General features: G+C 44.0%; 3 protein-coding genes across 5 annotated transcripts; 1 reads left to right on the top strand and 2 right to left on the bottom strand.

Moving 5' to 3' along the window:
- Window positions 1–952: 952 nt before the first annotated feature.
- On the bottom strand, window positions 953–4,240 carry KCNRG (potassium channel regulator). Its single transcript, XM_053934343.1, has 2 exons — window positions 3,647–4,240; window positions 953–1,812 (listed from the first exon to the last, which is right to left on the bottom strand). The coding sequence occupies exons 1-2, from the start codon at window positions 4,222–4,224 to the stop codon at window positions 1,560–1,562; spliced, it is 831 nt and encodes a 276-aa protein (XP_053790318.1). The 5' UTR covers window positions 4,225–4,240; the 3' UTR covers window positions 953–1,559.
- Window positions 4,241–5,785: 1,545 nt separating this feature from the next.
- TRIM13 (tripartite motif containing 13) lies at window positions 5,786–12,534 on the bottom strand. 2 transcript variants are annotated; one of them, XM_053934342.1, is made up of 2 exons: window positions 12,094–12,534; window positions 5,786–7,027 (listed from the first exon to the last, which is right to left on the bottom strand). In XM_053934342.1, exon 2 carries the CDS (start codon window positions 7,022–7,024, stop codon window positions 5,795–5,797), a length of 1,230 nt encoding a protein of 409 aa, XP_053790317.1. In that variant the 5' UTR covers window positions 7,025–7,027; window positions 12,094–12,534; the 3' UTR covers window positions 5,786–5,794. The 2 variants fall into 2 exon arrangements, with proteins under 2 accessions (XP_053790317.1, XP_053790316.1); XM_053934341.1 differs by lacking the exon at window positions 12,094–12,534 and adding an exon at window positions 11,907–12,042.
- Window positions 12,535–19,983: 7,449 nt separating this feature from the next.
- Window positions 19,984–34,304, top strand: SPRYD7 (SPRY domain containing 7). 2 transcript variants are annotated; one of them, XM_053935487.1, is made up of 5 exons: window positions 19,984–20,124; window positions 21,352–21,468; window positions 24,343–24,509; window positions 26,150–26,252; window positions 34,087–34,304. In XM_053935487.1, exons 1-5 carry the CDS (start codon window positions 20,019–20,021, stop codon window positions 34,173–34,175), a joined length of 582 nt encoding a protein of 193 aa, XP_053791462.1. In that variant the 5' UTR covers window positions 19,984–20,018; the 3' UTR covers window positions 34,176–34,304. The 2 variants fall into 2 exon arrangements, with proteins under 2 accessions (XP_053791462.1, XP_053791461.1); XM_053935486.1 differs by lacking the exon at window positions 34,087–34,304 and adding an exon at window positions 28,613–29,711.
- The last annotated feature ends 24,232 nt before the right edge of the window (window positions 34,305–58,536 follow it).

Genomic DNA, 58,536 nt, shown 5'->3' on the forward strand with positions numbered 1-58,536 from the left:
ACCACATCTGTGGAGAGGTTGTTCAGTGAATGCTGGTTCTCGCTGTAAGAAATATCTTACTTCAAGACAAATATGAACATACTGACATTACTGACAAAAAAAAAAAAAAAAACCATTTGAAGTGGAAGCATTCACTCTTGCATTCATTACATAACCTGTGAGCAGTTTAGGAGATGCAGTCCAATAATCATATTCTTCTCAACCCAAACAGCTCTAGAACAAGCAAAGAGGACCTCACTGTTTCTGCTGAGCTTCTGAACTCAGGTCAAGCTGAAATCCCCCAGAGTAGTAGCCAAAGAAAAGAGGAGTCTGATAGTGGAACCACCAGTCTGGAAAGATCCATTTCAGTGAAACTCTTTAGGGCAAGAAACAGATGGCTGAGTCCCACTCCCATTATCAAGTGCTGCACATAAAGTAATGCATTTTAAAACTAATGAAATGCATTTTAGAACTAATGAAAAGCCAGATCTAATTGGTCAGCCAATAAAGCCCAAAGTGGTTCTCCTGGGCTGTTCAAAGCCTTGGGAAGATGGTGTTTTACCAGCAAGAAAATTGGTATGCAACTAATGAATCCCTGAAGTTATTGCTATCTTCTTTCCCTAACTTGATGGAAGGACAAAAGATTCTTAATTTATAAAGCTTCATTAACTTAGCTCTCTCAGTACCTGAGCTAATTTTGGCATCTTTACAAAGCTTTGTACAGGACTAACAAGGCTCTTGAAGCCACTTCTGCTAAGCCTTCCAATTGTGTTGTACTTAGCACGTGCTAAAAAATCCTTTGCACTATTTTGTTTGAAACTGTACAAACTTTCATCTGAAGGGCTGTTCATCACATTTTCATCCTTTTTGTGGTGAAAGCACTAAAAATTAACTGACCTTCTGTTCACAAAGATCTTTATCATTTAATTCTCATAACCAAAGAGCATTTTAATGCCACCAGAGTGGGAGAAGAGCTCAGAAGAGTGTTCTGCAAGAGACAGTCACACACATTATTTCACAGATCTCAACGATGGCTTTCACAAAACCACACAGCAGCACAGCTCAGGACATTCTCCTTACACTGCTCTCAGCCAACTGCAAGAGAGTCAGTAAGTGGAAGCACTAATCAATTGTTGGGGTTTGCATTCCTCCTCCAGCCACTTCTCCTAATTGTTGGGATGACAGTTGCATCAAGATGTTATTTCTTCATGTATTACCTTGTTTTTAAAATCTACTTGCAGATCAGCACAGAACATAAAAACAATTTTCTGGAAGGGATGGCTGATGCTTTGCGAGTCCTCATTTAAATTTTAGGCACAGAGAAAAAACAAAAACAACTCTTGGAATTGCTGAAATATGGTCCACAAACCCGGTATTGAATCTGGGCTTCTTTTACTTAAAGAGGGTAGAGCAGTCAAAGGCAAGAAAGCTATTTTTTCCCCTAAATACTTGAAAGAAAATGTGTTTGTTACTTCCCTCAATAGCTGCAGTTTCAAACAAGCCAAAACAAAACAAAACAAAAAAGACCACTAGTGCTGACACATCCCTCTTCTACATTCAAAACATGGAAGGAAAAGCCCTTATTTCCATTTCTGTACTTGGCTTGTCCTTGCCTGTGCTACCCCAGAGCCCCCTGGGGTTTGGTTCACCATGATGGCAAGGCCTGCTGCCCTCTTCATCCTTTCAAAAGTGTAGCATTCAACCTTCTCTTCACTGGCAACCGTCCTGGTGCTTATGAGGCGAAATCCATCTTTGAGTAAAGTGTCAAGCAGCAGGCCTAGCACGTTAGTACCATTAATCAGCTTTCTCTTATCAGGCTTTATGGAAACATACCTAAAACCAGAGGGGGAAAAAGAAAAGCAGTTACAACACACTTTAACTACTTCTTTAGAGTGCAGATCAGCACAGCTGCACCATGTTTACAGCAACCAAGGCTCCAGATATATTTTTTTTCCTTTAAGGACGACTGGACTCTTTCCTTCAGAGTAATTCTCAGTTCATCCAGTTATGTGCTGGGGAAGAAGCACTTCTCTTTCACACCCTTCCCTGCCACAAAACTTTCTTAAGAAATACCTGTGACAACCCCCATCTTGTCTCACTTAACAGAGAAGAAAACAACAGGCTCTGCAATGCTGCAATAGTTTTTCAGGCAAGAGTAAATGATGGACAGCAGAGTCACGTTCACCCCAAGAGCATCACTCTCCAACACACAGGATCTCTCTCTACAAACAGTGACATTTATTGCAAAGTTACCTTGTACAGCAGGTTCTGTGGTAACAAATATGAAAATCATTTCCACATGGCCTCAAATGATTTTATTTGATATAAAGTACAGTGTAAGAATCTATCCAGACATTCTGAGGAGCAGAGGTCAGGTAAAAATACTATTACAAAATGTATAAACTGTCAGGGGAAACTGTTCCACAGTTCACAGGCAAGTACACCAAACATTCATGGAAAGCACAAGAAAGGCAAAAAAGTCCATGTTACCACAAAGATTAAGGAGATAGAAATTCAGCAAGGCAACATAATAAAATTTGACTTGTTTCATTACTCAAGATCAGCTTTTCTATTGATCTGCAAAGGGAAATTTTTACCAATTCTGAAGAAATAAATTTAAAAATCCGAAATACTTTCCCCACTATTTAAGTTGCCATAACCTACTCAACCAATTGCTAGTCCATTAAAATTAGTAAAATGTTACAAAGTTAAGGTTTGGCACACAAACATATATATTGCTTCACAAATGCAAACTAGTTTTTATTCTAATTGCTTAGCCAAAGAAAGCTGGAAAAAAGATAAACTTTATTTTCTTAAAAAAATAATCAAAAGACTGTTGTGTTGGTTCATATATTCAAATAGAATATTTCTGGAAATATTTCAATGAAATTTCCTTAAAATTCCAGATGTTCTAACAGCCACAAAGGACAAATTAGGTTAACATTTTCTTATACAGTAAGAACATGTCTCCATACAATAGAGACATCCAGCAAAAGACAGCTTAAAAAAAATCTAAGTAGTCATTAGAATACGATACTGCTATCACAAAAATTACTGATACACAGTTATCTTAATAAAAACAGAACCTGACTCTGAAATCAAAGAAAACCCACTGTGAAGCATATAGTTAATAATCTGTCTTTTCTCTCTCCCCCCCTAATAAAAAGCTCTACAAAAGCTTTCTAGTCCCCAAAATGCTGTCTCAGTTCCACTGGAGTTTTTAACCCTTCTTGCCATTCTCTGTTTCCTGTTTTCCATATAAAAGCCTTTTGCACCACAAGCTAGTGGAGATTTTAGGTTTCCACCCAGAACTTTACTTCTTTACTTTGTTTCCTTTGCTTCATTTTACTGTGTTTTTCATGTTCTGTAGAAGGTGATACTGTGAAATTCTAAAGTGAGTGAGGAGGAAATTGCAGACAGAGAGAAAAACCCAAGAGCACTCATGAACAAATATCAAGAACAGTATTTTAGGAAGCTGAAGAAGAGGCAAATCAGTGTAACAAATTAAACTGGGTGTTTCAGAACTAGAAAAAGATAATATTGAACAGAAAGAAGGAAACATATTTCAGTTTCTTTAAAATTAGCTTTGCTAGCACTTAGCGTGCACTTCATGAACTGCAAGTCACAAAGACACGTGCGTAATGAGAAGTCACTCTAGGGACAGTACCTGGCCACGAACTGGTCACCAGCAGAATACTCAGTACCACAGAGAAAAACCAGATCGTGATGAGAGGGTCTTTCCAAAGGAAGTGGAACAAGTGGCTTCTGGGAAGGAAAAGGGCTGCTCCAGCCCTGTCCTGACTGCTGCCCTGTAAACACAGTGATCTGCTCAGCTAGTGCTTCAATGGTGGTACTGCAGGAACCAAAGATCCGGAAAAAGGCCTGCATTTCTTGGAGAGAAAAACGCACTTCCAAGATCTCCAGCCTCGGCTTCAGCAAATGTTCTTGGCTCAGGAGGTCAGCCAGGGAGTAGAGTCCATAGAATTCTGCTTCTCTCTGCAGCCTCTGATAGTCTGAGAAATCAGTTGGTAAGGACACCTGGAGAGTCCTCAAGAAGTCCATGATGTAACTAAACAAAGCTCCATCTCTGTCCACAAAAAACTCTCCATTCACCAGTTTAAATTCCCGGTCATCATCATTCACCATCCGTGCCAGCCTGGACTCAGGGAACTGCTGCAAGGTGGAAGCCCGGGTTACAAATCTCACACCTCCTACACTCAGAAAGACCACCTCTCGACTACTCATGGCTGCCTCAGTCACTCAGGAATCGTAGCCCTCTGATCTACATGTCTGTGACTTGATCTTTTCTAAACTGCAAGGCAGCTGCAAAAACCATTGCATGCTTTTAGCAAGTGTTTGGAGTGAGGTGTGGAGCAGCAACAGGATTCCCAGGCAACAAAGATGTAAATATCATGTACAATAGTTTTGTTTGCTAGGTTTGGTTGCTTGGAGATTTTGAACTTTTGGAATTTAATGTTTTATTTTTGAAATGAACAGCTTGCAAGGACTACTGGAATACAGTGAATTGACTGTCACAATTTATGAAACCTGGAGAGAGGCAAACGAATAATCCCAAAGGATGGCACACATTATGCTTGTTTTCTAGAAATGCCAGTTCAACATTTTCATTCCATACACTGCTGTTCATACGACCACGACATTTCAGTCGTGCTCTGAAAGAAGGGCACTTCAGAGAACTCAAGCTTAAGGTTCCCTTTAAATCACTGTTATCTAAGGCCAAGTCAATACAACCAGAAAATTCAAATAGCTCCTGAAACGAGATATACAAAAATACAGCAACAGTAGAAGAACCTATACAAGGTTCTTCAAACACCACCAACATCCATACACCTGCTGCATCACACAACCTGTTCCAGGAATCATCCAGTCATTTTTCCTGGCTTTGGAATTGCAATCTGGAGAGGCAGAGAGGGACAGGAGAGCAACTGTTTTACCTGCAACCTCTGCAGGGCTAGAGCCCAGGCTGCCTTCCTGTGGCAGACCCCAGTATGCCTTTCATTGCACTAAGTTCTTTATGTTAAGGCCAGTTTTTAACAAAGTGTGGCTTCAGAGAAACATGGATCTAACAAAACAGCCCAGCTACCCCAAGAGTTTGATGTTGGAAAAGTAAACTGCAAAGTATGAACTATCTGCAAAGCACATACCATTCTGCAGCTTGTTCTTATCATTACCTCTAGAATTTATGCTTGCCCTGAAGATACATTTTTGTATAGAATATGTAATCTGAATGCACAGGGTAATTACAATATTTGGTTATACAAAAAAAATACCCCACAAAACCAAACCAAAACATATAGCTATTTCAGAAAGAAGTAACATTGTCAGATAGAAGCTGGTTCCAGAACATGAATGATGCACGCTGCATTTTGCAGTGGAAGGGCAGTCCTCAGCAAACCTGTCAGCACAGTGCTCACCTCAGTCACAACTCTTCCTCCTCTTTCCAAACAATCTCCCAGTTAGATTTTTTTTTAAACTACAATCTTTTACCTTATTCTACAATTACATTAACATCAAACTAAAGATAGTTTGGCCCTGTATTTTGGTAAGAAAAATGATTTACAGTGAGTAATATTACCATAATCATCACTGAAAGAAGAATCCACAAAGTGTTCTTCAAAGCTCCATTTCATTTTCTGATTTAGCAGTGGTCAAACTATGTGAACATTATGAATGTTTTGGAATCATTTTGAATCTTTGAATGTTTTCTCTGGAAGTCTGAAAAGACCAATTAATTTGAGAACTCCCATGTTTTCTTTCCCAGATCTCTCTTAGTTCTTATATTCCAGCAGACGCTTCACAACAGTTTATATTTGCACACAAACTGTGCAACGTTATCCAGTACAACCAATGTATAGTTTTTACACTTTTCTCTTAACAGTGAAGCTCCATCTGTCATCTGTTCCCAGTAAAAGACTGCATGATCTGCTATCTCCACAGTATCTGCCAAATAGGACAAGCAAATTGTAAGGAACTGAGATTTCCAGCACTGGAGGTTGTCAATGACTGACTCCACAAAGGACATTCTGGTGACAGCAAGAATAAGCAAGAAAATAAGAGAGTTCACTATAAATCTGCGTGAAAAGATTGAGGGAATCTTGAATTTGAAAGTGTTGCTTTCCTGAGGCAAGGAAAGTTTGTCCACATCAACAAGTTTTATTCCATTCCATTGGCTGGTATCAAAGCTCTTCATTGTGGGACTGATGTCCACAGTGGAACAAGGTAAAGGGGTTTCTTTGAGCACCTTGATTTTTTCCCTGAATTCCTGCATCTGTTGCAGAAATATAATGGGTTCAGACACATCTTTGAAGGCCTCTGCAATGTTAAAAGCCATCCGCTGCTCTTGCAGAATCGTGTTCAGTTTATTGATTTCTGGATCATAGGCCTGCATCACTGCAAGCTTCATGGTCTCAAAGTCAGACAGAATCTCATTTCGTTTCTGCTCCAGTGTGTGCTGCAGCTTCTCAAAGAACTCCTTCACTTTGTCAGAATCTTTCGTCAGCATCTGCAGAGCTTTCCTCTTACTGGTCTCTAAGGTATCCAGCCGTGAGAGAGCATCTCCACAACGCCAAGTTTCAAATCCCTGAAACAAGGTTTCAAAAGCCCGCTTCTCCTGGGAATAAGCTTCTTCAATGGAACAGAAAACATGCTTTGTGTGATCACCACGGGTGGCACAAACCCCACAGATCAGCTGCATGTCTGTCCTGCAAAAAATGTTAAGGGGTTGCCCACTGTGCACTTTGCACACAGGCATTTTTGGAGTTACTTTGATTTTGTTGTACTTCTCCACGATCCCTTTCAGGGAATAGTTGACCTGCAAGCTGTTGATTCCAGTGACAGGAGTCTCCTTCCTGCATGTGGGGCACTTGAAAGGGGATGGCCTCCAAAGCACATTCCGCACATTTCCCTCAAGAATTCCTTCCAGACACTTTCTGCAGAAATTGTGTGAACAGGGCAGGACACGAGGATCATCAAACAGGCTACAGCAAATGGGACAGGTCAGATCTTCCTCTAGGAGCTCCATCATGTCCTAGGAAAGAGAAAATGATGGTAACAGAACTTACAAAATGTATTTCTCCCTCAAGGAGACCATACAAAAACCAATCTCCATCTGAGACACGTCTCAGTGAGAGAAGGATGTATTTTTTCTTCCAGTATCCTTAAGACAGAGCCTCAGCTGAGTTTTTGCAGCCAATCCCCCTTAGCTGTGGTACCTGGCCAGCAAATGGCGGGCACAAGAATGGTGCAATGCTCAGGCAGAACGATTTTTTTGGACTCTCAACTAGAAATGCTGGAAAAGAACGCTTGCCAATCCCAGCAAGGATTCTTAAAGAAAATAACTCATGTACTCATAATAACAGTGCAAGACTTACATCTTTCCTTGCTGATGCAATACACAGAAATGGGATTTGCACAGAAGATACATAACCAATACACTCTGCTAAGATTTGATTACTTTCTACTTGCTCTACTCATCCAAGGCTTCCAGTTTCAACCACACTCTGGTACTGTAGACAATACTAAAAGTGACTGAAAAAGCCCAGCTGCAGTATTTCTGCTGCTACAGAATACATGATATGTCTTTTTGATCTACAAAGGAGAGTCACCACTCACTTTAAGAATTAGCTTTTCTCTTGCTCCTGCAGTATTTTTAAATAACCAACTGACTGTGTTACTATTGAGCCATTCAGCACAAAGTTAAAATACTTCAAATAACAGCCACCTGTAATCCTTGATAATTCATCATGATACAAAACTGTTAAACATTTTTACTCATCTACAATCTCTATTTCCAATTCCATTCTCACAGCATTCACGCCTCAGTAATTTCTTTCTGTGGAGAGAACCTATAGGAAGAATATTTATCGCGTAATCCTTCCTACTGGGAAGTCTCAGTGAAGGGACCCAGCGCACTACCCTCCCCCTGCCTCTAACTAAAGCCAAGTTCTCAGATGCAGACACCCTGTAAGTTACAGCATGCTCTAAGAAAACAAATAGCTAATAAAGACCAAAGTAGGTGACAGTCTGTATCATCTAAAGATCTCAAACACTTTGTTTTGAGCTATAATTAGAAAGATACTTCCCTTGCATTCCTTCCGTATTATACAACATATATTCATATATATGTAATAAAATTCATTTTATAAATTGAAAGACATCACAGAAAAGTGCATCAAAGTACTGCTGTGACATCAAGGCATGTGAATGAGCTCTTAATTAGTTTTGATGTAATTTCTAAGGTTTCTGTCCCCTCAAAGAAATATGAAGTGGAAAACATGGGAGCCAAGAAGAGACCTGCAAGGGAAGATCCATGCTGCACAGGACAAGAAGAGCATTAAAAACAATACCTCTGACCCAAGGAAAGCAAAGTTCACTATCAGGAAGAAAAGTGAGGTCACTCCTGACTTTCCTTCACAAAAGGACCAATAGTCCCAATAAGACTTCACAGTAAAAGCTGTTCTTGGGAAGTGTAAGCAAACCTCCCATGCTTTTCAAGTGAGGAGGAAGGGTTGTCACAGACTGAAAATTCAGTACAAATTGTCAGTGGGCTGAACAAAGACAGCAGCACAGTGTCAGGAACTCTTATCCTTTATTATATAGCCACCTTAACTCCAACAGATATCCCACTATTTAGTTGTAGAAGTGTTGGCTAACAAGCTCTTGACTTTTACAATGAACTTTACCAAGCTCCCGACTCTCCCAGCAAACTTCAGCACAGAGCAAGGGGTGAAACGCAATTGCTGCACTTGCTGGGATAGAACAAGAGAGGAGAGAGTAAAGACAGAAAATAGAGAAAGTGAAGGAAAAAGACCACCAGTCCTTAGATCCCGCACTGGTCCTGCCACTGTGTACAGTCCAGATCTGGGATCAACAAAAGCCTGGGACCGATCCCCTCCCTTTTACAGTTTCCCTAGGGCACATCCCCTCATTTTTTGTGCCATTTGCTGCTGCTGGCACACGCACAGTAAACCCTTAGAGCCCTTCAGGAAATGAGTGGAGAGACTGGGGGCCCGGGAGCCCCCTTTAGTGAGGTGCCCAGGACTTGACCTTTCTCTTGCTGCAGGCACACTAAATATAAGCCTCCAGGCTGATTAACAAGCCCAGCAATGAAAGGGAAGCTGGCTCACAACAGCGCTTCCCTGCCTCAGTGGGACCCTCCTTCCCAATCCCAACTTTCCTGTCACAGCACGACAGTCAGAATGTTTGAGACAACCATGCTTATGTGCTTATGCCCCTCCACATATTTTCTGTGCTTGCTGGACAAAAGAGACTTTGGAGAAGTTGCCAGCTTTTTTACTCAGAACTAAAGTCAAGAGACAGAAGAAGCCACCACTACAAGTGGGGAAAAAGTCCCAGAGGAAAGGTCTAATAACTCTAACTAATGGGTTTCCTGTAAGCCCACAGATCCCATTCACAAACCTCACTTTCTGTGAGGAGAATGTAGTTTTGAAGCACCTTGCATGCTCTCAAAGCAACGTTTCTCTTCCATCTTTTTCTTCCATCTTTATTTTTACCTAGTGGTAAAAATAATGGGATGACAGGAAGATGATAATTTCATCCCTCCACTCTTGAATCCTCCATTTTATGAGCAGCTCTCTCTAACTTGTACTCATAGCTTTTAGCCACAGTAGCAGCACAAAGATCAGTTCTGCTCATGTGTTAAAGAGGATAATAACTACAAAACTAAAATGACAGTTTTCCATCTCTTAGTAAATGGAAATGCACAGGGCAGAAAATATTTGCTGTGGTCCATCTCCTTTACAAGGGAGGATTTTACTTCCCAGTTGGGGAGCCGGAAAAGCAGCTTTGCATGCCTGACAGCAAGAACTGCAAACCAATGCAGAAAATGCTCACTATAACACTTTCCATCAAAATTGCAGGACAAACACCGAATATTTTCACACTCCTAAAAATACAAAAAAACATACACAAAAAGGCTTCATGATCCAACTAATATTACCCTGTTACATTTCAACCCTACTTACCGAATTACATAATTATGCTTTATAAATATAACTGAATTTCAAAATCTTTATACAACATCATTAAAAACACTGGATTTTAAAAAAATAAATGGGCAGGTCTACAAACTTCCCCCTCTTACAACACCAGAAATGCCAAACCAAAAATACTGAAGACCTGTATGATTGGTAGGACAGATTAACTTCTGTCTTCTTTAATTTCAGACAGTAAATTGTCTGTGGATTGAAACATCCCTTAGCAACCTGGTATTTCTGTTATGAACTACAGCTACATTTCAACTTTTCCACTGGGAATTTTTCTGTGGAACCTCTGACCCAGATTTGGGTTGCCCTGGAATTCCCCACTTGTAGCACATGGACCAAAAGCATCTCTGGGTATAAACCCAACAGATGTCACCCATCAGAAATAGCAACTTGCACAGTTTTATCATTAGGAAGAAGAATGACAAACGACATCAAACCATAAAAGCAAAAACAACCACAGTAGCTTTTTCCCCCACTCCAGACAAAAATTCATTTAGCATGCTTCTCAGCACAGAAGTTGGGTTTATCAGCCAGCAGCATGCTGAAAGCGAAACCAGAATTTCACCAGGCTTCAAAAAAACCAAAAAGATAACCTCTGAATGACAAGTTTCCTGCAATGGCGTGTAACTGTTCTAAATGAGATGTGACCAAGTCAAGCTACATTTCTACAAGCAGTTGAGCTAGTCAGGAGACGTCACATCTCCCTTCCTTGGCAAGGACCCTGGTCTGTGTCAGGACCCCCTATGAGCAATTTCACCAGCCTTCTGTCAGACTGGTGTGTTGAATCAGCCCTAAAAAGAGTCCTACACAGAGGAGAAGAGAGATGGAAGATCCTCATTCCAGCAGCTATGATCTTAACCCTGTTCACTCCACTGAGAGAAACTGCAATCTAATGGAGGGTCACTGTATACATTTTATTGTGGAACAACTGACCTCCATGAGCAGTAGGTAACATAGCATCATAGAATGTTAAGGGGTTGAGAAGGACTTTGAAGATTATCTAGTCCCAGCTGCCCCTGCCATGGGCAGGGACACCAACCACTAGACCAGGTTGCCCAAGGCCTTACCTAACCTGGCCTTGACCACTGCCAGGACTGGGGCATCCACAATGTCCCTGGGCAACCTGTTCCAGTGCCACTGCTCCCACAGTAAAGAATTTCTTCCCAATATCTAAATAAAATTTCCCCTCATTCAGTTTGTACACATCACTCCTTGTTCTGTTCCTATAGTTCCTGATGAAGAGTCCCTCTCTGGCTTCCCTGTAGACCCCTTTCAGCTACTGGAAAGTTGCTATCCAGACAGCCAAAAAGACATGGGTAAATTGCCCATGCTTTAAACCTGGTATTTCATGGCCAAAAGTTTTTTCAGGAGCACCAGGCAGATCCAACACGTCCAGACTCCCGAAAGGCAGGAAGGCCTGGAGAAATAAGCGATCTGTGCTCAGTGCATACACAGTCCCATGAACACCGTTTCACCCCCAGGGCTGGGCGGTCTGTCGAGCGCAGGGGCTGCCCCAGCGTTGGTCCCTGCGCTCACCCCCACTGTCCCTTAACCTGGCAGAGGTTCCCTTGCTGCTCCTGGTTACAACCCCCCTCTCCAATTCCAGCGGGGAATCGCCCCTAAACGCCGACACTGCAGCCAGCCGCCGGCCCTGGCCTCCGCGGGGGTCTCAGCGCTCCGCCCGGCACCGCAGCCCGGGGCAGGGAGGCCGTGCAGGTCCGCCCGCGCCCCGCGGAGCACAGCGGGGCTCAGGGGGATGGCGGCTGCCCGCGGAACCGGCGGCTCCGGCCGCGGCAGCAGCGTCCCCCGGCCCAGGCACTGCCGCCGCCTCTCACAAAGCCGCGGCCTGCGCTCGCCCGGCCGCGCCCGCCCATCCTGCCGCCCCCGGGCCCCGCTACTCACCATGGCAGGCCGGGGCCGCGGGGGGCCGGGGCAGGCTGGGGACCGGCCGCCTCGCTCACTCGCACGGCTCGCCGCGCTCCCGCCCCGGCCGCTGCCCGCCTTCCGGGCCCGCCGCTCCCGCCCTGCCGCCCGGCCCGGGCCCGCCGGAACGATCGGCCGGGAGCTGCTGCCCCGCCGTCCCACCCACCTTGGCCCGCGGCCGCCGATCCAGCCCCAGGGCAGGAGCTGCTGCGTCTCTTCCCTTCCTCCGCTTGCCTGTGAACGGCCAGGAAGGGCCTCCGGAGCTGCCAGGAGAGAGGGCCGGCGGTGGATGCTGCTTGCCTAAGGCGGCGGCCGAGGCTGCAGTCTGTGCCTCCGCCGAGATATATACGGGTTTCTGTTGTTTGTTAACTCTGTTAAATTACACTTGAGCCTGCAGTTCACAGGCGCACGTTGCACAGCCTAGGGAGGGGCGCTGCTGGGTGACAATGCTGCTGGGGATCTGCCACCTTCCGAAAGCACTTATTAAAAGAAAACATAATTTGAGACAGATAGCCTTATGTGCTTCATAAAAGGATAGCGACTCATTCTTATTTGCTTGAGCACACTGGTTATACCGTTTCCAGCTGGTGAATCATTTGGAGAGTTAACGTGGCCGTAAAACCAGTGCAGGTTTTCCACAAAACACTGACTAGTCCCCGGGAAATGGAGCAGAAGAGATTCCATGTCCACTTGAAAGAACATTCTAATTACAGGACCGTGAAACTGAGTCTGGAAGTGCTGAGATGTCAGAGGACCTTTGTGTTCCATATCTCTTTTGCAGTTCTGTTAGTTCTCAGTCAACAGAACAGGTCTCACATCAAAGTCAAACTGAACTTATTTTCAAGTTAGACTTTGTGAAATACTACATCAAAAGCTGTTCCGAAATGTACATACTCTGTCTCCTGAATCCCTTCACTCCCCTACTCCGCAGCCACTGCAGTCCTGTCACTCATCAGCACAGGGGAGACTCTTCACCTCCAGGACTATCCACCCAAGGAACATCACAAATCAGACCATATTTCTATCAAATGAAGCTCCCTTGTACATATGACATATTTCTTCTCATTATTTAGGAATCTGGATCTTAAAAGCCATTCAATAACATGCCAAGGTTATGCTTCACCAATTCACTGCAGTTACTCCTCACCTTCTCTCCTTACTGCCCCACCCAAGCTGGCCTGTCTGCTCAGCTGAACTCAATGGGAACAGTTTGACCAAGGACAAGCATTTTTGAAAATTCCTTTCAGAGTGCCTACACACTGAGGCATTTCTTCCACTATCCACTGGAGAAACAGCCCCAGCAGGTAGACTTGTTGCACAAAAACAATCTAGACCTTCAGATGTATTTCAACATCCTGCTTGTTTCTTCTTAATTGTCCAGCATCTTGTTTGATGTTTATTAAAAACAAGTAATTCCAGATAGTTTCCCTCAGCCACCTAAACTGCTTTCAAATTATATCCCAATGCTTGTGCAGTTACATTTGCTGAGTACTCCTTGTCTACACTTGCCCAACAGCCACTTTTATATCAAGAATTTCTGTGTCCTATTAATCTTCTCTGTAATTTTATGGTTAAAGATTAACAACATGGCATTTTAGATTTCTTGCTCATTATTTCCATCTATTTCTCATATAAATTTTTTATATATTTTTAGAGTATGTTTTATTCTCTATTAATTCTTTGGGCTGGCCCAACTCTGTCTCCTTATAAATGAAGAAGGAGCTGAATGGCTGAAAGAGTGGTTCCCTGCCCACCTGGGACAATGCCTCTTCACTAGGTCCACCTGAAAATGTTCTTGTCCCTCCTTACCTTTGATTTCTTCTGTCAAAGAGGAAAGCTTAAACTTCTGGGCAAACACACAGCAGGATTTCTGTGCATAGAAACACTGCCTAGCCAGCACCCTACTTAAGTGTCCCACGGCTGTCCTGAGCATAATCAAATAGAATTTGGGCACTCTTCTACTTCTTATCTGAGTCACACACAACCATTTTGCACACATACAAGTCCATCTTTCTATACTTTTTAACTCTGTTTCAATAGCAGCACTTTCAGTAGCAGTTTATGAGCTTGCATTCCTGCATCCAAGAGCACAGTGTCTTCCCAAGGCAGCATCAAAGGCCGGTTGTGGAAGTTTCAGAGAAAAGCTCTGGCTGATGGAAAAGTACACTTGTAGATCTGTGGAGTAATAGATAAACAAAGCCAAGGGAAACCTAGGCTCAAAGGAGAGGCCCAGCTTGAAAGGTAGTGTTAGGATAAATGCCACTTAGTTATGGGAAGGTTGAAAATATACAGGGGTAGAAATTTGGAAGGAATTATACGATTGTGGTAATTTCCAGATTTTCAAGACAAGCACTATATTTTTTGTAAGACAAAGGGCATTCCTCTACTGTCATCTTTAAACTACAGAAAGAACCCAGATTGTGGCTCTTCTAATAAGCACTATGCAAGGATATTTCTGAGACGGAAGCTCTGAGTTGTGGTTCAGTCAGCGACCTCAGAGCTGACAGCTACTACTCCCCTTGCCTGTCCTAGCTCTGCCAGCCTCTGCAGATGCTCTGCTGAGCTGATTCCACCCACTCAGTAAGCAGAACACTATTCCCTTTTCTTTGTCGAGGTGAATTTTGTGCTGATTCAACAAGTTAAATCAGTCCAATGCAAGATTAGACAATCGCCAGGTCTAACGTCAAAAGAGCGAGGAAAAGAGTAACAAGATTTTTCTCATCCAGTGGAAGCAAGCCATTAACGTGACTCAAGTTGTAACAGGTAACTCTACCCTGACAGGCAGATTCTCGGGGGATTAAGCTAAGACAAGATTGTACTACTGGCAAAAGTCATCATTCCATCCTTTCCCCTTTCCTTAGTCATGCTTTCCTGATGCCTCCTCTCTGCTGGCTACGACACTCATGCAGCCACATGTTAAGCCTGATCAACTTGCCAACAGAGCTGGAAGCTAATCCAGTTTACAAAAAAAAAAAAAAAAGAAGTTTCCAGCGGGATCAATTTTGGCAGCCAGCTGATCCTGCAGCCGAACAAACACCAGCGCCAGGATGAGCCAGTGAGAGGGCCTGCTTCGGTGGCAGCCTGCACCCACGTCAGCATAAACCAGAAGTGCCCCCACAGGCCATAATTTCACAAAGGCTTCCAGCCAGCTATTGCCAGCACTGCTGCCAAAAGTAACACAGCCTTGCCCTCGGCCACACCAGCTGCTCATTCCAGGCTCCAGGCACCCGCTGTGCTTTGCTGGAGAAGAACTGATTGATAACTATAGTTGGAGTTAAAAGCAGCATTTTTTTCTTCCCAGATTTGTACTCCCTATCAGTAAAGCACCTCTGAACCAAAGACTTGTTGGATTGTAATTGTCTCCTGGGGTGAAGCTCCGGGGAAAAGAGGTGAGTTGAGGGCATTTTACAGTCTTATCCTTGGCTGCAAACCTGCCTTCCCACTAAGGCTAAGGCTTCATGTCCCGTTAGGGAGGTGTCAGAGCACACACAGAATACAGTTCAGCTTCAGGACTCTAGCTTGAAGGACTCTGCTTTATTAAGCTGTGCTGGGGTGAGCATACTCTCAGTCTGAGGTGAATAATGTAGTCGCTGTGGGAACCTAAATATGGACATAAATCTGCAAGACCTTAGAGCAGCTTGATAAGATACCGTAAGATAACACAAATAAATAAATTATTCAAAACAGCTCGACATATCAAACACCTTACTGATGTATGAATACTTCACAACTATATTGTATCTGACTACATTTCTTTTCAACAGATACATCTGGACTATATTAAACATTCCAAACAAGGGATCAGAGAAAGCAGTTTCTTGTTATTGTTCCATAAAAGCTACTTTTAATATGGATTGTAGAAATACCAGGCATTAAAAATCCATGAAGGATCATCAGCAACTGAAATGATCAACTGCTGTTTTGAGGTCTGAATTTCAGAGACTGCCTTGATATCTGCAGGGTCTCTGGTGGTTATTTTAGCAGCACTGAAAAGCTCTGTAGTTTTGCATACAGAACTTTGACCTATAGAGTTAACTAATATGCAGAACTTTGCCAGATTTTTCTGCGGAGGGACATGGGGGGGAATCAATGATGAATTCAGTCAGCTCCTTAGCAAAATCCTATTTATTTACAAAGAATGTACAGCCACGTCCCATTTCCTTGCACGCAGAGGAAGCAAATGGGAGGGAGAACTGTGCAGCAGTCCAAGTTTGCTGCTCCAGCCAGGATGCTTGCCCAGAAGAAGCTGTCCCTTGGCTTTTTCTCAGGGCCATACACCACTGCTTCTCCCACTGTCTGCTGGCTCTTGCGTGGTGTTTCCGGTCCCAGACATGCACACAGGCAAACACAGCTGCAACCAATCTGGGCTCTTGCTGCTGCACTCACAAGCAGTCGCTAGAAAAGTGTCCCTGACTTTCCCTAAATTAGTGCTTGCTCATACAAGTTAGCTCATCTTAGCACTTGGCCACGCACCCCTGTGCCATGGGCAGCAGTTTCTCGTTTTTAGCTATCTTATGCCATAAAAGAACTTAATTGCTCCTTCCTGAACAAAGCACAGCCAGCATCCCTGTCAGTTATAATGAGGTTTGGGATTGCCTATAGATCAAAGCTCTGCTCCAGTGGGTTTTGCTTGTGTTGCATAAAGAGGAAAGGAGAAGTGACCTCCAAAGCAAAGAAAACAACAAGGAACAAAATTAATTTCCATATGTAATTTCTTCTATGATTTGGTGAGCGTCAGATTAACTGTGTAACACAGAGGACTTCCTACAGAATGTTAATCCTCACAAGAACTACATTATGGTGAAGATTTCAAAAGTACAAGCACAACCTGTTTTTCATCTTAGACCTTGTCTGTATCATCTTCCAAACCACAGGCCTGACCCTGGGAGTGGAAGGACTGTTTTCAAAAAACAAACCTTGATTTTCCAGTTCTGCACCATCATTTACTTCTGTGCAAATTGCATGGAGACATTACTAAACCCATTCCAACATACATAATAACTACTTTTTTACATTGGTTTTCACAGGTGTAAATGCCTCCACAAAGCATGCAGCAGCAGAGAAGCAAGTCCAATTGGTTTTTACTTGCAGGACAACGAGGAATTATTTCTCTGCTAACAGATTAGTCATGTATTACACTGTTGTAATGTGTGCTGCCACAATGGGAGAGAGCTGCCCCCTCCTGCAAATTTGGCATATCAGGGAACCTTTCTGAAACATACTTGTCTGAAGCCAGCAGATGTACTTTGCAGGGCTAATGAGAGACAGTTGTATTTTGTGAATGAAGCTCTAAGCCAGAGAATGAAACAAGTCAATGACCATCATTTTCCTTCAGCAGGTGCTCCAAATAAATCTGCATTTGTGAAATGGATGGGAGTGGTTGTGTTCTACTAGCATGGTTCCCAGACAAAATGTCTCTGGTGCTACTGTTCAAGGAAATAATGTTAAAACATTGCAATCAGCAAACATGTCTAGGCATGCCAAGCATAATTTTGCATCCAGTGTGGGAGGGTCCAAAATACTTGGCCTCCCCAAGTGAAAGAAATGAACATTCAAGTAAGGCAGAAGCTGAATTAACCTTTGATTACCAAGCACAATTATACTTCTAAATATTGAAGGCAAGATCTTAATTTCTTTGGGGCAGTTCTTTGTGCACTGTTAAGTTTTTGGTCTTCACACACTCTGTAAACAGGCTGACAAGCACATTTAGAAATACAGCGCTATCCTGCTGCAACTGTTCACCTCATCCTTCAAGAAAGGCATATGAGTAAGCCACATTTCTTACCAGTTGACTTTTGCCTTTCTTCCACCACACCAGCATATATTCTGCTTGACAGTGTTCGACGCCAGAGCCTTCACTCAGGGCACACAAACACCTCTGCCGCCGTTCCTCGCCACGCCGATGTGCCACCAGCCGCTGCCAGGGTGCTCAGCAGCTGGGCTCTGCATCTGCAGGGAGACAGGATGGGCGCAAGGATGAGTCGGTCCCCCAGGCTTCCCGCCCGCCACGCACACGGGCGCTGGAAACAGCGTGCTCCAAAGCAGCACGGGCAGCTTTTCCAAGCTGCGGCGTGTGCTTTGCCGCACGAGGGCTGCGGTCTGCTGGCCTGCAAAACCAGCCTCTCCAGCTCAGAGAGTAGCGGAGCAGGAAACTGGCAGGGAGGCACGGCCAGACAGTGCTCCCCAAAGCTTCGTCCCCTTGAGTCCAAAAGACTTGGCAATGCTGACTTCATGTGGTGAGATGTGTTTGTATTCCCAGTGCTCATTTTGGAGAAGAACGGACATAGTGGGGCAGAGAAAAACATAGGACAGGGAGTCATATAGAGCTTAAATCTCTATCTTTTTTATTTTTCTTTTCTTTTAAAAACTATATTATATTTATCTTTTAGCATTTACTGTAACAAACCCACAGGCAAATAAAAATCCCACAGTGACTTAAATGAGACTAAATTTGTGAACAACAAGCTATGCCAATAAGAATCTTGGTGCCCTCCATATGAAATAAATAAACATCAGTTTCCACCTAATATTTATTTCTTGGAAGTTCAAGACTAATCCCATTTGGCATATTTTAAGGAAGTGAGCTCTTGACCCCAAATGTTTATGGGCTGTAACAGTAAGTTCAATTAAAAAAAAAGGAAGCACATTTTAAAGCTTCTCTTAAAATCAGATTGGTTTTAGGCACGATTTTGAGAAAGACAGCACTTTACCTCATGTTTCAAGTAAAAGGGAGTAAGTGTGACTGATACAGCCCATCCAGACCAGTAAGAGATTTGTGGCTATGAAAGTTTATTTTAACAAGGTTTTCTGAATATCTGTATTAACCCCCAGCCCCCACAAGACAGATAACACAGTACCACATGGGTTACATTACTTACATCATACTTCATATTGTAATAAAATGTTAAGGGAGCCTTCTAGGTGAAATGCCACAAAATAATACACCAACTGAAATAATGAGAAACAACAATTTCATCCCCAACTGGTTTGGAGATAAACAGGCCTTCAGATGCAAGTAATTAAATTACCTGCTATCAGCAAAACATTCTATATCAACAGCCCATGGTATATTTATTTGATATTTTTCTGTAGAAAAATAAAAATGTGAAGTGGGCACGGGTAGGCTTCTATAGTCATGTTATCAATATTTACTGTGTTTGTTGGAGCCCAGTTTGTGGGTCCTGCTCTGGATGCTGTGTGTGCTGTAGGAATGCAGAAATAGACATAGAAATGTTTGTGTAACCCAGAGACCACAAGTCATGTTGCAGCTTTTTTATTAGGTGGTATTCTACCTCTGTGAAGGGGACACAAAGCTGGCCCCAAACTGTGCTTTACAAAATAAAATGGTTAAGTGCAATGACAGCCCACTGTAACAGTCTTTGCAGTTGAATTTAAGTGAATAAACTAGGAGAGGTTTTGAACACATGCAGAAGTACTCTAGGAGCAAAGCGTGCGTCTTCAAACACTTGGGGTTAAGACTCAGAGTCAGAAGGTCAGAGGTCTGGAAAAGAAGGAGAAAGAGCAACTCACAGGTACACCTGCAGGCCCGCTTGTGCAAACCTTTCATTTCAGTGAGCCACGTCTGGGTTTTCCAAGAAGTAAAAACGAGAAAGATGGAGGGAAAAAAAAAAAAAAAAAAAAAAAAAAAGAAATAAATAAACGAGGTTCTTGTTACTTAGCGCCAGGAATAACTGAGCAGTAAATTTCCATGAAGGAGTCCCTTCTCACGTGTGAGGTTCGTTGATGCCATACCTACCACCTGCCCATTATAATCAGTGTCCTCTTTTTTATATATGTACACATATACATGAATTATCCTTTATATGTATGTACATACGTACAATACGTCCTTTAGGAGGCTGCGCCAGGCGCCTCACGCCACGGCAACTGCGGAAAAGGAGCAGTAGGGGCTGCACTCGTTGTCCACTAGATTTGAATTTCCAGAGGAAGGATGGGGCGCTAATGCTGATTGATTTTCTTTAGCTCCCTTTAGCCCGCGCTCGGCGCGGCGCTCCCCGGCCGCCATGTCGCGGTGGGGCGGGGCCGTGCTGCGGCGGTTGCGCCTGCGCGGTGCGGGGGGTGCGGCCGGCCATGGCCGCCTCCGTGTTGTGCTGCTTCTCCTGGTGCCGGGATGGCGGCGCCGGGCACATCCCGCTCAAGGAGATGCCGGCCGTGCACCTGGACACGCAGCGCATGGGTGAGCGGGGCAGGGTCGCTGCCGCCGGCGGGCGGCTCCCCGGCGGGCAGGGCCTCGGCCCCGGAGCGCGGCACGGGGTAACCGCTGGGAAAGTCGCTTTGGGGCTACTTCTTTAGCAGGAATTGGCAGCTTTGGGGGAAAAAAAAAATAAGGACGCTTGGTTTAAAAGTGGTTTAAAGCAGTTTGTGTTTAACTGAAGTTGATCGGCGCAATGAGTGTGTGAGGTGCCCGAGGGCGGCAGGCTGCCCGGCGGGGGCTGTCGTGGTCGGGGTGGGCACGGCTGGGTTCACAGAACCACAGAATCTGTGAGGTTGGAAAAGACTTCTGAGGTCATCGAGTCCAACCTGTGACCCAATGCCACCACGTCAGCCAGACCAGGGCACTTAATGCCACGTCCGGCCTTTCCTTAAACATCTCTAGGGACGGAGACTCCACCTCCAGTTACGGCAGTGGAGTTGAAGAAGGAGCCGCGCCGTGCAGAGTCTTGTCAGTGCTGCTCTTTTGAGGATTACCCTTAACATGAGCTATCCACAGAGCCATGCCCGGGCCTTGTTGAGGAGAGGAGGGATCTGGGCCAGCAGCAGCAGAGCAGGGGAGAGAGCTGGGGAGGAATGGGTACGGTCCAGTGCTTGAGCACAATTGTTAGCCACAGCCTCCCGTGTGCTTGGCCATGACAACAGTGCCTAAAGATGAAGTCGTCCAATGGAGAAGGAAAACTTAGCAGAGGATTTCTTTTCTCTCTGTATTGGCAGGCACATTTCTAATAGAAGGACTGTTTCAGAGACTAATTAAACACCTTGTCATTCCATCAATCATTTCTACCCAATATGCTTTTCCTTCTTGTTGAAGAATGCTTTTTCTCCGATGTTAGAGAGCAGAGTACAGGGCTTTGGTCTCACAGTGAACCCTTTCTGACTAAATTGTAAGTTATGTTTCTGATGTGGCTAAGCAAAGGTTGTAATCAGCATAAAGCCTGAGAGGTGAAAATTAGATCAGGTTATAGATTTTAAATAAATAAACCCTATTGGAAAGATGAACTAGCCTGTAAAGAACCTTCCTTCTCTTGCTTCAGAGCACAGCCCATCATCATATTTCTCACAGAGTAATGAAACTTTTACTTGGGACAGAAGTAACAAAAACTAGTCTCAGTGTTTAGGGCTTTTGAGGGCTCCTTTCAGATTTCTAAAAATGTTTTGAAGTTCTGTGGGGTTTTTTTTCTACTTGCAGGAACAGATGTCGTCATTGTTAAAAATGGCAGAAGAATATGTGGCACGGGAGGCTGCTTAGCCAATGCACCTTTGCATCAGAACAAGAGTTATTTCGAGTTTAAAATCCAGTCCACAGGTTAGTCAGCAAAAAATATACAACTTTAAACTTGGGAGGTATGCTACATTACCTGCTGGTGGAGTATCTCAAATGCTTAGCACATGCATCTTTCTAATAGCATCCTTGAACTTGTGAACATTAGAGAGATTTGTAAGTTACTGTGTGAAAGGAATTTTTTTTTCTTTTTTAATTCTGACTAAAATATTAAAAATAATAGTAAGTGTATTACTAAAGGAGTGCAAATACTAAGCCCCCCATTGTTTCGTATGCTGTTATAGGCATGTTTTTCAGGTGGCATATTTTAGAAATATTATTGAGCATTTTTGCTCAATAAATGCTTAAGACCACAAATAACACTGTAGCTATGAAGTATTTTTTAAGGAGTGCAGTTTATCCAGTGGTATTTGTATCTATTTGTCTACCCTCATTTGCTCTTAGCAGGCACTGTTTGCCCAAGCAAGGGTAACACTCCTTGTGCTACCCTTTGCTCTTCAGATGAAGTTTGTAGCACTTACTCTGACACTGCCTTATTCTGAGGAGCCTTTCAGCACCTTGTTCCTTTATTTGCTCCTACAAATACGGTCAGCTTCACTACTACAGAGAGCACTCCAGGCTTGCCTGTATTCTGGCATGGAAAATCAGCCTGTATTTTTAAAAGCTGCTAGCAGACACTGTGAAAATGAAGCTGTGCTTTCCCTAAGTGTGTGTGTGGGGAGGGAAGGAGAAGTGTTAGTCCAGAGGCAGGCCTTATGTACCAGTTCATGCATGATGCTGAAACTTTCTGGGTAAGATTTCTTTGCCTTCAGGTGGACAAGAGTACAGGCAGCATGAACACAGATCTGCCCACAACACCTTGCAGTCCAGCTAGCTTTAAGTTTTAAGCTACATGTAAGCCCATATCCACCTTAACTTGGCAATTTTATTATTCTTTATTTTGGGAAGAATCCATTGCAGGTGTTGTTCATATCCATGTTCTTACACTTGAGAAACATGGGAAATAAACTTTCCTGGTCCCTGTGAGCCTTTTTTCCTCTATTCCTGTGCCCTGAGGCAGCAGAATTGTGGAAGACTTAAAGTAAATCTTAGATTTCCAGAAGTATCCCTGCACAGTCAATTAGAGGTTATCTGTGGGGTCACCCTGACTATTGTAAAGTTTTCTGACATCGAATCACACTCTTACCTTTTCATTCTTGGTGTTAGAATAAATTATTCTACAGTTTCATCTTTTGAAAATAAGTTTTTTACATATTTGCCTCATTTTAGTCTCTCTAGACTAAAAAGTCCCAGTTAGTCGGGGTTTTTTTCATTATCTCCTTGTAGATACAATTTTTACACTTTTAATTGGTTTTGGTGTTTCTTCTACGGTATCTTTAGTCAGCCTAATTTATCTTGAGGTACAGTGCTTAAAATGGATGTTCTGCTTCAGCTGCAGCAGCAGTAGATTACCTCATCAGTTTTATGCATGCCACACATCCAGAAGTTTTCCACATCAGTAGAGCACACTCACACTCAGCAAGTGGTCTGTGAACTGGTTACCAAGCCACCACTGTATTTGTGCCATTTACTGTTCCTACTTACCTGTTCTTCTTTATAATTTAGTAATAACAGATGCACTTTCTTTATTTTTAACCAGTTAGTCAGGATCACTTTAAATTTGAGAGGCCTCTCGAGAGCTTGCAGTCCTGTCAGGCTGGGATTGGCAGCACATTTAATCAACACATCGTCATGTTTTTCAAGTAACTGATGGTAATACAGAACAGTATCTGACCTTGTGCATTCAATGCAAAACCTCAAACCCCACTTGAGTCATCTTTTTTGATTTGACAGGGTGCTGCTGGTGAGTAATCCTGGAATAGTTTTCTAACCACTTGTGCCTTCATATTGCTGTAACTGTCTAGACCACGTTTTCATCATTTGACTATTTCAGTGTTGTATGAGTTTCAAAAATATTACCAAATTAAGGTCTGTAATATTAACACTTTCTTTTTTTCCATAAGACTAATCTAACTAGCTGAAGAAGGAAAATTAGTTGTTTACAGATCCATGCTAGTTGGATTTATTTTTGTATCCACCTACAGCCTCAGAGTTTGTTTTCAATATTTTTCTAGGGATAAAAGTTAAGCTCAGTGGTTACAATTCTCTTTCTCAGAGATCCTTCTTTTTCAAGATAGATGCTGTTTGTCTTCAGTCTCCTGTGTCTACTTGTGCTGGGTCTGGTCAGGATGAAGTTAATTATCTTCATAGCAGCTGTGGTTGTGTGTTTTAGATTTGTGATCAAAGCAATACTGATAAGACACCAATATTTTAGCAATTGCTGAGCAGGGCTTGCACAGCATCAAAATCTCATCTGTTTCTCAGTCTACCCCTCCAGTGAATACAATTGGGGTTGCATAAGAACTTGTGAGGGGACATACCCAGGTGGATGACCCAGAATAGCCAAAGAGATATTCCATACCACATACCACCTGTCTTGTTCAGGAATAAATGGGAGAGGAGGGGATTTAGGGAGATTAGCCATGTTTTACTTGGGAATTGGCTGGGCATCAGTCTACCCATGGGAGGTGATAAGTGATTGCCATTGTATCACTTGTTAACTAAACAATTTTTATCTTTAGCCACAAGTTTTCTTGGTTTTACTCTTCCTTTACTCTTCCTCCATTCCATGAGGGCCTGGGTGGGCTGGGGGAAGAGAATGACTGGCTGGATGGTGCTTAGCTGCCAGAGCTACCAGAGCTAACCTACAATAGTTCTGGTATTTCCAGGAGATACTTACTGGTAGTACCATCATGGCATTAGTTAAAAAACAAATTCTTTATGCTGTCGTGCTTTAGTCAGTCTTCAAAATAACACTTTTTTTTTTTTTTTTCTTACTGTGTTAATATCACATTTTAGGGATTTGGGGTATAGGAGTTGCAACCCAGAAAGCAAACTTGAATCAAATTCCACTTGGTCGAGATGTCCACAGCCTGGTGATGAGAAATGATGGGGCTCTCTACTATAACAATGAGGAGAAAAATAGGCTACCAGCAAACAGCCTTCCTCAGGAGGGCGATGTGGTGGTGAGTTTCTTAAGGCTTTCTTACTTCCTCACCTGTTCCCAAATGCCTCTTATTTACAGCTCTGTTTTAAGTCAAATTTAACTGTTTTAAGTCAAATTGTTCAGTTTGCATCTCCCATTTTGGAAAGTGCTGGGATATAGAGTCCTGTTGTCTTTGAATGAATCAGCAGCCTGGATATGGGTGGACTTAATTCTTGGTATTGATAGGGTCCTAATAAGGGATGGACTTGACCAGAGTTTGAGAGATAGTTTCTGGTGCTCTATTGCAGTATCTACCTGACTGATAATTCCCATCACAAGGATCTTACATTGTTTGAGATGGGACCTGCCTGAACAAATAATATGCTGGAATGCATTACATGGCTATGCACCATGCCCAGCTGAACTCAAGAACCCTTAGCTAACTGGTTAATGATTAGAAGGACAGAGGGGAGCAGAGATGGGTTCTTGGTGATAAATTAATTGTGTTTTTAGCCAAACTTTAGTAGTTTTTGGGGATATTGAGTGGGGAGGGGGGTAATGTTCACTGGAAAAATGATTGAGGGAAAATTTTAATTTTTTGTACCTTACTATTTCAGGTTTCTCAAAATATCCTTAAGTGACTTTGTTCAAAGTGTTGTTTTTTTAGTACTGTCATTTTCTCCATGTCCTCTTACATATTTTCAAAAATACATGAGAGCAATGCAATGAAATTGAGATCATTTATCAGCCCTGCTTTTTCATGCTGGGTAACTTGCCTTTCTATAGCCATGGTTAGAAAGGCCACCTTTAGAAGCTGCAAACAACTAAGGGTGACATCTCCACCCTTAACCCTCAGATACAATACTATTCTTTTAATCCCTTTCTGAAACTGTATTTTGAAGGGTTGCAGACTGTTTCAGGCTTTGGTAAACTAGTGTGGTCTGAATAGCTTCAACTAATCACAAAAAAACATAACTGATGTGTTACTGCTAACTTCTCCATTTCCATAAATACCAAGTTTTTTTGTTCTGGCATGAAAACAAAATTTAGAAGTCCTGCATGAGCACACAAATTGCCACACTCAGACATACCAAAGCAGTGAGGAAAGACCTTTAGCTAACAGATTAGTAAGTTACTATCTTGTTAGTGTTTGCTTTCTGCTCTGTGGTCAGCATATTTATAGCATTGTGTGTGAAACCACGGACTGTTGCTGCCAGCAGAGTAAATGAACTGAGAGAGGTTTCCGTATGGAGGTATGGAAGGATGAACTTGGTTCCTAGCATCATTATTTATTAAAGTTATTTCCGTGAGAAGATACAAACAAGAAGATTGCAAACTGCCTCATACTCAAAATCGTTGAACATCTTGTGTTTTCTCTAATGTGGTGAAGTTTGGAAATTTGTTCCGTAAACTCAGTAAGATGCAAAGTGTATTGTGCAGTACTGTGCTGCGTCCCAGCTGGAACAGGCATTAAGGAATCCTGAGTATTTGAAAATACAGATGTTACTGGTCATTTATTAACTTCTAATCCTTGTCAGGAAGCTGTCAAGATTTTCTAGGATGCTGTGGTTTGCATAATGGTGTTAAAATCTGCCTGTGGCTAAGGAAGCTAAGTAGCCTTATGCATATAAACTTGTTGATGCTTTTTTTTTTTTTTGGTTAATTTTCTGTACTTTGTAGGGCATTACATATGACCATGTAGAATTAAATGTATATTTAAATGGCAAGAACATGCATTGTCCGGCTTCAGGAATCAGGGGGACTGTCTATCCAGTGGTCTATGGTAAGTCAAATATTTTCAAATTGTTTCACATTATGGAAAATATTTTCATTACAGTTCTGTTTTGTGAGCTGTGTATTCTTCTCACTTAAATGGAACACACATGAATCATCTATTTTTGGCAACTACAACAATTAAATACATGAAAATGTAAACCTAGGAAATGACAAAAGAATATTTTCACCTAGTTTTTAATGCTGCTTAATAGGAAAAAAAGCACTGCTTACTGACTGCTTGCAGTATCCACACCCAGCAAGCTGGGGAATTGCTGCACTCAGTCTAAAAGATGCCAGGTAAAAAAAAAATGAAGCAGATGGCAGACTTGTGGGTTAATCTGATTTATCTATGAAGCTTGATATTTGTGCCTTTTAATTTCACATACTTCATAAATGCCATCAGTGTTCCATAGCAATAGAATTGTTTGTGTTTTCTTGAGCTTCCTGTGCAGTTTCTGCCCTTTGCCACTTGTCCTATTGCTCGGCACTACCAAGCAGTGCCTGGATCCACCCTCTTGGCACCTTCCCTTCAGATATTTGTAGATATTGGTGAGGTCCCTTCTCAGTCATCTCTTATTGAGACTGAACAGACCCAGCTCCCTCAGCCTTTTCTCATAGGAGAGATGCTCCAGTCCCTTCATATCTTTGTCACCATACTCTGGACCTGCTCCAGGAGCTCCATCTTCAGTTTTTCTGAGCCTCATCTAAGTAGTGGCCAAAAAAATTTTGGTCATAAGGATAACCCTTAGCTATGTGATGGGGATATTTTTTAATTCATGCTGGGTTCCTAATGAACTGTTGGCATGTTCCCATTTATATCTTGATACATTTTGATTGATATGGAATTTTATGAACAAGAAGAAAACACAGCAGATGTGTTGTAGAGTATTTGAAGTCTATAAATGTAGCTGGTGAATCGCTTGCTGCCAAGCGCTGAGGGTGGAATCGTTTTACATGGTCAAGTTGTGATGTGTCCTTCAGCCACGTGATGGCGCTGCTAAAATGCTGTGGCGGCTCCGCGGGACCTCCTCGTGCAAAATCTTCAGCGGCGGCAGAATTACTGTGTGGCTGCATCTTCCTGCATTTTAGAAGGGGTCTTACACAGCACGAAGAATGAAGGTTGCTTTCAGAAAATACTCGGTGGCATGTTAGCCTACTGTTAATATTTTTTCTCTGATTAAAGAAGTTCCATGCCTGGAGAATGCAGTGACCTTTTATTGCCAGGCTCTTTTGGTCTTCTTCCACAAGTGGGCATATGTGAACTTCCAGTCCTGTGGATGGATTTGGCTCTGCAGAAGAGAGTTTCTCAAACATTTATCCTATTCAGATTAGAACTATAGATATTTTTTACAAGGAACGTGATAGATCAGGCAAATGCAGTGTTAAGCGTTTGAGAAGATAAAACAAAAAAATGAACTTCAAAGTTATTCCCTACAGCAGCTGTACCTTAGGCACTTTAATGGAAGCAAGACATAAACACTGCTTAAGTACCAGAGAACTGTACAAACGTACTGATAGGAGTTTTCACAAAGCCTAGAGGGGAAGAATTCCAACCTTGTCTCTGAGATAGCTAAGTTCCAAAATATGGAGATGAAGCTTTTCTTGTTTGAACTAACGTTGATATTCTGCCAGGTTCATCTCAGAAGTTGTATTTGAAAGAGACCTTGTTTTTCTGACTAGGTGGGTGTTTCAGTTTGCTAGTGAAGGACACAAAAGCGTTGCTCTGAAAATACTCATCAGTTTCTTTTTTATATTCTACATTGAAAGTACTGCTGTAGGTGGGTAGATTATGTAGGGGGTCAAAAACAGGGAGAAGTTCTGCAAAAAAACTACATTAACTTCCAACTTCAAGAAGCAGTCAAAGAAGCTCTCTTTCAATCATATGCTAAAACTGATGGTTTGAAACCAACTGCTGCAGACATGTGAAACCTTGTAAACCTCCAAAAAGCCACTGTAGACATCTGAAACTCCAGCAGAATTAGGAACAGAAAAATATGCGCATGAAGAGGTGACATCCCTGCAAGGTTTATCTGGTAGCATCCTTAATCTGTAGATTTCTGGAGAAATCTAGAAATTTTGGAATCAATAGCCTGAAGCTCTGCTAACACTCCCAGTGAAATTAGACATTCTCATTGACTTTACCAAGGAACCATTATCGAGTAAACAGCAGAAAAGAGAGATGGTTTGCTCTCCTGGCTTGAGGCCTTACCAAATTCATTGAAGAGATTTATTTAATTGTGTATGCGTAATGGATGAAGAAATTCTTTGTGGTTTGAGCACAGTCTACAGTTTCTTAAGATGGTATAAAAGAGGATCAAACTGTGAGTGTTCCTTCTCTAATTCCTTCTTTTTGGTTCTCTTCTGCAGTTGATGACAGTGCCATTCTGGATTGTCAGTTCAGTGAATTTTATCATACACCTCCACCTGGGTTTGAAAAGATCCTCTTTGAGCAGCAAATCTTCTGAATGTCTTCATACTGAGAATTTGCACCCTGCACTGTTACAAAAGCTTTGTCATCTTGAAGCCTCACTTTACTTTTAGGAAACATATCTGTATTTTTAGTAAGTACTTGTGACTGTTGTCTGCAGAATAAATACGTTAACTGCAAGACCAGGTAAATGTTGCTGTCCAAATAAGAGTTTTCTGGCATTGTTTTGTGGTTGAAAATGAGTTTTTGAGGCAGGGTTTTTTCTCTGATTTGAACTTGATGCATAAGGAGACTAGGGATATTGCTGTTGTCGATATTACATTCAGTATTTTGAATAAACTAGAACGCTGTAAGGCAATTAGTTTTTATGCATATGATAGCTATGGAGATGGGTAGTTCTCATGATTTTTCCCCCCAGCCTTTTTCTCACAGAAATTATGTAATTTCTTTAAAGGATGCACTGTGTTTCTAGTCTGTGATTTGGAGTTGTGGTGTCCCAGTTGTGCACAATGACTAATAGTACAATGGCATAACTAGCAGCTAGATATGTTCTTTATTTTTTTGCCAAGGTAGGTTAATCAATTCCCTCAATCTTAGACCAGCAAATATAACTTATGTTTCTTCTAGCTTTTAATTTGCTTTTATTGTGACCAAAAAAAAAAAAAGAATATTTTCTAGTAATACTTTTTTGTTGAACCTTAAAAAGTAAACCTGAACACTACCTGTGTGTTTGAGGACCACCATGCTCTGTTACTCTGGTAAGAGAGTAAGTACAGATCACTGAACTTGGGTAAGCAAAGATCCAAGTGAAGGGTATGAGATGTTATGGTGAAGCCTTACATCTAAACTGTAAATTCGATTATTCTCTTATGGAATAGCATATTTAATTTCTTCATGAATCGTTTATAAACGGCTAAGACATTGTTCTAAAATGTGATGCCCTTGAATATACATTGTGAGATGCTATTTTTTCCCCCTCTTGTCATATTTAATATACTTCCTAGAAGAATTTTTTGTAAAAAAAATCTTCATACTGAATGTTTGTGTTTTTTGTTTTGGCTTTTCTTTGGTTAATGTGTTTGCATAAATGATTTTATTTAAGTATTTTTAGAAATTACCTTATTTTGATGTTTTCAAATACAAACTGCTTTCTCAAAGCCTTTCACCTTAGGATTTACTGCATCTGTCTTAACTCTCTGGCCCACGTTTTCCTTCCTTTTAGCCTTGCTGTCACGTGACAGTATTGGGTAGAACTTTTCAAACTTGTCAGCATTATAGTGTAAATCTCAGGAAATTAGAGTGCAATTTTATCATTTCCCTTTAAAATCTCCTCAAATCAGAGTAAGATAATGAGAAATAAAACCTGAATCTTAAAACAGCTCCCCCCCACCCCTCCCTTCTTTCTGGGCTTAAATTTTCCCCTGATTTGCTCTATCTTGTTCTCCCAGCAGCACAGAGAGAAAAGGAATGGGGGCTGTAATCAGTTCATCATGTTGTCTCTGCTGCGCCTTTTTTCTCAGGGGAGGGACTCCTCACATTCTTTCCCTGCTCCAGCGTGGTTCCTTCCCTTGGGAGGCAGTTCTCCAGAACATCTCCACTGTGAGTCCTTTTCATAGGCTGCAGTTCTTCATGCAGATCTCAGCATGGATCCCTTACACGGGTGCAGTCCTTCAGGAACAGACGGCTCCAGCATGGGTTCCCATGGGACCTGTTCTGGGTCACAGCCTCTTTGGGGTATCCATGTGCTCTGAGTGGGGTCCTTCACAGCCTGCAAGGGGATCTCTGCTCCCCCAGTGATTTCCACAGGCTGCAGGGGCACAGCTGACTCCCCATGGGCTGCACCAGGGACTGCAGGGAAATCTCTGCTCGGGTGCTAGGGGGACCTCTTGCCCCTCCACTGACCTTGGTGCCTGTGGGGCTGTTTCTCTCATGTTCTCACCCCTCTTTCTGGTTGAAATGGTGCAGTTTTCCCCCCAACCCTTCTTAATCTGTTATCCTGGGGCTCTACCACTGTCTCTGCTGGGCTTGATCTTGGCCAACTGTAAGTCCGTCTTGGACCCAGCTGGCATTGGATCTGTCAGAAATGGGGGAAGTTTCTGGCATCTTCCCATGGAAACCACTTCTGTAGCCCCCTACTACCAGAACCTTGCCATGCAAGCCCAATACAGCTTCCCCACAGCCTGTGCTTCAAATGTCTCTCCAAGTTCCAGGTTGCAGGGAATGCCTGTGACCTCTGTCTGAGGCCAAGAAAAATGGCCTTCTGTTCTTCCAGAGGTCTGCTGTCTTGGGGAAGCTGTGCTGCCAGCTGGATGAGTTCAGGAGGCAGTGAGCAGGTGGCACATCAGAGAACATGAAAGGGGCACAGACAGGAGCAGCTTCTCTGAGTCTTAACAGCTTGAAGAGCCTCAGACCCCATCTGTAACAGGGAAGACAGCAATGTCTGCCATGCACTGTCAAGGTAAGCAAAACCTCTGGAGAAAAGGATGGATGGAAGCTGATGACTTCGGGCACCAAGAGGAATGTTCTTGCCACACCCTAAATATGGGTTTACAGCTGCAAAACAGGTTAATTGCCCTCTTAGTTGAAGAGAAGCTAGATAAGCATGGGGGCCCAAGTGGTAGACAGTACCTTGCTGATGAGAGGAAAGGGAGTGAGACAGAGAAGGCACTAATAGGACAACTCAGTAATTAACTGTAGATCTAGTGTTGGGAACATCATAAGATCCTAATAGACACGTTGTGGTAAGAACAGATCATGAGGTGGACTGAAAACTGGATGAATGGCCAGGCCCAGAGGGAGGTCAGTGGCATGAAGTGTAGTTGGAGGCCAGTAACCGGCACTGTACTCCAGGGTCAGTACTGGCTCTGGCTCATTAACGTTCTGAGTGATGGTGTAGAGTGTACCTTTAGCGAGTTTGGAGCTGACACAAACTTGAAAGGATTGGCTGATACGCCAGAGGTTTGCGCTGCTATCCAGAGGGACCACAACAAGTTGGAGAAATGGACTGATGGGGAACTTGTGAAGTTCAACAAGGAGAAGTGCAAAGTTCCTGCAGCTGGGAAGAAACAACCCCATCTATCTGAACAGGCTGAGGGCTATCCATCTGCCAAGCAGCTTGGCAGAAAGGAAGCTACAGATCCTGGTGGACAACAAGGTAAACTGAGCCAACAATGTGCCTTTGCAGCAAAGGAAGTGAATGGTATCCATGGCTGCGTTAGCCAAAATATTGCCAGCAGGTTAATGGAGGTCATCCTTCGCCTTTACTCAGCGCTGGTGGGGCCACACTTGGACTGCTGTGTCCAGTCCTGGACTCCTTGGTACAAAAGAGACAGAGACACGCTGGAGAGAAACTGAAGAGGGCCACAAAGATGATTAAGGGTGAAGCATCTTCCCTGTGGGGCAAGGCTGGGAAAGCTCAGATTATTCAGCCTGGAGAAGAGAAAGCTCAGGGGGATTTGATCAGTGCATGTAAGACACATGGAGGGAGTATGAAAGGAATGCAGAGCCAGGCTCTTTGCAGTGGATCAGAGTGACAGGACTAAAGGCAATGGGCAGAAAGATATGCAGGAAGCTCCCTCTGAACATCAGGAAACTTTTTTTATGGTCAGGATTACTGAGCACTGGCATAGCTTGGCCAGACTGGTTGTGGAGTCATCATCCTTGGAGATATTCAAAAGTCAACTGGGCATGGTTCTGGGTAACTGGGTCTAGGTGGCCCTGCATGAGCAGGAGGATTGGACCAGATGACATCTGGAGATCCCTTCCCAGCTCATCTATTCGGTGTTCATTCAAATGCTTCACCTGGAATTATATTTCTTAACGTTCATGCGTAAAGGAGGAAGTACTTAAAGAAATTCTAATCACTGTATCTAGCTTCATCCAGCAAACAATTCTCTCTGAAGACTGCTGTGGTTAAGAATATTTAACAGTAGAAGCTGCTACCTTGAGCTTAATGTAGACTTGCTTTAAAATAGAGAGGAGACTGTCTTCATCAAAGCTGGTGTTTGAAATGGAAGACATTTTGGTAAATATACAATACTCAAAGTAGCTGCTACATTCACCAAAAATATGGAAAGAGCCTGCTTTTGTGGCTTAAATTTGCAAATTTCTCATCTTAAAAAGAATGAGATGCATTTGTAATACTGCACAATGTAACTGCATCTCTTCTGTAGATGTCAGAAAACTTATTGTTTTATAATCGGTGACACAGGAGAACTCTACCAAAAAAAAATAGGTGAGTAAAATGATAATCTATTCATCAAAATGGAAAGAAAGACCAATTTTCACCTGAAAATAAGTTTTGTGATGAAAGTTCTTAAAAGAAGCAAGATTTAACTCCATTGGCCACAGAAATCGAATGTGAGTTAACTTGTGCCTGTCATTTCAGCACCTGGCAATGAATCCAGATGTTTTCCCAGAAGTGTTCCCAGTCCCAGCTTTGCCCAAAGAAATGGGGTGCAATACCCATTTCTAAAGGTTGCATTTCAGTAAAAAGTAAATTTCAGTTAAGATTTAGCAATATATTTACTAATAGCCAATTATTTTAACAACTATGAATCATACTTCCCAGTGAAATGGTATTTCCACTAATTGTTTATACTCAAAATGTTTTCTTAATCTTTGAATATTACAGTTTTGACACCCTGTCTCTTTGAGTATAAAACTTTGTATTAACTAATGTTTCCTGAGTCCTTTTGACATTATACTGAGGCAGCAAGATATGAAGTCTGAAAAAGACTTCATTTTCACATCCACAAATCAAGAAGTGATGGGACACATAATACAAGTTACATATAGATCAGAGGAGTTGTTATTTTTATAATACTGGAACTACCTATGGTGCTTTGGGGGTAGATGAAATCAGCTAGTACTATTCCAACAAGATTAAAATCCTAATTACATATTAAAAGGCTAGAAACACCTGTCAAGGATTTCCTAAAAAGGTGCTCTTCCACAAAAACATCAGGATCCAGTACCATGGATTCTCTGCAAAGAGAAACTTTATGCTGTGCATTGGGTCTCTTAAATGCCATTCAGCACAGTTCTAATCCCACATTAGAAAAGAGCATTCAGAGATGGCAGGACGTGGCATTCAGGTGCAAATGTTCATGAGAATACAGACTTCCATGAATATTCAGGCTGTTTTTCCTTTCCTCAGGCTTTCTTAGGAGTGCACTGCCATTCATACAGCTGTGTGCAAAAACAATAGAAGGAACCAGGTTCTATAGTGGGAATTTCTTTATTTCATCTGATTTCTTAGATTATTGTGCATTCACTCATCTTCATTATCAGTTTGTGTTGATGTTCCCTTGCATACTGGCAACCAATCGAGCTAGTGGCTGAGATAAGTTTCCACAAAGGTCCACAAGTAAATCAACAAAACATTGTTTCATACCTTTCTCTCTGAATCCAGACTTTAAAGCCCAAGGATCCAGCTCCCCAAGTAACCTAAGGTGTGGAAAACCACTGTTGCTTCTGGAAATGGAATACTTCTTGCTTTAGTGAAGAACTGCTTGCATAAACGTGTCCAAAACAAAGCCGCTAAGGTACTTTCAGGAAGTATGTTATGGAAGATTTGGAACAAATTTAAGTGCCTCTTCACTCCTCTTCACTGTTCCTTCCCTTGCCCAGTTCTGCAATAAAATAGTTTTCACTATAAATATCTTGGACTTCATAGAATTATAGAAGCACTTAAGCTGGAAGAGACTTCTAAGATATTCAAGCCCAACCATTAACCCAGGACTGCCAAGTCCACCACTAAACCTTGTCCACACGTGCCACATCTACATGTTCTACCTGCAGGAATGAGGATTCCACCAGTTCCCTAGGCAGTCCAATGCAGGCAGTTCCAATGCCTGACAACCTTTTCCGTGAAGAAATTTTTCCTAGTATCCAATATAAACCTCTCCTGGTACAGCTGGAGGAAGTTTCTTCTTCTCCTGTCACTTGTTACCTGGGAGAAGAGACTGACACCTGTGTGGCTCCACTCTCCTCTCAGGCAATTGTAGAGAGTGACAAGGTCCCCCCTGAGCCTCCTTTTCTTAGATAAACACCCCCAGCTCCCTCAGACACTGCTCAAAAGACTTGTGCTCCAGACTCTTCAACAGCTATGTTGCCCTGCTTTGGATACACTTCCAGCATTTCAGTGATACAGATTTCCAAACAAAAGTGCAAAGGATTAGGGAGAGCTCTCAGGTGTACAGTGCTTTGTACCTTTACTTTTCTTGAGTGCTTCAAGTGTAAGCTTTCTGTTGAGGCAAATCTTGGTGGCTTGAATGTTGAATTTTTGTTTGTTGAATATTTGTATGAACAAATAGTTGGAAGTACCATTTCCCACCTCACCTGGCTTGTGCAAGAACCCTTTAATATTTTCTTTATTTTCGTTTCCCCATACAGACATTTCGGCTTTTCCTAACTCCTTTTCTAGCTCTCTGTTGGAGCTAAGAAAGCTGACCTGATCTGGCTGCCAAGATGAGTCAGCAGAAGAACTCTTTGTCCCTCCACATAGTCCTAATGTCTGACACTTTGTGGGAAGAGGAATGATTTCTTAGACACTGGAATTTCCTTTGCTGCAGTCAAGAGAGGTGGGCTGGGGATTAAATGATATTGAAAGAACATTCTCATGGGGAGTCAACTGCTCAAATGCCAGAAATTCAGTGTAAAGTGAGTAAATAAAACTCAGGTCACTATTCCTTAATTCCAGAGCTTGCCAAGAAAAGAGTTTATATCTTCATGTATATGTATTTAGGTTGCATTGTGCCTGCAATTTAATTCAAGATAATATAGGGAGAGCAAAAATTGAAGCCAAGTCACATCCATGGAAAACTCTGGCATGTTTAGTAGACGAGACACTTCCTAGCTTCAAACGTGAAAACTTGAGTCATTTTTCTTGGATGTGCTCATTATATTGGCAGGCAGTACATGTTAAAATCCCCATTGTTGAGAAATCTAAATTCCCTTTTCTCTTAAAATATCTGTACTCAGTATAGGAGAGCTTATGACCTTTTCATAAGTGAACAAATGTTATACTGAATAATGGTTGCAGTAGTTCAATGAGGATTTTGTGTGGAAAAAGTGCTGCTCTTGGCCAAAGTAAATGCTGGCAAAAAGGAGATAAGCTGGTGGAAGAGACATTTTTCATAGCTTGCTCCAGACAAAGTCATCTTTTCCTGTGTGTAGGATGGAAGTAGCGCTTCCCTCTTCAGAGGGATGTCAGAACACATTGAAGGAAGGTGAGGCAGCCAAGGCCATGTTCAGACTGCTTGTACCCTAATGCCTGTCACAACTCCATCTCTCCATTGTCTGAGGAATCAAGTCTGAGCAGTCTGAGTCACTCATGACTAATTTGAATGTAGTAGTTATAACTCCTAAATTAAGCTCCCTGAGTAGGGAGTGTGAACACACCTTCAGATGTTACAGTAGAGGGAGGGCCATCTAATTATCTTAAGAGTCTGTACTTTCCCAGAGATTTCTTTAGGAAAGGATTGGGTTGCTTGTCCATTTCTTCAGTTCTCTCTCAATTCATAATCTTTTTTTCATCTGCTCTAAAAGCCCATTTTCCCACTAATGTTAAAAATAAGTGATACAACAGCCATTTATTGTTGCAGGCTGACAGTTCCCAAATTCTGGGAAACTTTGTCTCTATTCAAAAAAAGATGGTCAACATAATCCTGTCAGCTAAAGTCCCTGTAGGAGATGCATGTCACGCAGCAAAAGATCTCTGCTGATGATGCTTGAATTATTTCCTGAGACAGAGTGAGCAGTAGTGACAGATGGCCTTTTTTTCCTATTCTCCATGTATTGCTGGAGGTTTGGCTTGCAGAGCCATGCTGGTTGGGATAAGGAAGCAAACAGAGCTGCCTTGAGGCTTCTCAACAGCATAAGCACATTGAAAGTTGGGGCTCTGGGGAGAGGAGCCAGGGCTGGACCAAATGGTGAAGACAAAACCAAAATGCTCTGCATTTTCTGTTTGCTGCTGCTGCTGCTGTCATGGTGGGATGGGAAAGAAGGAAGTTGTGACTATAGCTGGTGCAAAAGCACACCTTGCCCACACCAGCAAGGCTCTGGTAAAACTCTACCCTAAGTATTTTGTCCCAGGTCACACAGAAAGTCTCAATCAGGTGAAGCAGGCCAGCTGATTGAGGTGAGGAGAGGGAAGGGCTGATATTCCCAGCTAATGCAGCCATGCAAGTGGGAAGGAGCTTCTGAGTTAGTGAGTGTTAAACTGTCAAAAACATTGCTTGTAGCTGCATCACTGCTCACTGCATTCAGGAGGGTGTTACACTGCTAAAAAAAAACCAAACTCCAGTTTTACTGAAATAGCTCTGTCCTCGCTAGACGTGCTTTTCAGGATAGCACACTGCTATTCCGGAGCTGATAAGGCCGCCCTGCCGTGCAGATAGCCTTGACAATGCTGCTATTCGTTCTCCTCTGTGGAATGGCAATCATAATATTTCACCCTTTGTCTTCATCCTAAGAGCCAGGGATGTCAGATCCATCTTGGGGAAACAGCCAGATCCCCCAGGTTTGGCTGTCAACTCAGTTCTGCATCTGTCGATCCACAATGAGCCTCCCACTGCGGGTGGTTGTGGGGGAAGGTAAACTGTGACCTTGTGTAGCAATGAACTGCATAGCTGTGCCTTACTGTCAGGGCCTGATTGTTGCTTTCAGGATTGGTCTATAAGAAAGTTCCCTTTTAGAGACATCTCTGTTTCTACCCTTTGTTTCTCTTCCTTTCTCATTTTCCTGTGTCTGAATCTAGCGACGCACATGATTTATACCAGCACAAACCCTGTTGCATTGATGTGGAAGGATCTGCAGCTGCTGGTGTTAGCTTGACTGCTGAATTGCTCAGTGGCTTGGACGACTCCTAGAGCCTGGAGTCGTTCTGCAACTCGACTAAGTTAAGCTTCAGCGATCGCTGCCCAGTTCCTCTCTTGGGCTGCATGATCTTGTCCTCATATGGAGTTGTGCTGGCCTGCAGCCAGACTGCACTTCTTTGTGTCCATGTGCTCCAGAAAACATATCTAACACATTGCCTTACTTACCTGGATGCCCTGCCTAGGCCCAGTGCTTGCTTTTACCTGGCTCTGTTTTCTTTATCCTATGAGGAGAGGAATAAGCACAAATCCTGATCTCTCACTAACTTGCTTTGGCTATCTACAAAGACATCCAGACCAGTCCCAGTAAAATCATGGAAAAGGTTATTCTGGGAGGTATTGAAAAACACCTGAATGACACAGACATTGGTCATAGCCAGCATGGCTTCATGAGGGGGAAGTCCTGCTTATCAAACCTAACCTCCTTCTGCAACAGAGTAACCCACCCAGTTGATCTCGAAAAGCCAGTACATGTAATCTTGGACTTCAGCAAAGCTTTCAATACTGTCTCACAGTGTTCTTCTGGATAAAATACCCGGTGCACAGCTGGATAAACGTACCATACAGCAGGCTCATGGCTCAGGTACACAGGGTTATAGTGAATGGGGTGACATCAGAGTGGGAACCTGTCACTAGTGGGGTTCCACAGCGTCCATCCTTGACCCTGTACTCTTCATCATCTTCATTAATTACTCTGATGCAGGGCTGGAAGGGAAACTTAAGTTTGCTGATAACACTAAATTGGGAGGAGCTGTTGACTCCCTTGAGGATTGAGAGACCCAGCAGAGAGACCTTGACAAATCTGAGGTCTGAGCAGTCACCAATCATGCCGGATTCTGCACCTGGGATGGGGCAACCCTGGATGTATGGACAGACTGGGGAGTGAGAGGCTGGAGAGCAGCACTGAGGAAAGGGACCTGGGGGTCCTGGTCCATGGCAAGTTGAACACAAGTCAGCAGTGCCCTGGCAGCCAGGAGGGCCTACCCCGTGCTGGGTTGCATGGGACACAGCATTGCCAGCCAGAAAAGGGAGGGGATTGTCCCACTCTGTTCTTCAATGGGGCAGCCTCACCTCGAGTGCTGGGGGCAGTTTTGGGTGCTACGGTATAAGACAGACATTAAGCTATTGCAAGTGTCCAAAAGAGAGCTATGAATGTAGTGAAGGTCCTTGAGAGGAAGCTGTATGAGTGGCTGAGATCACTTGGTCTGTTCAGCCTGGAGAAGAGGAGACTAAGGAGAGCCCACAATGCTGTCTACATCTTCCTTATGAGGGGAAGAGGAGGGGCAGGTACTGTCTTCACTCTCATGACCAGTGACAGGACCAGAGGCAATGGCCTGAAGCTGTGTCCCATGCAACCAGGGCAGGTTTAGGCTGGAAATTAGAGAAAGGTTCTTCACTCAGACGGTGGTTGGGCACTGGAACAGGCTCTCCAGGGAAGTGATCACAGCAACAGCCTGACAGAGTCCAAGAAGCATTTGGACAATGCTCTCAGGCACCTGGTGTGACTCTTGAGGTGTTCTGTGCAGGGCTTGATGATCCTTGTGGGTGCCTTCCAACTCCATATTCTGCAATTCTATGATTCTATTATTAGTTGTAGCTAAAAGCTTGTTAAAACTTAGAACCAAAACTGATTATACATTTTTTCAGTACAATCTGAACACCAGGCCTGTGCATGATATGTGATGATTGAACCATCTTCAGTCCTGTAGGTAGAAAGGTGCTATCTTGGTAATGATTTTCAGGACCAGTCACCTGTACAATGACACCAAGCCTTTTGCCTGCAGTGCAGGCAGAGGCCAGCTTGGGAGTTATCTGGAAGTATGATTCTTCATGCCAGCTTCACAAAGGGATAGTGAGTGACAGCAACAAGCAGGGACTTGCTTCTTCTCCAGCACTTTGCTACTACATGAGGCTGCAGCAGCCAAATAGCATAAGACCCAAGGTTCATCTGTTCACCAGGCAGTGCTCCTCCCAGGCACACCTTCCTCTGTGACATCTCCTTGTGGGGCCACAGCAACATGTCCTACCCATAATAAAGGCATTATTCTAAGTCATATTTAACAGTCATAAATGTTATTGCATACAGGTACTTTGTGCCATTTGGATATGTCACTGTTTAAATATTTTCTAATGCCCTTAATGGTATTAATGAAAAAAAAAAAACCTCTTTTTGTTTTCTTTTTTTTTTTTTTTTTTAATTTCAGGAAACAAATAGCAATCCTGGTGCTTTCAGGTAGGTTGTGAGACCTGCAAAATTACCTACTAGAAACACTTTGCATTTGCAAAAGGCATTCCTGCTTTTTTTCCCCAGTATATCCTAGTGAATTTTTAAAATAATTGTAACCCCTTTGTAAGTATCCCACAGCACGGTAGTGGCATTTTAGTCAGCAAGCTTTCCTGGGAAGTATTCTGGAGAATAGGATGTTTTGGAACAGGATGACCTTCACAACCACATTTTTAGATGACCCTTGTGAAAACCATTTTAAAAACCTGTGTAAATTACATGAGCTAATGTAGCAGTCTGCAGGAGATGATGGACTCACAGTCAGATGGGAACAAAGACACACTAGAGGAAATTCAACTTAGAGGGTGCTAATTCACACCTCTAAACTACTGTGCACAAAACTAGCTGGGATTGAATTCCCTGCTCCTCTTTGGATGTTAATGACAAAAAATGTGTAGCAATAACGGTTTAATCACCCTTCAAGAAAGGCTCTTGGGGGAAACTGAATGGGAGCAGAGAGAGAAGTCAGGTTTAAGTTCAGCAGCAGCACCAAGAAATCTGGCTATAGATGCCCAGAAAGGTGCTACTGCCTCTGCCTCTGCTTCCACCAGTATTATGGTGGCGCAGCTACTGGTAGTGGCAGAGTCTGCTTCTGCTCCAGCAATGAAATGGAACATAATCAGTGAGGAATCTTGCTGAAATTCCAGATTATTGTTGTTGTTATTATTGTTATTATTGCTCTCTGATAAACCATAAGCATGCCAGGCTCTCCAGTGAGCAAGCCCAGTGAATGCCGTTGATGTTAATCTTAAGTGATACATTCCTGGGTGTTCTTCAGCCTCCACACTAGCATTTTGTTTGGAAAGGAGCAGGGTGCTTGAGAGAGGGTCAAGCTGCAGCCTGTCCCAATCCCTCACAAAGCTCAGAGGCTTGTGGTGCAGGGGTGCTTACAGTGATCTGTAGGTTGGCTCAACAACTCCTCATCCCTCCTAAAATCTCACTCATCCCATACATACTTTCCATTTTTCCTTGAGAGATTCCCTGTAACTGCTTCAGAGCTTCGACGTAAACACCTTTGTTTGAAATACAAAATGACAGCAGCAGATGCCTTCATAGGCAGCAAAAAGCTTGGAGAAGGGCAGGGTAAATAAACAGCGAAAATTAAATATATAATATTGCCACACAGAGAGGAGCTTTCTCTTCAAAATGAAGCAATTAACATGTATGGACTCATTCTGCTGGGCTGGGAGGAAGCAGGAGGCACCTTATTTAAACAAATTGCCATGTAGCCCATGATTATCATTAGGATTCATTCAAACCCAGGCATTCAGTAAAGCTTCTGCTCTGCGGCTGGCTCTGTGCTGCCTCTCTATCAGTACCTATTGTTTCATAATCTCACCATACTCGACGCTTTTTTTATCCCAACCAAGTCTGCCTTGTTTATTACCCTCCCCACTGACTAAGCCGGAGCACATTAACAATGCAGGGTTTCATTCGGCTCTTTTTCTCGGGTTAGCTGAAAGAGGGATGTCTTCTCCCCTAATTGCTGAGGATCTCTTCAGCTTTGCAGTTTCTGCACTGGAGCTTGTTTAGGGGAAGGCGTGGGGCTATACATAAACCCGAGAACTCACTGGCAGGGCAGATAATTGCTCTTTCCCTCCAAGCACGGCAGAGCCCTCCTAAATAGCTCTGCACAGCCAAGCTTTTGCATGGCAGACGGGAACCTCACACGTGGCACAGCAGCCCCAGGCTTTCTCCCTCCGTCCCAGCCAGGTGGCTTCCCTCTGCTTACAGCAGCACAGCTCAGGTGGGCTATCTAGGACCAGATCTGGCCTTTCCTGGCCATGCTCTGCCCAGGGGCAGACCCCATCTGGGGTGTGAAACTGAGCAAGACAAGGATGTGCTGCCAAATGTGCCTCTTGCACAGGCACCACAATGCTTCCTGCTGGGAAGGGAATCACTTCCCTTGCGAGAACAGGGGGCTTGTCACAAATATTGTCAGGTTTTAAATTTTTTTCCTCCCTCTGTTCTGATCTAGAAAAAGACCAACACCTTTTTTGTGCTTTAGGAGTATTGACCTGACTGAAGAGGAAGCTTGCTTCCTAGATGCTAGGGGGAGCAGCCTGGTTCATCTCCAAGGAACCCCAAACTTTGCATGGTCACGTTCCCCTTGGCACATCTGCCAAGTCTCCAGCGCTCACAGTGTCCTGTGGCAAGTGACCTGTAGCACCAGGAATCCATCCCTGCCCAAGCCTTGGCATGCTCAAACCTCCCTTGGCATCTTCCCTCACCCTTTCTCCTGTTCGTGAGTATCTGTGCCTCCCAGTGTGGATCAAGCACATCCAGCATCCAGGACCCCACTGCACGGACATGCAGACTCACCATTGCTCCCTTCTCTCCTTCTGCCAGGAACACATTGCAAAACCACCCATCCCTTCTGCAGGAAAGTAGCCCCCTCTTCCACAAACCTCTGCCTCTCTCCTATTGAAACCTCAAAGCGATGTTTACAGGAGGAATTTGGAGCATCACTCAGGGTGGATTAATCCAATCGGAACTGAGCTGTATTTCCCTTTCTGCATGCTGTGTTTCAAAGATGCACCCAGCACAGCATCAAAGCCTCTCCACCCACAACTGAAGGGAAAGTGCACCACTAAGTACATAAAATGCAAAACTACCACAGACAAATACATATTTTGCATATAATGTGTCCATATAAACAAAATTTATAAAGATAATATAAATCTATATGTACACATGAAGAGCATTTATATATGAAACAGAATACTACATATTGAACACAATATGTATACTATACATATGTATACAATATGTATACTATACAATACATATATATAATATATAGTATATAGTATATATACTATATATACTATATACTATACTATACTATACATATATATACAATATGTATACTATACAATATGAATACTACATAATGAACACAAATCTATATTTCTATGCTGTATGCATTTATTTACATTTATAAAGATATATTGTGGCTATACAATATATATGAGCCACTGGTTTTAGCTCAAATAAGACATTTTCAGACTAACATTTTCACATATGTCCAAGAAGTGAAGGCTGTGCCCAGAGGCCGATACCTGTGGTTCAGGTACTGCAGATGGGGATGGAGAGGGGTCTCAGAGAAGCTTCAGTACAATGAGCCAGGAGACCTTTAGCTAACACAGACTCAGGGCTTTGCTTTAAATTGCACCTCTTATGTGAGGGGAGAAGGTGCTTCCTCAGCTCACCGCCCTTGCTGCTGTCTGAATCTGTTCCTCTGCAGTTTAGGGTAACCTTCTGGTAGCCCAGGCCTGGCCATGACAGGAGGATGACCACTTTCCGTGGGACAAGAAGCTGTGCTCAGCACGACGAGCCATCACCCAGAGCCGGTGTCCAGCAGCACCCCTGCAAGGCAGCCTTGGCTGGGCTGCAGGTCGCTGGCTCCCGATGCCTCTGCTTTCTAGGTGTGATGTGCATTGAGGCCATGGCCCCACGTCTGAACCCTTTCCAAGCTTCAGCAGCAGCATGCACAGGATTTTGAGGTTCACATTTCTGGATTTAGGCTCAGGAGCTGTGGGCTGAGCTAACCACTAAATCCCCTTCTGTATTAGGAGCTTGGTGTGGCGCAGCCTAGAAAGTACCTTTGCACTGCAAAACGACGACTGGCTGCTATGGGACCCTAAAGGGACCTGGGACTGTGCGTGGCATTGCGCCTGGAGAAGAGAAGGCTCAGGGGGCACCTTATCACTCTCTACAACTGCCTGAAAGTATGGTGTAGCCAGGTGGGGGTCAGTCTCTTCTCCCAAGCAACTAGTGAAATAGCCTCAAGTTGCACTTGGGGAGGTTTAGATTGGATACTAGGAAAAATTTCTTTCCCTAAAAGGTTGTCAGGCATTGGAACAGGCTGCCTAGGGAAGTGGTGGAGTCCCCATTCCTGGAGATATTCAAAAGATGTGCAGATGTGGCAAGTGGGAACATGGTTTAGTGGTGTACTTGGTAGTACTGGATTAACAGTTGATCTTAGAGGCCTTTTCCAAGACAAACAGTTCTGTGATTCTATGTGCTCATCTGTGCTAAATCAGCAAAAATGCCAAGCTGTAAGAAGCAAGACTAAATCCAGGTATCTAAGAAGGGTTTTTACCTTTGAGCTACCAGTTTGAGCTTTGAGAGGGCAGCAAGCTGTGCCAGCCTAACCTTCCTATCCTAAGGCTGCTCGAGATAGTACAGGCAGATGAAGCCCCTAAACAGAGTGAGAGAGGAAAACGTAAGAATCAAAACAGAAGTGTTTCACAATTTCTGCTTTCTGAAGCATGTAGGCATACTGACAAGGACACCTAAAGCCTGTACTCTGTCCAGAATGGAAAGTCACTAAAAAATACTAACAAAAGTGTCTTATCATCACCAAATGTTGATTTGCCCACTCCACATTTTCTTATCTTTATCCCTTGTTAATTTTGAAGTAATTGTCCATATTTTCTGAAATTTCTGTGCATCATCTGCAACTGAATTTCATAGCAATTAACTCGTCAGGACCTATCAATTGTGTAAGGGAAGCCTGAGGAATAAGCTCAGGGAATTCCTGAAGATGAACATTGAACTGCTAATGATTAATCATAATATGCACAATAATGAGGATGATGATGGCCATTTGAAGACTAACATATGACAAATGATAGTGTAAATATTCTTCACTCAGCCTTTTTGCTTTTTGTCTTGATACTTGTTTTGCTTCTTGGAATGTTAATATTGAGAAAGAATTAACTAATAGTTTAAATTACAACTCCATCAGTGCAAAAGAATTGTGTTCCTGCAATTTGGATATGAAAGAGATACAAATAACTTCCTAGCTAGTTATTTTAAAGTATTTAAAGTAAAATAGTAAGCAGGTATTAAGTCAAACACTCCAGTACTTATTGATGCTAGGTTATCCAGGCTCAAAGAGATTTTTCTGCCTTGGATGAAATGAGCACTGCAGTGTGGTGTTGCTGAAATGAGGGCTGGCTGCAGTTCCTTTGGCACTACTGATTCCATCTGAGTTTAGCTTTCAGCTTCCCAAATAACTTGTGCAATCTCAGCTCCCACAAGGGATTAACCTGCCACTCCACAGCTCAACATCCTGCTTGGAGCTGGCTCTTAACATGAAACACACAGCCCTACACAAGCAGTGATGTTCCTCATACCTGCACAAACCTGCCAGAGATCACCCAACCCGACATCTTGGGACCTGGCAGGACCCATCACATAATTTCAGGAATCCATGTTTTTCCATAACACTCAAGTTCTATCCATCATCTCTCTTTGCAGCAGGCCACGGCAGTGCCCTTCGGAGACTGCTGCGTGGCACCTTGCAGCCAACATGGCATATCCCAGGCTACCATGTTGGCCCAAAACTGGCCACCCTAAAGGGTTGGCCCTCTTTCCTGGCCCACTGGAGAGGACAAAACACCACTGTAAATCCTTGGGGTGGAGGTTGCCAGCTCTGGGGCGATGCTCTAGTACATCCAAATAACAGTGATTGGGACAAGATGGGGGATTGGCCATGGGAACAAGCAAGGCAGTGCAGCGCAGTAGCTGCCACCCCAGCTGGCAGCAGCCCACCTGGGTGTCTGCTGAAAACATCACCCAGGCAGGAATTGCTTCAGGCTCCCTGTGATGGCAGAGGCTTTGGAAACCCTCCTCCAGCATAAACCAGATTTCTCTTCTTCAGCACAAGCCTAATGGGATTGTAAGCAGTTAAATCTCTGTGACTTTCTCAAACAGTGTAATTTTACACAGCCTTGCCCTCTTCTCCTCCTTTCTATACCACAGCCTTAAGATCAGACAGTTTTCTTTCTTTTCAACTTGGGTTTACTCAAAAGAAAAACAATTACTCTCTAACCAGTTTAAACAATTGTCAAATAACCTGCTGTGACCAGACAGAGAGAAAAAGTGTGAGGGAAAAATACCCTGCCTTCCCCTGCCAAGTCACCTTCCAAAGCAGTATCTGCTCCTCCAGCTGATTACAGGTATCAGGCTGCCTCAGGATCTCTTGGTGATTTTATAGTGATCCATCAAGGAAACACATTACACAGCTCTGAGCTGATAGGTTTATCCAGGCAGATGAGAGACACATGCATGCAGAGACACAGCCCAGGCCATGGCCTCCTTCTGACAGCAGGGTGACTTTGCTGGGCACCTGGGATGGGCTCCATGATCCATGTCCTGCCTGGTGACCTGGGCAGTTGGAGCCATTGCCTGGGCAGAGGCACCAGTGCTCATGGGGAGAAAACTTGAGAGGAGAAGGCAATGCTTTCTAGGGCAGCATCTGAAGAAGGATGTTAATCCATGGCAGTATGGAAACTTGGAAAAGATCCTTTTCTTTTGGATAAACCACAAGTTGTCAGCTTATTGAAGATAAGAGATAGCATATAGTTATCAAATTAGGGTAAATCAGTGTGATTTCTGTATTACTTCATTTTTTGTCACCCAAAGAAGGGGTGCAAACATCCTGTAGCTTTTCCTGCTTTCTATACCAGATGTGCTGGTGTTTGCTGTGCACCAGAAACAAGACCTGCTTCCCAATGTCTTCCCTGAGGTTAGCTCAGCTGGTTGAAGCATGGCACTAATAACTCCAAGGTTGTGGGTTTAACCCAAGTGATGGGTCGCTCTCTTAAGAGCTGGACTCTATGATCCTTGTGGGCCCCTTCCAGCTCAGAATATTCTGTGATTCTGTAACTCTGTTTGCTGTGTCTGTCACCAGGAGACCCTCAGGCACCAAGGCAGCGGCGCAGCTGTGAAGCCACTTTGGTGTATAATTCAGCGAGCATCGCCGCTCCTTTCACCTTTTCATTCTCTGTTGCGCCAAGAGCCACGGAGAATTTTAAGAGGATGACCTGCATCCCTCAGCAATTTTCAAGGACACTTGTCTTTCAAATAATGGATTTGTGATTCATGGCAAATAATTTTGTGGTTTATGTGTGCTCTTCTGCTGGGTCAAGAATATTTTAAGTCTTTGACCCCAGAGTGTGTGTGTCCGTGTTAAGAAGCTGAAGGTGATGGGTGCAGCCCATACCACTCATGCTCCTTGCTCAGGCAGGCTGGCAGTGTCTAAGAGAGACCATTTAATCTTTAGTCTTCTTACTTTCTCCCCAGTTTAAATCAACACCAAAAGCAGAGAGGATACTCTTGTGATTTGGCTTAAATCTCCTTCTGATCTAGGTAAGCTGAGTTGAGATCAGATGTTTTTATGCCAAAGCATGTGATTTCTTACATATAGCCCCCATCATTTCAAGGAGATGTTGGAAAAAGGAGAGGTATGCAAGGGAAAAGCAACAATCCAGTAGTGATAAAGCCAGTCCTGTATTTCCTGGGGAAAATTGCTATGGGGATCCATCAGAGTGGTCCATAAAAAGCCCCACGCCAGCCAACTCACCACGAAGAGACCCAAGTGCAACTAAACTGGCTGCCCATGCCCTTTACAAGGCCTGGTAAATCTAAAGACAAAAGAAGATGTCTGGAAAATTAATTACTTGTTCCCTAATTGGGTTCTTTGCACTTCCCTGTGTTGACTCCCTGCTCCTTGAAAAGCAGTTTGTAGGACCAGGGCATGAGTTTGCTGAATCCTGCCAAAATCCCCACTGTAGATGAGAATGGTGAGTGTGTGGGGTCTGCCAAGGTGACAAAAAGGGGTCCCTGGTGTCACTAAGTTCACGACAGATCAAGGAGCAGAGCAGACACTGTGCCTTCAGAGACAAAGTGTAATTAAACCCATGGGGCAGTGCTCAGAAGGGGACTGACACAGCATTACCCATTATTTTGAAAGGTATGTAGGAAAGAAAAGGTGGCAGCCAATTTAGGTTTGAAGCAGTCCAACTTCGGGCCCCTGCTTCACTAGCAGCAGGCATCTACTGTGGGTCTCCTCCCCATATTTTAGCTTCTCACAGGTGAGTTAAAAAGCTGTTCCTTGGGCCATGGGCACGGCTGGCATTTTGAAAAATCACTGCTGCAATAGACTGGTTTGGACCTGTGCTTGTGACAGTTAGCCAGGTTGCTGGTGGTGTTTCACGTGCCCGTCACTGTGGCATCTTTCATCACCATGGCTGCCCTTTGCAGAGGCGTCCTGCCGATCTGCCAGAAATGCAACCTGGGTAGCAATTAAGGACACTTGATGAAAAGCATCTGCCCTCTAATTCATTGTTTAATTTCTTGGCATCCTTTTGTGGAGTGAACTGAAATAGAGATGTTAAATAATACTCACTATGAGGGATTTACTACTTTTTTAATGCTATAAGTAACATCCAAAAACTATAGCTCCAAATAACATGTATATTGTCAAATATGTCTAAGAGGTGAAGTTTTATTAGCTGCATTTGTTGTCCTGCATTGCATTTCTACTAGATTTTAAAAATGTAATCATGTTTTATTATGGTCCCTACCAATACAGGTTTCTAATGATCTGCACAGAATCTTGAAGTTTCTGTCTTAACTGTTAAATGTAAAAGTTAAATGTAAAAGGAAGATGAAGAGTGAATGGTCTTCTTTCCTTCTCATAATCTGCAGGGATTTACTCTCCAGCTTTAGGACGCAAATGTATCTCCCAGTGTTTGATACCACTCAAAAATGTAACTGTAATTATTAGCAAACCACTACCAGCACCTAGTGAGAGTCTGAACAGAACCCCAAATGTATTATCTACCAAACCAGGTATTTACATCTGACTGCATCTGAGTCTTCTGAGATTCTGTAGTAAGCAAAAGATGCTTATTCTGGCACTTTCCCCAGAGCAACCTACCAGGTTTCAGATATTACAGCCATCAGTCAATGCAGGTTGAGCATATTTGGAGCAGAGACCCCCTGCACTGCTGTCATGGCTGTAAGATTAAATTAAAAAGCACGGTTATCTTTTGTAGCCTGGAGCACTGTTATCTCTTCAAACACAAGGAAGCCCTATTCCTTTTACACTGACAGAGCAATGCCAGGAACTCACCAAGTATTTTCTATGCAACACTTTTAAAAAATTAAAATCTGTGGCACTGAGATAATTATCTGAACTCCCATTTATTATGTGGAAGAAATCTGGCAGGAATTTTGCTAAATCTGGCAATGATTTTCTGCCAGGGAAGGAATTCCCTGTAGCCAGCAGGGAAGCTGCTTTCAGTTTCTCATCTACTTGGCCTCCCTCTTGTTTTAATATGAGCTTGCTGAGTGCTGACAAGGGACATGGTGATGTGCAGCTCAGCATTTCATAAAGTGAGCAGCGCTCCCACCAAGGGGCAGGGGGAGCACATGGGTCTGCCGAGGGGGTTTCTGAGGGGACCCACCCAGCATTTCCCCCAAACAGAGTCCCCTGTCACTACCATTTTTCAAAGTGGATGAAGGAGGCTTGCAGGGTTTTGGGATTTACCGCTGTTGTTTTTCCTCACTGCTTTATTTACCTTGGCAGCTGGGGAAATACTGATCCGTGTTGCTGAAGGTTTGCTGGAGGGTTTCTGGGAGGCCCTGGTGGTTTCTCACTTAGTAGCTAGCTGAGGGCAGGAAAAACAGCCTGGAAAAAGAAAAAAGACCACCACAAACACCTCTCTCACTTTTTCTCTTTTCCCATGGATCAGTTCTCTGACCTGATTCTCGACAAGCCTGCCAACCACCCATACTGGCACATGGCAGGGGCCTTGGGGAGCAGAACCAGCCCTTGTGCCTGGGGCTGGCAGGAGGGATGCCAGCCCAAAAGGCAGCATCCCTCTCCTCACCTAAAACAATTGGTATAAAATACCAATTTCAGCTAAATTTTAGTAGCCACACCAGGCTGGCTGACACCCAGTTCAACTGAGCCAGATTTTACATCAACTGTGTTGAATCATCATAAAACTATCTGTAAACAATTGCTTACAAAAGGCTCCCTCCCCTCTCAAACAGTCCACACTCCCATTTTTTTGCTCCTGCTATGTTGTCATTGTCATGTTTTAGCTTTGCCAACACTCATACTGCTTGAGGTTGCATTTTAAATCCACTGTTTGAGACAAGTAGTGAAGTAGGAACTAAAGCACTCCTTATTAATTTCCTTTTGCCCTTTTCCCTCTCCTCTCCTCTCCTCTCCTCTCCTCTCCTCTCCTCTCCTCTCCTCTCCTCTCCTCTCCTCTCCTCTCCTCTCCTCTCCTCTCCTCTCCTCTCCTCTCCTCTCCTCTCCTCTCCTCTCCTCTCCTCTCCTCTCCTCTCCTCTCCTCTCCTCTCCTCTCCTCTCCTCTCCTCTCCTCTCCTCTCCTCTCCTCTCCTCTCCTCTCCTCTCCTCTCCTCTCCTCTCCTCTCCTCTCCTCTCCTCTCCTCTCCTCTCCTCTCCTCTCCTCTCCTCTCCTCTCCTCTCCTCTCCTCTCCTCTCCTCTCCTCTCCTCTCCTCTCCTCTCCTCTCCTCTCCTCTCCTCTCCTCTCCTCTCCTCTCCCTCCTGGGCTCACCCAGCCAAACTCAGGACTGGCTTAGCTCAATCCCCACTGCTGGAAAACAGCAGCTGGTGAATCTATTTTACCAGTGGGTTGGATGTCCCTGTCCAGGATGACAGCATCCATCGGTGGATGCTGGAGACAGGAATGGCAGTCATCTGCAGTGATGTGTCCCACGCCAAGCTTGGAGTTAATGGGCCCCAATCTCCTCCAGCAGGGGCTTGGCAAGTCCAGTGGAGCACCTGGCATTGCCCCATCCTGGCCAGTGAGCCATGAGGCCTCAGTCACCTCATCCAAGTCCCATGGGATGCTTGGGATGCCCTTGTTCCAGCTGGGGCTGAGGACACTTGCCTTTAAGCAAGCTCGCTCGCAGCTGGCGAGATGTCATCGTAGCGAGTCGTTGTCATCACCCGCTCTGCTGGTTGTGATAATAAAAAGAGACAATTTAGAGTTGTACAGCTCCAACTGGGACTGTTTCCCAGCTGTGTGTGCTTCTCAGCCATGCCACAGCTTTGCTCTGGGTTGAGCAGAGCTTGAAGTGCCTCACCCTGTGCGACATGAAAAGCTCCTGTCTGGAGCTCTACAGGCTCCTCACTGCTCCTGCCATGCTGCTGGGATCTCTTGGATCCCCATGCAACCCATGTTGGTTTTGTCTTATTGCCACAGCCCTGCACCTGCAAGCCCTGTTACGACAGTCTGCCATGAAAAGTAATAGCCACCAGCGTGAGAATCACCTTCCTTTTCCATGTCTCTTCCTATTCCTGGGCTCTTGCTCTCAGCTTACATTGGAGAACACAAAAAAATAATAAAATCATATAATCATTTTTAGAATCATATAATCATTTAGATCAGAAAAGGTCTCTAAGTCATTGACTCAACCTCAGTCATTGGGTCCAATCAGCAGTAAGTGAGTGGGTCAAAAAACTCCCCAAAACCCCTATATACTTACCATGGGAAATTTGTCTGCAGAGAGGTGACAGATGTCAGTAGAGGATGCTTAGGGGAGGACTCTCCTCTGAAGACCTCCTGTACCTTCTCCTCCCAGCTGGTCATGGAGGTGAGCTTTCCTTTCCCTTCTGTTTCTCCTTTCATTTTTTTACCTTTTCCAAAGAGTTGCTGTTATCTCTGAAGTGAATTCATGTAGCCAGCTGTGACCCTGTGAATAAAGCTCTGTGTAGGTCCAGCTGTCTCAACATTCTCCGCACAACAACCTGGGTGAGATTGCCAGCAGCTGAATACCAGCCAGCAGGTGAGCACCACTGGTAAATAGTGCCCAGCTTCCTGAGGGACTCTGTGCCTGCCAGCTCCTGGCATTCCTGCATAGGGATCACACAGGAGACAGGCTCCAGAAGTGATGCAGAGTTGGGCAATCAGAAGAGAAAGTCCATGCATTACCTGGCGACCTGCATGGAGAGATTAATCCAGTCACAGTCTTTCTGGAACACCCTCAAAGGACAAAATGAAGGTCCCTCAGAATGGCAGAAAACCATTCTTTACTCAGAGTAAAGAAACTTACTGTGTAGTTGATTCTTCCTTCATCACACGTTATCTTCCAACTCCTAAGGCAGCACCAAAGATGAAAACAGATTTCTATTCTTAACCAAAACGACTCACAAGGCTTCCCATTTTGATTAACAGCTCCAGTTCAAAGGGGGAACATATGGTCATCCAAAATTAAGCTAGAATATATTTTTCTCCCTCTCCTCCTCCATGACACCATTTCAGTGGTTCTTCACTGGGAAGAGTGATGCCTTATGGGCTCCCAGTGCACGTATGCCACATCATTAGAAAGCCATTCAAAGGGGTGAATGCAAATCTGGTTTAAAAAGTGACAATATAAAAATGTCACTCTCTCACTTGACACATCTGACCAAGCAAAGCATATTTTTATGTGCACTTGGAAAATTGCTGTTTACTTTCATGACTGAAACAAAACCCTCACCCCACAAGCACACACTGTTACACTTAGCTTTATACATACGTGGCTTCTGGTTTATTCAGTCAAAATAGCTGTGCACATTGTTATTTTCAGGCTTTGAGAAGCTATTGCCATGGGGACTGAAGATCCAAATAAATCCTGAGATCAGATCACAGGAGGTTTTAAAATAAAATTGCCACTTTTGCCAATAATCATGTGAAACCAGCTTCCATGTGTAAGCACAGAGACTCACCACCTTGGTGACTTCTTACAAATCATAGTTACCGAAACAAGAAGGATATTCTATATTGTTCATAGCAGCCTGGTACCAAATGCATTTTCAGGATTTCAATATAAAGAATGTCTCCTCAAAGGAGAAGGAGCTGGCAGTAGCCAGCTGTAGAGGGTTTGTGCTGGTACCATAACCATAACTCCAGCTGACTTTTTTCCATCAAGGAACACAAAAGCAAGATCTTGTTCCAGATTCACACAGAACTGCACTTGTGACTTTCTTATCTCAGTAGGAAGACAAGCTATTACACACAGAGAGAGAAATATGTATACATATCAAACTATGTATACAAATATATATAAATATATATGTATTAACTTATAGTGGAGCAGAAACTAGAACTTGTTTCGCAGAACAGAAGTCACTGGAATCTGCTTCTACTTCTGTATAATCTCTGCAGTGAAGCAATCTCAAGCAATCAGCTCTGGTAAATGAAGTGATGTCAGGGCAGGTTAATACTTGGATATGAGAATGTGAAAGAAAATCCGCCTTTCCAAGGATGCTGTAATCAGAGCTGCATTAACCAGGGACAGAAACAGCCTGGGTGCAGGGAGGCATTGCTTGCACAACATGCACACAGTGTGCAAATGCATTGCATTTGGGATTTGGGGGATAAAGGGGGCGGGGGGGGGGGGTGGTGGAACCAGAAGCTCCCCAGATCCACTTCAGTAAATCTTTGCCTTTTTTTGTCATAAGGATTGTCATTAAATTGCCTTTGTTTACACACAAAGAAATTCTTAGTCTAAGTTAGTGAATTTAGATCAAATCCAAGTGAAGGCTTTGGTGTCACTGCAATTCCACTTTTGAGATACTTCTGTCTTTTTTTCTGCAGTGCAGATGTAAGTCCTTCAGCTCTCAGCAACTGTATTTGGGGGAAAGAGTGCTAACATGTACCAAAATCTGAAGTAGCTCATCATGCTTTGTGATGGTGCGGTGGGTTGACCCTGGTTGGACCCCCAGTGCCCACCAAGTCACTTTATTACTCTGCCTTCTCAGCAGGATATGGGGAGAAAAACAGGACAAACGGTCATGAGTTGAATTAAGGACAGGGAGGTATCATTCACCAACTACTGTTGTGGACAAACCGGACTCAACTCAGAGAAATTAATTTATTGCAAATCAAATCAGAGCAGAGTAATGGGAATAAAACCAAATCTTTAAACACCTTCCCCCCACCCTGCCCTTGACGGTTGGGTCCATCTTGGAGCCGGCTGGCATTGGCTCTGTAGGACACAGGGGAAGCTTCTGGCAGCTTCTCGCAGCAGCTGCCCCTGTAGCGCCCCTGCTGCCGAAATCTTGCCATGGAAGCCCAGTAGAGATGGTAATGTGCTGGCTCTTCACATCTGTGCTAGCTAAACACCACTGACTATGGTTGATCAAACTGCTCTCTCCTATCCCGGTGTTAGCTATTGTGTATCATTCATCATCTCTTCAAAGAATCAACGTCCCAGCACCGTGGTGTTTAGGAAGCTGTCAGGATGGCTTCTCATTATCATTCTAGAGCTGATGAAGGTCACCCCACCTACAGAGCTCCAAACATGCAGTTAGGTTATTTCAGAAGTGATCCTTCAGTGCCACCAAATCAGAGGCTACGAGAGAAAAACCATCCTTTTCCCTTGTGCTGCCAAAATACAAGACCTTGTCAGATACGCAGGGCCAAGACATGGACTTACGATACTTGTGGGTCTATTCCAACTCAGTATATTCCATGGTTCTATGAAATGTCTCATTGCTTGGGGTTGTCAGCATAAGGGAGTTTGCAAGATGAGATCTGATCTCGCAGCACTCCAGAGACTTTGTGTGTTCACTAAAATGAGGTTGTCCTGTCTGGATCCTCTTTGAGAGACCAACCAGAGCCAGCCAGGGCTCTCCTGTGTTTAATGGTTGAGCTGAAGCCCTGAGGTGGGTGTACAGGCTGGTTTGCAGAAGCTCCAATAGTTCTGGGGAGGACAGGCCATGGGCATGTGTCCTACCAGCTGTCAGGACTGGGCTGTGACAACAGAGCTGCCATCCCTGCTGAACCTCACCAACACCAGGCCTGGGCAGCACACCCAGCTCTGAACTGTCCATCTTGTGCACACACTGTGACCACGCAGACATGTGCAATACCAGCACCCTGCTGCAAGTGATGCTGACAGTTGTCTTCATTATCCCAGGGGCCACCTCCTCACAGATGGAGAGCAGTAGCCTTTATCTGGCCCATGACTCTTGCAGGATGCAGTACAGGGGCTTTGGGTAGCTGATGTGAGTCCCATGGCTCCCAAGACAGGCTTTCCCTCAACCACTGTGACATTCTCCACTTGCCACAGTTTCCACAGAAGACTTTGAGGAGCCCTTCTGCCTAGAAGATGCAGTGAGACAGGGAATGGGGAGAGAGATGTCAAAAGATAGTGATTCTCACACTGGTGGCCATCATGTCTCATGGGAGAACATCATAGCAGGGCTTGCAGGTGAAAGGCCATGACAATAAAAAAAACCCTCCCAATTATATAAATTGAATTATCCACTTTGAAATATAAATTAAGAGTCATCCTGCGGACAGTCACTCCCAGGTCCTCAGGGACCTTTCCTGTAAATTGCATTCCTTTAATATCTCCTTCAGCTATAGCATTCCCTATGCCAGAGATTTCCTGGCCCTTTTTGGCTCTGGAACTGGGCTCCAACCAGTGCATTTCCGGGCTGCCTGTGCCAAAGGCTCTGGGCCATGGGGAAGACCGCCCAGAGCCATTTCTACAAAATATTTTTTATAGAAAAAACACTAGCCCATCAGGCTTTGCTGTTTATGGCACAGCCCAGCCCAGCCTCTTGAGCACCTGCATCTCAAGGCCAAAGCCATGAGGTGGTGGATCCATGGTTCTGCAAACAGTATCTCAGAAGCCCTGCTTGGATCCTCTGGGCAGGATGACATTCTGGCTGCTGATCATCATCTAACTTAAATTTGGAAAAGCTGGTGTGAATATCCATGACCTGTCAAGTTTCAGTGGCTGCCTGGAGCTCAGACATCTGGAGAAAGGGATGTCAGCTCTAGGTGGGTGCCCGGGCCCTCAGCACATCCCCCTCCTCCTGGGGCTTGGGCTGCCTGGGCCCAGGGCCAGCTTTGACAGTGCAGCTGTCTGGCCTTGAATCAAAGAGCTGTTTGAGAACAAGCTGTGAAGAGCCTTGGCAAGGACTCACTCCCCTTATCTCAGGCACTGTTTTTAAGTAGGTCTTTTGCCCTTGGTTTCTGCCTGAGCTACATTGCAGCTATCCCTGTACCTGGCCATATAACTCCCTGGTCTGGACCCGGACATCATCTGGGACCTGCCTCAGCTCTTCTTGCTTGGGTACCATAGCAGAAGATCCTTGCCCATGAAGCCCCTATTTCATGCCCACCTTGCTGTCACCCCCAACAGCAGCTCACCAGCTCTTTTGTGGAGCTGCCTAAAAACAGGGAGCAACAGAAGATGAAGAAATATTGCAGATTCTGGGATTTCCTCTGAGAATAGCAGAGAAGGAAAGTGATACTCTGAACCAGAAGGAGTAGAAACTATTCTCCCAGTTAAAGCATGGACAAAGATGCTGAGACAGCAACTTGGCTCAGAAAGAACACAGAACCTATGAATAACCAGAGGTTTTACAGTTCCTCCTTCATTAACAATGTTCCCCAGATTCTGAAGATGCTAGCAGACTATCCAGCTGCTCCCTCAATGCTTCTGTTCCTCGTCTGCAGATAATGAGGCATTTGTTAATCCTGACCCTGGGCTGTTCACTACTTCTCCCAAAGCCAGCCTCATGCCAGCTCCCTCACCAGCTTTGTGTTGCCCCCAGAAGTGACTTCTTCCAGCAGAAAGGGCAGCTCTCTGGGACTAGTCCTGGCACAGAGATACTGAGGAGGGCCCTCATTTCCCTGAGCCCTTTACCAGTCTGCACAGCTCCTGAGAGCCCACTGGAGCTGCTTGTTTTTGCAAGGTGCCATTGACCATACTGCCCATGGGTAGCAGGACAAGCTGCTCTGCTGTAGAGAAGTATTTCAGACTGCCAGGTCTACTGAGACACTGTTGAAAGACTGGGAAACAACATCAGAGAGCCAATTTGATGAGATGCGTGCCCCACTGCATCCTGGGAGTGTTTCCTTGTGGGTACCATCCAAACCTATGGCTGGAGTTTTCTTCCAAAAAAGCAGCTGTTTTCACCCCAGACTGGAGTCTGGCACAAGGTAAGCTGTCTCCAGGGTGGGTGACCAGAGAAGGGACAAAGCAGCAACAGGACAACCAGGTGACACTCATAACCACCTGTTTTGAAACTGGAGGACCACACTGTACTCTGGGACTACTTGGGTATCAAATTCACACTGACATGGTTCACTGACAGGGTTCACTAATTATCTGCTGTGAATATAGGAACTATTGTGGGTCAGACCAAAAGCATGTCTGAACAAGAATTCAGTAAGACTGTTGCATCTCCAACAGTCACCAGTAAACGTATGTATTAAGAAAAGCATAAGAACAAGAAAAAAAGTGATGCTCCCCCCAGCACTTTCCCAGTGTTTCAACTGTTTTCAGCTTAGGGATTTCCTGACCTGGGAGTCGTGGATCTTTCTACACAGCAACTTACCATGGGCTTCTCTTCAGTGGATCTATCTCATATCTCCTGGAGCATTACCTCTTAGCTCACACGGCATTTGTTGGTAGCCTTTGACAAAGCTGGAGTGTCTACCAGGATTTAGCTCACTGTCATTACTAAGCCACAATTGCAATGAGGTAAGAACATAACTCTTTTCCTATGAAGACAATTTTTTTTTACCTCAGTGATGGAGAGAACTGCAAACACACATTAATGGTCTCACCAAAACAGTACATGTACCTTAAGGGAAAATGAGTGTCAAAGGCATTGCTGTCGTTTACTTCATGCGTTACTCACCCCTTTTTGTAAGAGAGCAACACCCAAAACGCTGTTCAGCCAGTTGGTGGAGAGCTGCACATATGGCAGGACAGCCACAGAGGGTCTGGGCAGGGACCACAGCCATGCAAGGGTCTGAGCCTGCCCCAGTCATGCTGTCTCTAGAGGTACTAGAAGGCAAGACATGAAAGTTAATGTCTGCTGAGAGTTAGAGAGCACATGAACAGTGCAGATTTTGTAGGGCAAAAAACCTTTCACTCTGCCGTGCCAGTGGTAACACCTGGTGACAGCTGTCGTGCGTCCCAAGTCAGAGGTACTTGGATGTCCCGTTTTGCTGTGGGCAAGCAAGGCATGAGACCCATGGGTGCTTTAGGGAACAGCTTAAACTTCTGTAGCAATCCTGTGATTACAAGTTGCATGATTTTACAGACTGTTCTTGACATGTGGTTTGTAGCCAAGTGAGCAGCAGTGTTTCAAGATGATCCCACCTTGCCAGCCATCCACTTCTCTGCTAGGGAGGCATCCATACCTCCTCCACCCTCAGGTCTTGGCTTCAGCTGCTCATGGCTGTGAACCGAGACTGAGGAGCTGACACATTTTATTTGTGTCTCCTGCCTCGCCTTCTAATCTCCATTAGTAGGGTGGGACTGCATCTTAAAGCAGCGCACCTAAACCTCCCCAGTCCTTCTTGGAGGGATTGCCAGCAAGAACATGACTCAGGTTCATTGCATTTTTTTTACATGCTGGTTTTCTTGCAGCTCTATTGACTGGTGGATACAGACAGAATTGCTGACTGCAAAAGAACAAGTGACTGGCAACCACAGGGTGAGTGGCCTCTAGCTCTGACACTGCAGGTGGACTCCTGAGCTGATCACGTGCTCTTCCCAAAATATAGCAGTAGTTATTGGGCTGTTTGCTGGAGCCTACAGGTCATCCCAGAAACAAGCACTACTCAACTTCACCCAGTAATGGGACACCAGAAAGGTTCTTATTGCCCCTATCTTTGAATTATGAAAGATCTTTCCTCCTCATAGCTCTTTAAGCTACAGAGTTTATGTTGTCAGGGCACTGAAGGCACCCACAGACCTTCGTAGCCCTAACCACCCTCTTTTGCTTCCCTTCACCCTTTCCCATTACCCAGCCAGGACATCTAGCACCCACATTTGGGCCAGGGCTGCAATGGAGCTTGAGACTGGCACCACTGCAGCATCAATGGGGCAAGGGATGGAAATGGAGCA

Source organism: Vidua chalybeata, chromosome 2 (genome assembly GCF_026979565.1).
Source record: "Vidua chalybeata isolate OUT-0048 chromosome 2, bVidCha1 merged haplotype, whole genome shotgun sequence".
NCBI lineage: Eukaryota > Metazoa > Chordata > Aves > Passeriformes > Viduidae > Vidua > Vidua chalybeata.

Excerpts from the sequence above, each read along its gene's own strand:
- SPRYD7 (XM_053935486.1), top strand. The coding sequence starts at position 20,019 with ATGGCCGCCTCCGTGTTGTGCTGCTTCTCCTGGTGCCGGGATGGCGGC. Across the intron at positions 20,125-21,351 it reads CCTGGACACGCAGCGCATGG|GAACAGATGTCGTCATTGTT; the intron begins GTGAGCGGGGCA and ends TTCTACTTGCAG. Across the intron at positions 26,253-28,612 it reads TGTCTATCCAGTGGTCTATG|TTGATGACAGTGCCATTCTG; the intron begins GTAAGTCAAATA and ends TCTCTTCTGCAG.
- KCNRG (XM_053934343.1), bottom strand. The coding sequence starts at position 4,224 with ATGAGTAGTCGAGAGGTGGTCTTTCTGAGTGTAGGAGGTGTGAGATTT. Across the intron at positions 1,813-3,646 it reads GGTGACCAGTTCGTGGCCAG|GTATGTTTCCATAAAGCCTG; the intron begins GTACTGTCCCTA and ends CTCTGGTTTTAG.